The 72,089-nt window shown below is 39.1% G+C and overlaps 1 protein-coding gene across 3 annotated transcripts; it reads left to right on the forward strand.

The window, feature by feature from the left end:
• The first annotated feature begins 2,277 nt into the window (after nt 1–2,277).
• HNRNPR (heterogeneous nuclear ribonucleoprotein R) lies at nt 2,278–36,432 on the forward strand. 3 transcript variants are annotated; one of them, XM_080801999.1, is made up of 11 exons: nt 2,278–2,431; nt 5,648–5,816; nt 8,086–8,204; nt 8,851–8,958; nt 11,468–11,581; nt 23,019–23,195; nt 24,786–24,921; nt 27,601–27,806; nt 32,574–32,723; nt 34,791–34,912; nt 35,051–36,432. In XM_080801999.1, exons 2-11 carry the CDS (start codon nt 5,660–5,662, stop codon nt 35,661–35,663), a joined length of 1,902 nt encoding a protein of 633 aa, XP_080658125.1. In that variant the 5' UTR covers nt 2,278–2,431; nt 5,648–5,659; the 3' UTR covers nt 35,664–36,432. The 3 variants fall into 3 exon arrangements, with proteins under 3 accessions (XP_080658125.1, XP_080658124.1, XP_080658126.1); XM_080801998.1 differs by having other exon boundaries at nt 2,310–2,431; nt 5,651–5,816; XM_080802000.1 differs by lacking the exon at nt 5,648–5,816 and having other exon boundaries at nt 2,313–2,431.
• The last annotated feature ends 35,657 nt before the right edge of the window (nt 36,433–72,089 follow it).

A 72,089-nucleotide genomic window follows, 5' to 3' on the forward strand; every position in this document is an offset into this window, starting at 1 on the left:
AAGATCATGACTCCAGCCGAAGGCAGACACTTAACTGACTGAGCCACTCATGCGCCCGGTAAACAGATTTACATCAGAAATTTGCTCTTAAAATATATTTCCTAGGGCGCCAGGGTGGCTCAGTCAATTAGGCATCTGCCTTAGGCTCAGGTCATGATTCCAGCGTCCTGGGATCAAGCCCCGCCTCCAGCTCCCAGCCTCACAGGGAGTCTGCTTCTCCCTCTGCCACGCCTCCCACTTATTCTAGCAATCTCTCTCTCAAATAAATAAAATCTTTAAAAATATATATATATATATTTCCTGGGGTGCCTGAGTGGCTCAGCCTGTTTAGCATCTGCCTTCGACTCAAGTTGATAACCAACAGGTCGTGGTATTCAGCCCCACGTTGGGCTCCCTGCTCCAGGGGCACCTGCTTCTCCTTCTCCCTCTTCCCGCCTGTCTCCCTCCTTGTTCTCTCTCTTTCTCTGTCAAAAAATAAACACACACCCACATATTTCCTAATTGTATTTCAATATAAAGTTTCTTTTGTAATGCTATGTATTTTATTTAAAATCTAGAATAGATCCATAGCCCTTACCAAATAGCACTAAAAATGTTAATTCTTGAGCTAGGGGCACCTGGGTGGCTCAGTCGTTAAGCGTCTGCCTTTGGCTCAGGTCATGATCCCAGGGTCCTGGAATCAAGCACCGGGTTAGGCTCCCTGCTCAGCAGGAGGCCTGCTTCTCCCTCTCCCACTGCCCTTGCTTGTGTTCCCTTTCTCCCTTTGTCTCCCTCTGTCAAATAAATAAAATCTTAAAAAAAAAGAATTCTTGAGCTAGAGGCTAATCAAGTTCAAGCCTTGAGGTCTCTCACTTTTACCATGCCCTTCCAAGATTCTGTTCCTCAATTTGTATTTATCATTTTATATCACTTCCAAAAAAGATCCCAGCATTTGTGTTAAGTTTCACAACCCTTCTTACAAAACTTGGATCCACTGAGCCATTTAGCTAAGTACTGAGCGCACAGTAGGTTTTTTTAAAAAGATTTATTTATTTGACAGAGAGAGCAGGAACAGGAGCGGCAAAGGGAGAGGAAGAGAGAGCATCCCAAGCAGACTCCTTGCAAAGCGCAGAGCCCAAGGCAGGGCTCCAACCCGCCGCCTAGATCACCACCTGAGCCAAAATCAAAGTGCCTAACCAGAGGCGCCATGCAGGCACCTCCATAATATGTTTTAAATAATTAATTTGGGGCTGATAGGTTCTGGGAAGCTTCAATGATCCTCCAGTGTATCTAGAAATCCTATAGACCACTGCTTGACCTTCCTCCAGTCCCTAAGAGGGGTAGGGCACTGGATGTCGGGGTGGGGAACAGCTGGCTCTACAGAAGTGAGCTGGGAAGATTGTCGAAGGAGAGAGGTTTGCACGAAGGCAAGGACAGAAAACAAGCCATAAGGGCGTTACGTTGAAAAATGGGTTTAGGAATAACAGGAATTCACCTCCTTGGGACTTAGCCCTTTCCCTGCACCGCTCCCTTGGCTTCGCAGATGCATATATCTGCCGTACTTCTTCCTAACAATTAGCTGCAAACCCTGTGAGAAAAGGTCCCTGCTCTAGCATTTGTTAACAGTGTTCTCGAATGGTGCCAACTTCAGCGATTTCTCACGTTCCGAGCTGCCCCAACGATGTGCAGCGGGGAGTCCGGGGGCAATTTTCCGATCGCTCCAAGAGATGATTTTAGTCCGTGAAATTCTCCAGCCAGACGGCCAGCCAAATCAGCCTTAAATTGTGTTCCAACCGGAGCCCAAAAGATGACCCAGAAGGAGGCCCGACCGCGTGGCGGTGGGCGTGTCTGGGGCGAACGCCTGCGGCGGCGGCGGCGGCGGCTGGAGGGAGGTTAGGGACGCCGCGGCGCCGGCGGAGGGGCGGGAGGGCCGCGAAGGAGCGGGGCCGGAGCGGACAGTAGGGGGCGGGGTTCCGGAGGCGGCCACGCGGCGTGAGGCCTAGCTTTTCGGTCTCGTATCGTCCGCGGACGGGGAGCGAAGAGCCTCGCCCACTCAAGGCCCGGTGCCCCGCAGCCTCGCCTCTCTACCCGGGGCTCCACCACAGACCCCTTTGTGTTCCTACCCCCGCCCCGGAGGCGCCCCAGCCGGCGGCGCTGACTTCCCTCATTGGCTCAGCCGACGGCTTCATCGATTGGCTCCCTAGTCGTCCAGCGTGAGCCGCTTCTTTCCGCTACTATTGGACGCTCGAGCTGCCTTTCAGGCCGCCGCGCGAGACGATTGCCCGGCCGCTCGGAGTCCCTGGAAGCAGTTCCGGGAAACCCCGCGTGCTGCCGGGATCGCGTCTCTGTCCATGAGGGGGGGAGGGGGTGGCGCGCGCGCCATTTCTAGTCGTTTTCAAAGCGCCTCGCGCTGATTCTCACGGGCCCGGCCGGCGGCCCCAGCTCTGCCCTGGTGAGTCTCGCGCCGGCCCGTGGGGGGAGGGGCCGGGAGCCCCGATCCGACCCGACGGGCCCCAGCCCGGGCTCGGCGCCTTGGCCCCAGATTCGTTTTCGCTCCGAGGCCCCGGGGTGGGGGTGGGGATGGGCTGGGGGCGGCTTCGGCCTCGTCCGGCTTCGCAGCGGAGGGCCTAGCCCGGCCGAGGCGCCTCCTCGCCCTCGCTCATCCTCCCCCCGCCCCTCCAGCCCCCGGCCGGCGGTCCGGCCCGCCGGGCACCCTCCGCGCGGCCTGCCGGGGACTGCCGTGTTTTTCCCGCCTCCGCCCGCCGCTCCACGCGGCCGGCCCGGCCCGCGGCCTCAGACGCCCGCGGCCCCTTCGCTTCAGTCCTCCGGAGCCGCTTCGCGCTCGTCTCGGCCGGCCTAGCCACGAGTGGGATGTGTTGCTGATCGCGACGGGCATGAGGGGGTGGGGTGGGCAGAGGGCGGGATGCTAACCCCGGGTTACCTGAGCCGGGAGAAAACTTTTGTGCGAGCTGGAGCCCGAGGGCCGATTTGTGTAGGAAGCCTCCCTCCCCTCCCCCATTCTGCATGCTGCGAGCCGAGATTTGAAGGAAAAAATGACTACTAGAGGCCGTGAAACTTAGGCTTCAAGCGGCGCCTGAGATGCATAATTCTAAGAATGTCTTAGGCGCACTAAATTGGAAAGGCGATTCTTTTTCTTATACGGTAGTAACCGTGTTGCCAAAATGTAAAACTTAAGGCCAAGGGGTTCTTGAAAGCTTCAGTCCTCTCATGCTGACCTGTTTGAGATTTTTGCTGTCCTCAAGAGACTCAATTTATGTCTCATGAGTCAGTCTTAGGATAAGGGCTTGACACTCCTAACCCATGAGATAACCGTTAGTTTTCATTTCGTTGGTTCTTTTAAAGCCCGTCTCTTAATATGAAGAATTTGCACAGAGATGTTCAGAAAAAGTCAGGGAGGGGCTAGTGCTGACTTCCCAAATCTCCCAGCAGCCCTTTAAAATCTTATTTAAATGTCTACTTTTTGCAAAAATGCTTAGATCAAATGACTCCTGTCACAGTATATTTGCTGCATCCAGAAATATGGTTTGGCTGTGTGGCATTGTATTGAATTGACACAAGTTTTAAACGGTCTCATACGACATAAAAGAGGTTTTTAAATGAGCACATTGTATTTGGCTTGAAGAGAGAGGTTTTCCTTGATCTGAAAGGTTTTATTTCCTGGAATCTAATTATTTTACCTTTTTTTTGTTAAAGTTTACAAACTTTTTGACAATATCAACCAATTTCAGAATCAACTTGTAGGAGAACCTTTGCAATGGAATGGTAGTCATAAATATTTCTATCTTGTGCTTAATACACAACTTGTCTTTTTTGCTTTACACATACTTAAAAAAAAAAAATCACCTTAGCAGATGTTCATTGAACTTTCCTGTTAAAAATTTTGCTTTCTTTCTGTGACTAATAGTATTCACAGGTGCAATAACTGTTAAGGGTCTTGTGACTGAGAACTTTTGAGTTCTGATGATCTTATGGTTGTATTGGGGGTGCGGGAGCGTGGGAAAACAGAACTATATGTTCACGAGGAGATTTTGGACTTCAGGGTGCATCTTTATAGAAATAGGTTGTATTAATCAGTAAACGTATTCATCTTACACTGTAAGTAGTTTCTTGATGAAAAGTGTGCCAGTTTTGAATGTTTCCGTTTTTTGTCAGTTCATCAGAATTTGAGGCTTGCCTTGAGAAACCTTTCTCCACCCAAAGTTTAACGAGAATCTGCGTCTGTGTAGACCTTAGTGGGCTGTCAAGTCTTAATGTTTTGTAATCCTAAGAAGTCATGATATTTATCTTATTTTCAGAATAACCCTTTCTGCATTTTCCTTCCTTCCTACTCTCTATTACCTCGTTCCCCTTGGTCTTTCTCCCTTTCTCATTAACTTCAGCTAAATATCAGTGGACTTGGAAATGAAAAGAAGTTGTTTTAGGTCAGAAAACTGCACCTGGTGCACCTGCACGGTGGTTGTAAGCCGTCTGGAAGTGTGGTTATCTTGCGGGGTTTAGTGCTTTTTAGGAAGCTTGTATTTTCTTTATAGCTGACTAGGTACCTTGAGGTTCATCAAGAAAAGGAGGCTTCTTCTTGAGATCCATCTTCATGTCCTCTATTTCAGTATTTGTTGCAGTGTCTTTATTCTGCTTATTATCTTCATCACATTCACCACAGACAAGTGCACTTTAATTCCCTGTCTTTCGAGGCAGTATAGAGACTGGCCTTGTATGGTTTTATTATCTAATCTCTATCTTCAGGGAGCTGGTCCATTTTAGTACTATATACAGGTTGAACATACAAAATAATTTGGGTAGGTTAATCTGGGACATCTGACATAAGTTTACCCTCATTAGGTAATGTTTGTTGAAACTGTTTGGAAGAAGTTAGCCGTCCATTCTTCGATATGTTTTTGCGGCTTTACTGATACGAAAAATTCAATATGTACTCATGATTTTTTTTTTAAAAGATGCAACCTCAATTATAGCTCACTTTTTATTTTACGTGGACTTAAAACAATCGTTTAGCTTTTAAACTTGGTCATTTTTTCTTTTAAATCTGTGAATGGGAATAGCAAATTAATTTTAGAACAAAAATTAATGTCAAGTTGTGTTGTTGTTGTTTTTTTTTTTTTAAGTGAGGCGGAGAAAACCCAAACCACCAGCATGTTGAACTAGAGACAGCAGTGCATTGATCTCACACCTATCCTAGATTTGAAGCAGAACTAGGAAAATTTGAAAGTCCTTAAACCTTGATTAAGTGGTCTGTGGGTGTTCATTCTGTTTCTAAATCAAACTTTTAAAAACTGTGTAAGAATTGAGAGCTGATGGGCTTTTTAGGATTTTGTGGTGATTTGTTGATATGCTTGTCAGGACACAACAGCTGCTTTTGTTAATCAGCAATTCTACCTTCAGTAAATTCAAGCCTTTTTTTTTTAAACCCCGTGTACATGAAGTTCCTTAAAGATCTAATGCTTCCATGTACATTTTCTGGTTTTACAGGGTTATTGTTGCAAATTTAGGTCAGATACATCACAAAAGGCATATAATATTATTTTGATAGAGTTTATTAGCAGCATGTATACAAATTAGTTTAGATAAATCATGCATTGTCCTACAAACTAGTTATTTCTGGCTTAATGTAATATAGCTCCTGAATTTTTTCCAGCAGCATAATAAAATGGCTAATCAGGTGAATGGTAATGCGGTACAGTTAAAAGAAGAGGAAGAACCAATGGATACTTCCAGTGTAACTCACACAGAACACTACAAGACACTGATAGAGGCAGGCCTCCCACAGAAGGTGGCAGAAAGACTTGATGAAATATTTCAGACAGGTATAATATGCATTTCTTGTTTCTGACTGGTTATGAAAGTGAGGGCAAACCACTTTGATTTTATAGATTTTTTTTAAGGTTAAATAATACATATTGTTTCTGATCTATGTAGAGCTGAATGTTTGTTACTTTCCCTTCATTGAGGGCATATTGGGTTTGACTTTGATATTCTTATTTCATTATTTTGAAGCCTTCTTAGTGTTGAATATGCAGTCTTAGTTGTTTCAGAACAGTACATCAATTGGTCTTCGATTTACCACCAATTAAAATGTATGTTTCAGCATACCAAATGTTACATTTTTTTTTTCTTAATCTAAATCAGTCATCATTTTGCTTTTACTTTTCTACTTTTAGCTTCTTAAAGTGATTGTTAAATTAGCTTAGGTCTGATTAGGTGGCATAATAAGAGGACTGGTTAGACAGTATTGTCTGAAACGATAATAAATGTCAGACTCCTTGAGAGTTTGTGGCCTGTCTCGTTTCTAATAGACAAAAATCCACATCTCTCCGTAATCTGGAAGTGTTGGTTTGTAACAGCTGCTTTTTAAAAAAATCTAGAAGTCCCATGGATAAGTGCTTAAGCAAATTTGAATATCTTAATATGGTCGGTTGTAAGCGGTTTGAAGTTTTTAAAGAGGGAGAGAAATATTTACCCTTAGGGAGTGTTGTTCATTAATAAATGTGTCCTCCCCCTTTGGGGCCATAGATGGAAACTTTCTTCCTCTGTGTTTTGTGTGCCTATCCAGATTCTGGGAGAGAGAATTGAATGGTCTCACAAATGTGTCTTAAGTACTGTAGTAACAAATATCTGTTTTTTTGTCCTTAAATTTTTTTTCAAATCTGAGAAGCTTAGGATAATTTTAGACGTTAAAATGACTTCCGAAAAATGACTCCTGGGTGATGGTTCCATTTGAAAATCAGTCCTCAGGAACTTTCTGTGACATTCTGCCATAGAGAATTGGCAGTGATTTGCTCAGAGATGCTCTCTTGTAGAGTGTTTTGTTATTGACAAGAGGCTGATGGTTCGGGTGTAGGGTTGGATTGACAGAATGGATCGATGGGTGTCCTCTGAGTTGTGGCTTTGGGTGGTGGTATGGAATTTTGAAGTAAGGGAACTCCAGTAATTAGGCATGCTCATTTTGAGCTTTTAAAACAAATCATGGCAACATTTTCTTAAAGTAACTTTACAAATGGCATTATGTTTATTTAAAATATATTTACTGTATGGAATAAAGTTCTTTTTCACTTTATCAAAATGGAGTCACTTTTGATGTTCATAGGGACTTGGAGTTTTAATCTGCCAAATATATCCATTTTACGTTGGATCAATTCTGAAATATATTCCTTATAGAGAGAAATACAACACAAACTTAACAGACTTAAGAAATTACATTTCAAACTGAGTAGATGTTCTGTGTGCAGTTAATATACTACATGTATAGAATACAGTGCAAATATTTTCTGTATAGTTTACTTGTAAGTCCATAGTAAAGTCCTTAATGCCATTTGAGAAAAAGTCATTATTGACAGTGTTGTGAATGCCACAGCATCTTTTAAACCTCAGCTTGACACATCAGAAGAACAAAAAAATGCCTTAAAATATGACTTTCAGAATTGATTAATCAAGCTGCACTTGCATTTGTAGAAGAGTTTAAAATTATGCCTTTCCACATTCTGATTGCAGCAAAGTAGACGCTCAGATAAACAAATGCATTTCATTTTCTCTTTGGTGCTAAGGAGGAAAAGCCTTTGATACCTTTTGGAGAGTGGAAGGAATTATTTAGTAAAAATGGTTTCTCTTTTTTCTCCCACCTCTTGTGTGGTTAGCAACAAGTACAACAGTCCATATAATTTGAAGCTTGATCCTTGGGGAATACAGTGTATGCTTACCACTCTAACATAAATCAGAATTTGTTGTATTAATACTTAATCTGTAGTACACTGTGTACATCAGATTTATCTTCCAAGCCTTAAGAAGGGGAGGGGAAATGGGGCTAGGATTTTTGTGGGGTTTCTGTGGGATGTGGGGATTGAAATTCGTGTTTATAGGGGTTGAAATTCATGTTTGACATTTTATCTTCTATTTTCATATTTGTACTCTTGACCTTTTGTATAGTATTTGTATAGCTGCCTATATGCATATTAAATGAGAATGTAGTTTGTTAGTAATAGTACTGAATATAACAATTCTTGATTAAACATTGATAGCACAGTTTAGGTTATCCCCTTTTGTTGCAATAACATTACCCCTTTTCAATTTAATTTGTAGGATTGGTAGCTTATGTCGATCTTGATGAAAGAGCAATTGATGCTCTCAGGGAATTTAATGAAGAAGGAGCTTTGTCTGTACTGCAGCAGTTCAAGGAAAGTGACTTATCACATGTTCAGGTAAGGCCACTTACTAGAAATGCCTTTGAATAACTAATGACCTGAAATTACTTTACCATTACTTTTTTTCCTGAAAAGAACTGATACTTTTTTGTTTGTGACCACCTCTGCTTATATTTATTAAAAAAAAAAAAAAAAGTTTAAAGGGGGAAAAAAGACCTTTCACAGGAGAGTTCTCAGAAAGTAAAATCTCTCCCCACTTCTTTCCAGTAAGTTACTTTAAAAACTTAAAATCAAAGTCAGGGTTTGCTGATAGTTATTACTAAGCTTTTATGGGTTTAGAATACTCCGATTTTAAACAGTTTTGGGTTTATCTGACCCTGTTTTATTATCTTGGAGGAAAATAATGTAGGTAGGAGGAATAGTTTTGGAATGTCTGGCAAAGATAGTCCACGTGCGTTTGAATATCAACAAATGGAAGACTCTTGCCAGTGTGGAAGGTAAGCACCCTGAGGTCTTGGCTGTCTTATTGCTATCTACTCCAGTCTCTGGCACACAGTAACCACTCAGCAAATATTTGTTGAGTGAATAAATGAGTAAATATTTGGTTAAAATTCTGGTCTTTTGAAATTGTAAATTAACTATGTGTTTGACCCTTCGATGATTCCTGGTGATTCTTTTTCATTGAATTACTTGTCTATTCTAGAACAAAAGTGCATTTTTATGTGGAGTTATGAAGACCTACAGGCAAAGGGAGAAACAGGGGAGCAAGGTGCAAGAGTCCACAAAGGGGCCGGATGAAGCGAAGATAAAGGTAAAACTGGACTCGGGTCGTTGTAATGGTAATAAGTTGAATGATGAGATTGAATGTTGCTTTTCATGTTTCCTAGAAACAGTTTTCATTGTTCCACATTTTTTTAAGCTAGTGTTTTAGAAATGAGATAATCGAAGGAAAATTACACAAGAAGAATTTGGGGGGCAAACATTCAGTTGTATGTTTGGTGAAAAACCTTAATTCAGACCCTTGCCTCATTGTTCTGGTTCTGAAGGATACATGTTTATTGATGCTTCCGCGAATAGCTTTTGAGGTTGACTCAGTCATGTCTCTTGGTTTGGTTTCATTCTGAGCACTTTGTTTCTCTCTCTCTCTCTCTTTTTTTTTTTTTTTTTTGGTAAAGAGGTATTTTATAACTGCTTTACTCCTGAATTTTTATTTACCTCAGTTTAATTATTTGTAAACTGGGCATAGTAATAGTACCTATTCCCATACAGTCGTGAGGATTAAAGGAATTAAAACATGTCAGGTGCTTAGAATAATGCCTGGAATGTAGCAAGAACTGTGTAACTAGCACCAGTTACTGTTATCGTTTAGATAAACTGCTCTGCGAGCTAAATACAGGGCTTTTGGTGAAAGACCAGTGAACCTCATTCCTTAGTTAAGGGACTGTTGATGTTTTGCCACAGCGATAGATTTTTCAAACTGAAGTAGTTATTTTACTTAATGAAATTGTTTGTATGGTTTTGTTTTAGACAGAAAATAGAACTTGTAGTTTCTGACATGGAATAGTTTACATAGAGCTCCTTTGTACCTTTTTCCCTCATCTGTAAAATGGCATAACCTATTCTTAAATATTTTAAAAATAAATACGTGAAAATTCCATTTGACATAATAGTTGTTTTTTAAAAAAAAAAAATTGGTGTGTATTGAATAGGCCTATGTTATTTCCCCAAAAGTGGGTATTTGCTTTTGGTAAGGTATATATTGCACATGTTATATGTGTATATTACATATTAGACAAGTAAAGTTTAAATGTATAATACGTATATTGTGTGTATATTGTGTTACATTTGTTTCTGTGCTTAAAATTAGAGCAGCTCTTTTTTAGTCAAAGGTAGAAAAATAGAGACCCTAAAGTAACTCTGGAAACCTGGGGGTCCTCCGACCATACTTTTGAAAGCCACTAAACTTGATGTCTGGACTTTCTTGTTGCTTTGATATTGTGTATAGATCTTCATCAGCTTAGGATGGGTTTATCTGTACATGGATGATACTATCCTTAGACAAAAATATACCCAATGGCACTTAAACTGCCAAACATAGCCTAGCCTACCTTAAACGTGTTTAGAAAACTTACATTAGCCTATAGTTGGGTAAAGTCACCTCTAACACAAAGCACATTTTATAATGAAGTGTTGGCTGTCTCGTGTGATTTATAAGAGTTCTGACAGAGATACTGACAGAGATAAACAGTGGTTGCTATGGATACAGAATGGTTGTTTACTCTTGTGATTGAGTGGTTGACTGGGAGCTGAGCCTCCCTGCCTCAGACCAGCATCACAAGAGTATCATCCTGCATGTGGCTAGCACTGGAAAAGATCAAAAATCAAAATTTGAAGTGTGGTTTACTGAATGCGTATCACTTTCATACCATCTTAAAGTCAAAAAATCGTAAGGTGAGTCATCGCAAGTTGGGGGCCATCTAACTTTTAAAACATGAAGTGTAAAAATCTCCCGTTTTTAGGTAGATGACATTTCTTTTTTTCCATTTTGTCTGAGCCGTTGGCCTCTCATATAAATACAGACCCTTAAGGGTAAGAGCATTACTTTCTTTTCTACAATCCCTCTTTAGTACCTAATGTTGTGAAAAAGGTTGGTAATCAGGAAACATAAGATTTTGTTTTTTGAAACCTGAGAATACTCATTTGGTAATTGCCAAATACTTTGAGTTTGTGTTGTATGAGAAATGGTCTGGTTCTTACAGAGCTTATGATATAGCAGAAATACAAAAGGATTAAACAAAATAAAGGTTAAATTACTTGACTGTAATAGAAATTCACAGTAGGAAGATGTGAGGAATAGTGAATGAGAGAAACTGCATGAAGAAGGTAGGACTTCTGATTAGAGAACTTTTGTTTTGAAAGGAATCACAGGTAGGTAGATGGTATGTAAAGGGAACAAGTTAAGGAAAGCTCTCATTGAAGTAGAGGAGAATGCAAAATGAGGACTGGTGCAATACAGAAGTATGGATAGGTATCCTGGCGTCAGCTTATGTCATGTTTGTAATAATCCTTGCCCCATTTTTCTGTTCCTTCAAAAATCATTGTGTGCTTAGAGATTTAATTTGTGTACAATTCTTTCCATTAAATGTATGGAAAGGAGTAAAATGAAGGGGAACAACACGTGTGAGTGATACCAGTGTAAATTTTGACAGTATTTTACTTAAGCTACATGGCCTACGATGTTGGGATATCCTTTGGAAAAGATTAATATACTGATGTGTGATATAATATTCAAGTATAAACAGATGTATAATTATCTTTAGGCGTTGCTTGAAAGGACTGGCTATACTCTGGATGTAACCACAGGACAGAGGAAGTATGGTGGTCCTCCACCAGACAGTGTGTACTCTGGTGTACAACCTGGAATTGGAACAGAAGTAAGTGTTCTTCAGCTGTTTGCCGAAATCTTTCCAGTTTGTAAATTATTCTGTCTATTGTATGATGGGGAAGAGTAGTTGATTCTTTTTAAAGTTTAGCTATAATTATTTTCTTTGGCTAGCCATTTGCATTTTACTGTAGTCATAAGCAAGGAGAACCATGTGACTAGTAGATGTCCAAACACTCTGTAAAGGAATGTGGAGTTCTTGGAACTGGTTGCTAAAACCATGCAACCAGCAACACACCATTTTAGGTACTTGGGTTGAGGTTATGAAAGAGAAACATTTGCTTTATTCTGTTTTGTTTTAGGTCAGTAATTCTGAATAGCGCTTGTCCTCCCTCCTTAGCCCTACCCCCACCACGTAAAGGGTACTCAGTTTTTGCTGAGAGATTTATTTATTTATTTATTATTTAAAAAAAAATTTTTTTTTTTAGATTTTATTTATTTATTTGACAGATAGAAATCACAAGTCAGCAGGCAAAGAGGCAGGCAGGAGGAAGCAGGCTCCCTGCTGAGCAGAGAGTCTGATGTGAGGCTCGATCCCAGGACCCTGGGATGGTGATGTGAGCCGAAGGCAGAGGCTTTAACCCACTGAGCCACCCGGGCGCCCCTGCTGAGAGATTTATTGATAGGAGTGGGTCACAAAAGGGAAGGGTGTAGAATCAGATAAAAGGTCGAGCAACATTGGTCTGTCATTGAACAAAGCAATTTCTTTTTTTTTTTTTTTTTAAGATTTTATTTATTTATTTTTCAGAGAGAGTACACACAAGTAGGCAGAGAGGTAGGCAGAGGCAGCAAGAGAAGCAGGCTCCCTGCTGAGCAAGGAGCCCGATGTGGGACTCGATCCCAGGACCCTGGGATCATGACCTGAGCCGAAGGCAGCGGCTTAACCAACTGAGCCACCCAGGCGTCCCGAACAAAGCAATTTCTGCTGCTCCATCTGTGCCTTCATAGAGGTTTTTTTTTATATACCTCTATGTTAGATAACTCTAACCCCCCCTTTTTTTTTAAAGATTTATTTTAGAGAGTGCATGCACGGGGGCTCGGGGGTCGGGGGAGGTATAGAGAGGGAGAGCCCCAAGTAGACTCCCATGCTAGTGCAGAGCCTGATGCAGGGCTTGATGACCTGAGCCAAAACCAAGAGTTGGTCTCTTAACCCACTGTGCCACCCAGGCGCCCCACCAATTCTGATCCTTTAAATAGTAAAAACTGTGTGCCAAAATATAAATTTACAGCAGGGTCTTTTCTTTCTGGTGTCTTTCAGGTAGCCAAAAGAACAGTTTGTGAATAAAGACATTACGAATTAACTTTTTAGATTTATATCAGAAGTAATTCTAGTGTAGTCTCTGTATATAAAATAGAGTTTATATTCATTGGTCTTTGTTCCCTGAACTGCCTTCAAGCATTATGACAGTTAATATTCTATTTCTTAATATTTAGCAGTATTAAGGAGGACTCTAAGCATCTTTATTTTTCATGATACCTAAATCAGCTATATATTATTGTTTTGTGTCTCTTTTAAAAAAAACTGTAAATTATTCCATGTTCCATAATTACAGTAAAGTTGGAATTAGACTGTGAGCCATCTAAGTTTGTTCTAGGAACAAATGTCATGAAATATAGAATACGAGTGAATAGTTTTTGTTTTGTTTTTTTTTTTGAAGATAATTTATTAATGGAGTGCCTGGGTGGCTCAGTTGGTTAAGCATCTGCATTCAGCTTAGGTCCCCTCAGTGGGGAGCCTGCTTCTCCCTCTCCCTCTCTGCCTGCTGCTCACCCTCGTGCACTCTCTCTCTCTGTCAAATGAATAAATACAGTCTTAAAAAAATATATATTTTTTTACTTTTAAGTAATCTCCATATCAACATGACACTCCAGCTCACAACCCTGAGATCAGGAGTTGCAGTCTACTGACTGAGCCAGCTAGGTACCTCAAGCCATCCTTCATTTTTAATGTTCTGTTTAGATTGTGAATGCTTTCAAATCTACATTTACATTTTATTAACTTTTTTTTTTTTTAAGATTTTATTTTTTTGACAGAGACACAGCGAGAGAGAGAACACAAGCAGAGGGAGTGGGAGAGGGAGAAGCAGGCTTCCCGCCTAGCAGAGAGCCTGATGTAGGGCTCCATCCCAGGACCCTGGGATCATGACCTTGGCCGAAGGCAGATACTTAACAACTGAGCCACCCAGGCACCCCTACATTTTATTAACTTTTAAACAATATACAAATGTAGTTCAGCTTTCTTTCTTGAACAGCTATTGTCATAGGTATTTTTTTTCCAAATGGTTTTAAGTTTTGTTTTCTACCTTAAACCCTCATATAAAATAAATAAAAAATGTAATTGCTCTTTTGCTTCTTCCTTATTTAGAGGCAGCCTAAAACCACCTCCAAGAGGGAGATATAGTTTGAAAAAGTTATCTATAGTATACCATCCAGCATGTGATATCCTTATTAGTATTTATCAATTATTACATTTATCTTAGTCTTGTTTCTTTAGTTATAAAAACCTTAGGAATAAAAATTAAGTCTATATAATATTGTTAATGTTCTTTCCAATACCCAGTATAGCCTGGTATAAAATTAGTTGGTTGTATCTATTTCATAATTACAAAGATGAACTTTTTTAGCCTGTTAGATTTGTTCTATTAATGAGTTCATTAATGGAGGCTTGTTTTATCTAGATAAGAAAGGAGTTTGTTAGTATTTGTACCATTTTGCTTGAAAGCATTTAAACAATTTAATAGAATAAACTATTTTGAGTATCCAATTAGAAACAAAGTTGGCATCCTAATTGTAAAACACAGTATTCTTTTATATTGTATTGTGTCTTTAGGGGAAAGATGCATTTTCCTATATATTAGATATCATCGCATACAGCAAATACCTTTGCAGTGAAATCCCTGTATGAGCCTAAGCCACTCCTATCAAGCAGTTTGTTACAACAAAATCTTAGGATAAAGGTTTGGGTTCTTTCCATAAAGTTAAATTCCAAGAGCTTTGGCCTGTACCTGTTGAAAATTAAACTATTGTTTTGTTTTTTTTTAAAGATTTACTTATTTTAGAGAGCATGTTGGGGAGGGGCAGAGGGAGAGAATCTTCAGGCCGGCTCCACGACCCATGAGATCATGACGTGAGCCAAAACCAAGAGTGGGACACTTGACCAACTGAGCTGTCTATGCTCCCCTAAAATTAAAGTTTTTAAAAAATCAGAAAAATAGGTTTTTAACATATTGGGTTACTGATTTAATAAATAAATTGGTTTTAGTTGGTGTCATTTTTGATGCTGTGAGGTTTAAGTTTTTGTTCTTTTATGTTTCACTATAGTCATTAAAAATTGTAGCTCTTGATTGAAGAAGTTGAAATTAGGGTCAGTGCCTGAGTCTGACAGTATTAAAATTAAGTTATGAGAAGAGTGAGGTAAAATCTACTGTAAATTAACCCCATAAAGGAGCACTCTTTTGCATTGTTTCTAAGCATTGTCGTGAGATAAGAAAGATAGGTATTAATTTTGAAGTGTGTTTTTTAGTGTGTCTGGGCCCTCAGATGCAGTCTGGTTATAGTATCTTTGTGTTCCTCAGCTGGCATTGTAAAACTGTTTTGGGAAACAGCCTCTGTTTTCATTAGTTTCTATGATAATAGGACTTATCTTTTTTTTTTTTTTTTTTTTTTTAAAGATTTTATTTATTTATTTGACAGAGAGAGATCACAAGTAGGCAGAGAGGCAGGCAGAGAGAGAGGAGGAAGCAGGCTTCCCGCTGAGCAGAGAGCCCGATGTGGGGCTCGATCCCAGGACCCTGGGATCATGACCCGAGCCGAAGGCAGAGGCTTTAACCCACTGAGCCACCCAGGCGCCCCAGGACTTATCTTTTTAAAGAGCACAGCACTGGTGTTTTGTAGAGGAATTCAAAGGAAATGGTAGATTGGTAAATGAGGAAAAAAGGAAATAGTAGAATGGTAAAATACCAAAGCCTGCATCAGGCTGGAGGTGTTAGAGAACCAGTGTATTTAACAGAGATGTAAAAGTATATGACTTGGTAGTACCTGAATTGAATTATGTATAAGGAAAAGCTGCTGTGTTTGCAAAACAGCAAATAGGAGCAGGATAATGGAAGAGCCCTAGTAGATACTGAAAAGACTGTGTTGCACTGCCTGTTAACTCTTCCTTCTAGAGCCTCAAAGGACTTTTTCTGTTACTGTTGAAGTATTTGATGGTTGGGTAGTAGACAGCCAAAACGTTTTTCAAGTCTTGATGCTTAGTGAGTAAAGAAAGAACTGGTTGTTATGGTATTCATTACATTCTGGGGTTTTGGTTTTTTTGTTTTTTGTTTTTTTTTTAGATTATTTATTTATTTATTTGACAGAGATCACAAGTAGGCAGAGAGGCAGGCAGAGAGAGAGGAAGGGAAGAAGGCTCCCCGCTGAGCAGAGAGCCCGATGTGGGGCTCGATCCCAGGACCCTGAGATCATGACCTGAGCCGAAAGCTTAACCCACTGAGCCACCCAGGCGCCCCCATTCTGTTGGTTCTGATAGGGGCAGAGGACAGGGGAGGCTAACCTGCATATGCCTGAGTGCTTACTCTGAACAGTTCCTATGGGCCCATAACAGCTCAGGGACCAACAAGTTAATAAAAGGAAAACATTTCTATTTCATTTTAGTTAATTAAAAATTGAGCTTAGAAACTTATAAAGGAATAATGCCTAGTTTTAAATACTATTTATTTTTAGCCTTTTTAAGTTACTTAAATGTCCTGTGTTAAACTGATCTTGAAATGAAGCCATCTCCTGCTTCTCAGTAAATCAGTATTTTTAGCCTGTTTCTTTTTGGATCCCATTGATTATCATATTGGGAACTTTGTTGATCACAGATTTGTTGATATTTCTTCTAAAGTAGATAGTATTCTTATGGAAAATCTGTAAGTTGGACTTCTGACATTCAAATGATACTTCAGAGTACAAGGAACTTGGCTGTTATGAATCCTGTAAAGTGATCAATCAGTCATTAAATTCTGAAAATATAGGTTTTTCACTTTAGGTTTGCTTAATGAGGCAAACCTGTCTGTTCTAAAAATACGGGCACAAGTGTTACATAAGTAATATAATAACCTGACACTTCGCTTCCTCACTGAGCTGTGTGTCAGGTGTATTTTCACAGTGCCACTTTGTGTGCTCCTTGCTTTATGTGTTTTTGTAATGGGTATGGAAGAAATAGGGATAGTGAACAATGTAATTATGAAGCACCGTTGCATTATGTTAATGGAAGTAATAGGAATCAGAATTTGCTTCCCAGAACACATTTTAAATGTTCAAATACAAATACCTTCAAATACATAACACTGTCTGGCTGGGCCAGAGACCTCAGCCGCACCAAAAAATATATTTCAAAATGAATACCAATTATCCTTCTATATATTTTTTGTCTCAGGACATCTTTTTTTTTTTTTTTAAGATTTTATTTATTTATTTGATAGAGATCACAAGTAGGCAGAGAGAGGGGCGGGGAAGCAGGCTCCCTGCTGAAGCGGAGAGTCCGATGCGGGACTCAATCCCAGGACCTGGGATCATGACCTGAGCCGAAAGCAGAGGCTTTAACCCACTGAGCCACCCAGGTGCCCGGCTCAGGACATCTTTTATCCACAGTTTTTTTAGTGCTGTGCCCCGTTAATGGTCATTTATAGGATTGATGAACTGAGGCTGATGAGAAGTGGGCAGATTCTCCGGATATCTTGAAGGCACATCTAACAGGGTTTATTGATGAGTGGGATATGGGGGTATGAGAGAAAGGAGCCAAGAATGACTTCAAGGCTTATGATCTGAGCAGCTAGAAGGATGGAGTTGCCATGGATTAAAATGAAGATTGTAGAGAAGGGCAGATTAGCAGATTGAAAGATTGTAATTCAGTTCTGGACATGTAAGAGTTAGATGTCTCTTAGACCTCTGAGTGGAGCTGTTGAATGAGCAGTTGCTTCTGTAAGCCTGGAATTCAGGGAAGGGTTTTGTCTGGAGATTATAAATGTTGGAAGCATAAGCATCTCCTTGGTATTTAAAAACCATGAGTTTGGATGTGATCACCAAGGAAGTGTGTGTAGCCAGACTAAAGGTCTAAAATCTGATCCCTGCACCCCTCTACATTTAGAGACTGGGGAGATGAGAAGGAACTAGCAAAGGGAACTGAGCAGAAAGAACCAATGAGGTAAGAAAAAAATCAGGGCTGTGGTATCCTAGAAGTCCAGTGAGGAGCGTTTTCATAGCAGGAAGGTGGTCAGTTACAACAAACTTTCCAAGTGAGACAAGGACCGTGAATTGACATTTGATCCTGGCAACAGGGGTGTCATCAGTGACTTTGACAAGAACAGTGGTGAAAGCCCTATTTGGAGAGGATTAAAGAGAGTGGGAGGCAAGGGATTTGAGATAGCAAGTACCTACAGCTCTTTTGAGCAATTTTGCTGAAAAGGGTAGCAGAGAAATGGGACAGTAACTGGAAGGTGTGTTGTAGTCAGGATACATACTTTTTTCATTTAAATTTTAAGTCTGATGCCCAACTGACAGAGCCATCCAGGGGCCCCTGAAAAAAAACTTTTTTAAGTGACAAATTATAATCACTAGTGTGCTGATGGTCAAATTGTTGTCCTTGAGTGGAAGAGAAGGTGTGGGACCTAGTGTATAAGTTGATAGCATGAGGTAGGTGTTCATTTGAACATTCATCAAAGATGAGCACCTGGATGGCTCAGTGGGTTAAAGCCTCTGCCTTCGGCTGAGGTCATGATCTCAGGGTCGTGGGATCAAGCCCTGCATCAGGCTCTCTGCTCAGCAGGGAGCCTGCTTCCTCCTCTCTCTCTGCCTGTCTCTCTGCCTTCTTGTGATCTCTGTCTGTCAAATAAATAAATAAAAACCTTTAAAAAAAAAAAAAAAAGATGAGCAGCCAGTATGTTCCAGGCACTGTGTTCAAGCTGGGAATAAAATGAGGAACAAGATTTGGGCTCTCTGCTCACACAGAAATTGAACCCTCTGGATGATGTTGTTTCCAGATGAAGATACTGAGACTCGCTGATTAAGAACCTTGCTCAAAGTAACTAAAATGTAGATCTGAACCCAGTATAACTTTTTTTTTAAAGATTTTATTTATGTATTTGACAGAGGTCACAAGTAGGCAAAGAGGCAGGCAGAGAGAGAGGAAGGGAGGCAGGCTCCCTGCTGAGCAGAGAGCCCGATGTGGGGCTCGATCCCACGACCCTGGGACATGACGTGAGCCGAGGGCAGAGGCTTTAACCACTGAGCTACCCAGGCACCCCATGAACCCAGTATAACTTAAAACTTAACTATTTCTCACATTCTCCCTACCTTTGAGCTATCAACCTATTACTCCATGCTGCCATCATCCCTTGCCTGGATTGCCTTGTGAACCTGACTGGGCAGCCTGTTTCTCCATACAGTTCATCTGCTGCCTGGCTGCCAGTCCCTTGGAACATGTCATACCTAGTCACTTGTCTGCTCAAAACTCTCTGCTGTCTTCCCAACACAACTGGAATAAAATGCAAACTCCTAACATGGTTTAACTTAATCTGGCCCCTGTTCTCTCTTTCCCAACTTTTCTTCCAGTCGCTGTCATGTTTGCTGTTCATCAGATATGTTAAGTGTGCTCCCATCTTTTTGTAGTGTTCTTTACCTTGGATTGCTCTTTCCTCAGATTTTTTTTCCCCCTCAGATTTTTACTTAATTTTCTACCTTAGGTCTCAGTTCAGATTTACCTCTTTAGGGAGACTCTTCCAATTAAAATACAGCCTCTTCCTCATTTATTCCCTTTCCTTGCTTTTATTTTTCTTAGCCTTTAATACCTCTTGAAATCATATATATATATTTTTAAAGATTTTATTTATTTATTTTGACAGAGAGAGAGAGAGAGAGAGAGAGAGAACAAGTAGGCAGAGAGGTAGGCAGAAGCAGGCTCCCCGCTGAGCAGAAAGCCTGATGCAGGGCTCGATCCCAGGACCCTGGGATCACGACCTGAGCCGAAGGCAGAGGCTTTAACCCACTGAGCCACCCAGGTGCCCCTCATATATATATATTTTAACCTTTGTCTCTATCAATAGTGTATAAACCTCGTGAATGCTTAGGCCTTGTTTGTGCTATTCACTGTATCTCTAGAACTTAGAAAAATACATGGAATATGAGTTGAAGGTATATTGAATTCCCTGTCTCATGAAAAGTTTGGAGAAGCTCTATGAGTAGGTTGGAAGTCAGTTGTTCTGTAGGCTAGGTATTATTTATTGAAACAACTTCAGACTGATACGTAGAAGTTTAGTTGGGTATGGATAGGAACGGAAGGGATTCAAAATAGCTGAGATTTTTGTTTATTGAAAGTATTATTTCCTTGGTCATCTTAGGGGCTGGAGGGAGCAGCAGAAATTATGTTACTCAAGAAAAATGAGGAAAATCAAAGGAAGTGGTTGACAAGGGTGGGTTTTACTCATTTTGATTTTTGGAAAAAAGAAACATTTGTTACAAATCTTGGGGCACCTGGGTGGCTCAGTGGGTTAAGGCCTCTGCCTTCGGCTTGGGTCATGATCCCAGGGTCCTGGAATCGAGCCCCGAGTCGGGCTCTCTGCTCGGTGGGGAGCCTGCTTCCCTTCTTCTCTCTGCCTGCCTCTCTGCCTATTTGTGATCTCTGTCTGTCAAATAAATAAAATAAAATCTTAAAAAAAATTATATCTATGGCAGAATATTTAGAAAATATAATGAGAGGAAAAGAATAAAATTAGAACCATTTTCTCACGCATTGATAAATCACTATTCGTACTATTCACATCCAGTCATTCATACCTATAGATACATCTATATTCAAAAAACAAGAAAATACATTGCTGTTTATTGATGATTTGAGGTAAAATTAGGACAACCAATAGGATATGCTTCCAAATGCAGTTGGAAGTATAAAATTAGGTCTTAGGATGTAGATGTGAGAGATGATTGTACAGATACAGACTGGGGAATGGATATGATCTTTGGAAGTGAAGGAAATACAGGGAAGATGAGATAGAGCCATAACTTTGGGAACATGCAGACTGTTATTAGGTGAATAGAAGAATCACCGTGGAAAGGACAGAGAAAAAAATTTAAGGTAAAAAGACCAGGCTAGTGGAGGAGTCTAAAAATTGAAGCGAAGAGAATTTTTAGGAGGCAGCATCACCAGTGTTACTGCTTACCAAGAAGGCAAGATGAGAGTGAGAAAAAAAACCCTTGAATTTAGTTGTTTGAAATCCATTAGTGGATTCCATTTGGGCATTGCAGCTTAGTGTTAGAGGAAGAAGTCAGTGTTGTAGTTCAAGAGAGAGCATAGATGCCAAGGGCTCTCCAGAGTGAGTTTTTGTTAGAAATAGGGTTCTGTAGGGATGTGGCACAGATGATGCCTTAGATGTCTTATGCTTCGTAGCTGCACAGTGCTAAGTATATGGTAGACGGGTTGAATAACTGCATGAGGGAAATAAAATAGACATGGCCGTGTGTTCAAAGCATTAGAAAGTGAAAGGAAAGATAAATGGGTAAATATTCCTTGTTTGCATATTGTTTTGTTATGGAAGATTTGGCATGTTTGGAAGGATGTACTTAGCAAAATAGGAGAGTCAAATAAAAGTTTGCAGTTATTTCCAGGAGAAGGTGGTGTGAAGAAATGGGCTTTGTTATGGTTAGGAAGTGAACCTTGGAAAGGAAATAAATCTTTTTCTGAGGTATGAAGAAGTAGAAATAGGTTCTGAGGAAGTTTTTAGGAAGGAATATGAGAAAACCCCTGACCTTCCCACATGCCCTCCTTGGATGACTTAGTGAATGAGGGTTGGAGACTTTAAGGAGACAGAAGAATTGAATAGCTGTTGCGTGAGAGAAGTATGCTAGGGATTCAAAAGAAGTTTTACCAGACAGCGGTGAAGGTAAATCTAATTATTTTGAAAAGGATTGTCTTAGCACAGTTATAGAGCTTAACTTCAGAAACTTAATATCCAGTAATAATTTGGGTATCTTTGGGATTGCTCTTTCCTTATTCAAGTCATTTTTCAGAATATGAAATGTTGATGTAGATGAGTTTCACTAGAAAACTCATCTCTAGGGACACCTGGGTGGCTCAGTAGGTTAAGCGTTTGCCTTTGGCTTAGGTCATGATCCCAGGATTCTGGGATCCTTGCTCAGCAGGGAGCCTGCTTCTCCCTCTGCCTGCTGCTCCCCCAGGTTGTGCTCTCTCTCTGACCAATAAAATCTTATTTTCATCTCAAGTGCGGACACTGACTTACTCTTTAAGGCTGCATGCGAAGGTGTCTTGTTGGCTCGGTCAGTTAAGTGTCTGATTCTTGGGTTTTGGCTCAGGTAATGATCTCTGAGGGTCATGAGATCGAACCCTGTGTCTGGCTCCCTACTCAGTGGGGAATCTGCTTGAAATTCTCTCCTCCTCTCTCTCTCAAATAAATAAATACATCTAAATAAGGACAGCAGGTGGATTGCAAATGTTTTAATGTACAAGATTGTCTTTTTATTGTTGCCTATGTGGTAGAAGCTTGAAGAAATTGTGGTCTAGTATTAAACATTGAGAAGGTTTTTGATTGTTTAGCATATTTATCATAATTTAATCCTTATTACATAATTTTTGTAGTAGTTATTTTAAGATTTATATATATGTATATATATTTTTAAAGATTTTATTTATTTGACAGAGACATAGCGAGAGAGGGAACACAAGCAGTGGGAGAGGGAGAAGCAGTGTTCCTGACAAGCAGGGAGCCCAATGCGGGGCTTGATCCCAGGACACTGGGATCATGACCTGAGTTGAAGGCAGAGACTTAACCCACTGAGCCACCCAGGCGCCCCCTTAGGATTTATATGTTTGAGAAAGAGAGAGAGCGCATGAGGGGTGGAAGGGCCGAGGGCAAGAGAAACTTAAGCAGGCTCCACGCTGAGCACGGAGCCCATCACAGGGCTCAGTCTCACGACCCTGAGATCATGACCTGAGGGGAAGTCAAGAGGCGGACGGTCACTGACCGTGCCACCTAGGCACTGAGAGTTGAGAAAACTTGAGAAAGACCACTTCAGTATTTATTCAATTACTGTTTTTACAAAAATGCAGATATCGTATTTCCCAAAGATACATACATATATCCTTTATTCTGTGTTTTTGTGAGAAAAAGAGAAACTATAAAAATAAACAATTTAGAGGTATTTTGCATACTCCTACTAATCATTTTTGTTTTTCAGTACAGAATATTATTCTGTGTTAATGACCATTGGTCATTATAGTAAACATTAGGGTTAACTCCTCTAATGATTCAAATTGTCCTCATTCCTCTTTAACCATCTTTGTGCCCCTAGCCCCTTAGGAGAAGAGTTGTTGGGCTTTGTGGCTCTAAAATGCTTATACTGGGATTCTAATATAAAGGTGTTTTTTTCCTCCCCAGGTCTTTGTAGGTAAAATACCAAGAGATTTATATGAGGATGAGTTGGTACCCCTTTTTGAAAAGGCTGGTCCCATTTGGGATCTGCGTCTTATGATGGATCCACTGTCTGGTCAGAACAGAGGGTATGCGTTTATCACCTTCTGCGGGAAGGAGGCTGCACAGGAGGCCGTTAAGCTGGTATGTGATGAACACCCACTGTCTGGCAGCGGATCGGACCGCCTCAATTAAAAATGTTCGCACATTGTTTCGTTTTCTTTGGTTTTTGATCTGCATGGTTAGATGTTGATAAAGTTGATATGTGACCTTTGCTCTATTTTTTTCTGATGATAAAAGTAAAAAGACTGAAAATACCCAAGAAATAATGTGTTCGAGAAAGTCTCCCGTAATTCTGTTACTTATTAGATTGGTTAGTATCTAAAGTTTCATTTGAATATTTGGCTTCTGCAGTTCTCTCTTTGGATTTTAAGCAAAAAAAGATGTGAATTGTTACTGTTAAACTTCAGGACAAGATTCTTAAAAGTGTAATGAAGGCTGGGATGGATTCTGGGGGACATAACTGGGTGACAGTGACTTTTGACACAATTCAGGAAATGATTGAGACTTTTATTTTTGTCACAACCTAATCATACAATTTATTGTCCGAGTATATGCCTGTTCTTCTCTGTATTTTGTTTTCAGACCCTCCAGTCTTCGCTGTCTTCAGTCTTTCTCCTTTTTTACTATTTTGTAGCCCATCTTCTGTAATCTAGTAATTTTCTTTTACCCTTTGTACGTAGTAATCAATAGTACTGCTGTAGTAGTAGTAGTTATAACAGTTCTGCAAATGAGAAATATCTTCTTACCTGTGTTGGTACACCCATCTCAGGAACTTAAAATAACCGTGTCATTGTTTCTGCATACTCTTTCCAGACATTTAAAAGCCTCACTTAGTCTAGTTTCAGGCCTTCTGGAATGGGTACCTCTTTCACCAGGGCTTTTTGTTCTATTAATCGCTTCTAAATTAGTTCCATTCTAGCTTGACCCAGATTTTAGTTTTTATTAAGAACTTTTCCTTCCAACTTGTTTTTATTGAGAAAATTTCAAAGCTTCATTTCCTCATTTTTGGCAACATAGAGATGATTTTTATTTTTTAATAATCATGAATCTTTTAGTAGGCTAATGGGTAAGTAATGTTAAAGTCTAAGAAGCTAAAGTTTATCAAAGAAACTGTCTCCATAGTGATTTAAATAAAGCCTTTTAAAATTTCCTATAATTTCATATAATTTTGAAGGTATTGTGTTTGCTGTGCAGTTTAAAACTTTTCATGTTTAGATTTAGAATACTGTGTTTTGTGTAGAATGTGAAATTCTTCTGAATTTCTTTTTATTGATTATACTTAGTTGTTAACTATTGTTTTGCTTTTGGCTTGTCTGTATCTAATTTTATCTCCAAGGATCCTGAATGATCAGTCTTGGGTACTTTTTCTGAAATTCTCTGGAAAATTTTTCAGATAGATAACATTGAAATTTGACGTAAGGTATTTTAAGAAATAGTGAATAACTCAGTCCTTTATATCCAGAAGAGCAGTGAAAATTAACAAAACCAAACTAAGATGAGAGACTGTAACAAGTTTTAAAATACACATTTTTGTAATGGTAAGCGTGAGGGAATTTGGTGAGTTTGTGAAGCAGGAAGTGTTTGACCTTATATTGTTGAATTTTTTGGAGCGAGACGCTTGTCCTGAGTTTGGGGTGGTTGTGGGGTATCTGGTTCTTTTCTTCCTTGCAGTGTGACAGCTATGAGATTCGCCCCGGTAAACACCTTGGAGTGTGCATTTCTGTGGCAAACAACAGGCTTTTTGTTGGATCAATTCCGAAGAATAAGACTAAGGAAAACATTCTGGAAGAATTCAGTAAAGTCACAGGTAAAACAAAAATGTATTTAGAAGTTAGTTTTGGGAAATCTGTGGTGCTGTTTATAAGTATGAAGAAAGAGAAGCGCATATTCATCTAAAAATGCAAATCTTCAATGTCTAGATTGCCTCCTTTCTACTTTACAGTGGTTTGGTCTAAGCATGTTCCCTTATATCCTTAATTTCTTGGAATGTCCCCTTACTTCTGTGCCTTCACTGCTCCTTAGCTTTTGCCAGAGTCTTTGCCTGGTAGCCCTTCAGCGAAGGCTTCCCAACACTCAGTGTGCTTTAGGGCCAAGAGGCTGGAAGTTCTCCTCCTCCTCCTCCCTGTTGCCTTGTCTAGATCAGATTTTTTCAGAATTTCCGATTCTAAATCCATAGAATTGATTGAGAAGTACATTTTACATCGCAGGCCTGTATACATTTATAACTGAAACAAAGTTCAACAAAACTTGTACTTCGACCTATTTTACATGATTTAGTGTTATCTTTCCTGTTCCATTTCATTTGTTTTAAACATGGGTAAAGATAAACTCAGTCTAGCTGTGGTTTAAAAAACACTGATTTAGACCATTACTTCCCCTCATAAAAGCCATGTTTTTTTGTCCTCCAGATAAACCGTCCTTTCTCCTCCCTTGATGCTGTCATCCGTCGCTCGTCTCGATTCAGTCTTTCATTAATTGAAACTTGCTTTTGGCTCAGAGTCTTTCTCTTCTGCCCTAAATTGACTTATTTGTAGTACCTTTAACATGTACACGGATGACCATCCAGGCCCCTAGCCTCCTAGTTTCATGACCGCCTCATCTCCAGTTCTCTACTTCCGCTCCCCCCACATCCTGATCATGTTCTGGCTCTTGCTGCCAGAAATTCTGCCCACTCCAAAATCTTGATTTTCTAGCGTTCTGCTTTGTAACCACTGCCACTCTCCATCACACTTGTGTTGGTCACATGCTCCAGATGGCGCAGTTCTTTGTCGTCATCACGTTATTACCTGTCGGCTCCTTTCTGGCTTCTTATCCGTGTATTCATTCCTTCAGCAGGTGTTTGTCCAGTGCCTGCTAAAGCGGTGGCATTGTGCTATGCGCTGGGATACAGTGGTGAATAAGATCTGTTTTCTGCCCTTGTAGAGCTTACATTCTGGGAAAGGAGTAACACAAAAAACTAAAGAAATATTTACACATTGTGGTAAGCACTGAGAAGAGCAAAATAAGAGATATTTAGCTAGAGAATAGCTATTATCCCCGTTTTGATGTTTATGGAAGGCTTTTCTGATAACATGACATTTCAGCCAAGACCTGAAGAATGAGGAGGATGTAGCAGACAAAGAACAGAGGGCTGTGCATTCCAGCAGAGCAACACATGCCAAGTCTCTGAGGCAAGAAAGAACTTGGTGTATTATAGGAACTGAGAGAAGGCCAGTGTTGTTAAAATTACTGTAGAATTAAGGGTAGAATTAGATGAAGTAGGCAAAGCTTTTGTGGACCTTATAAGAAGTTTAGATTTAATTTTTGTAGAATGAGAAGGTATTTAAAGATCTCAAGCAGGGAGTAACATCTGTTTCATGTTTACGGAATCTTGTCTCTACTGCCATATGGGTAATGGTTTAGAGGGGCTTAAGAGTAGAAGTTAATCAATTGGTTGAGGCTATCACAGTAGTTTGGATAGAAGATTGGACGGGGTAATAGCTGTGAAGGTGCAAAGAAGTAGATGGGCTCTGAATTGAGTAGGGGAGTAAAGGAAGAAAATCAAGAAAGAGTCTTCAATTTCTGGCTTGAGAACCAGGATATGGTCCTATTTATTAGATAGGGAAGTAGAGAAGACACATTCGGGGAGTGGTAACTGTGATTTTGGACATGCTAAATTTGAAATGTTTTTAAGTCTGGGTTAGAAATAAAATGTAAGCATTCTTAAGGATATAGATAGCTTCTAAAAGTACAGACTGGCTGATACTACCTAGAAACAACATATGTGGAAAGATGAGAACACAGGACTAAGACCGGAGGGACACCAATATTTAGCAATCATTTTCTTTTTTCTTTTTTTTTTTTTTAAAGATTTTATTTATTTGTTTGAGAGAGAGCATGAGAGATTCAGCATGAGCTGGGGGTGAGGGGCAGAGGAAGAGTGAGAGAGAGAAGCAGACTCCCCGCTGAGCAGGGAGCTCGACGTGGGGCATGATCCCAGGACCTCAGGACCACGGCCTGAGCTGAAGGCAGACGCTTAACAGAGCCACACAGGTGCCCCAGCAATCATTTTCATTCTTGGTAAAAGCAGTAACTTTTAAGTTAGAGCCAAGGATGATTTTTGGTCATGATTACTTGGTTGAATGTAAATTCCTTTGAATTTATATTAATAATTTGGTTTTTAAATACCTTGGTTTCATAAATTGTAAGGTCTTGTTATATCAAACACTCTAAAACATGGTAGCATGTTATATATCAGAGTATAGTAACTGGACCTGTTGTTTATGGCTGTACCCTCAGGACCCTGAAAAAATTAAAAAGGAACATAAAGTACTGTTTCACAATCCATATCTAACAATGCTGATTTAATTGTCTACTAGGTAATTAGGGAATCATTTTGAGGCTTCTTCAATATTTTTTGCTCTTCGGCAAATGGATTTAGGTCTGCCTAACCGCTAGATGTGTGGTGGATGCTTTTGGCTTATATATCTGGCTGTTGGTTTAACAGAGGGTTTGGTGGACGTTATTCTCTATCATCAACCCGATGACAAAAAGAAGAATCGGGGGTTCTGCTTCCTTGAATATGAGGATCACAAGTCAGCAGCACAAGCCAGACGCCGGCTGATGAGTGGAAAAGTAAAAGTATGGGGAAATGTAGTTACAGTTGAATGGGCTGACCCTGTGGAAGAACCAGATCCAGAAGTCATGGCTAAGGTAAATGCAGTTGCTTGGGATGGGGGTGAGATGATTATTTAAATTTTGCACTCCGATAAAGCTCAACTTTTAAAAGTTATGTGATAAATACAGTTTATAGCTCTTGATCTTAATTCTAGGATCTGCTTTAATACCAAACTTAACAGTCTGCCTTGGTATCTAGAAATTTCTATTAATCATCCCTTTTCCTGGAGATTAAATGTGCAAAAGGAACTGAAGTGAAATTGGTTTAAGTATGTCCATCAGCATTGAGAATTTGTTCAGTGCTAGGAGCTAGGAAGGATACAGAGGTTTAAAAAAAGACAGGTTTTATTGAATACAGACAGAAGTAGTGTTTTTTGGAGATTATGAATTGCAGTCTTCATTGACCATAGTAAGACTTTTATTACATGGCCATTGATTATTTATTTAGATTTATAGCTGATCTTTCTTTTTTTTAATTTAATGACTAAGTTCCCTTAAGACTGTCATCTCCATGAAGAAAGGCAGAGGGTTATTGTGTTTGCTCTTGTGTGGTGGTGGCAAAATATGCATGGCAGGTTCTGTGGCAGACCCTCACTTTCCTCCTAAGCCTTTTACTTCCGTTGCCATGATCCCTGCCTGGTAAATAATGGTGCCATGAGGCTTGATTGTTAGGCCTTCCCTTCGGGTGACTGCTGGAATTGAAGGGACTCATCAGAGTTGCGTCTCTGTTGATCTTAGTGAATTTCTGAGTATTTTGGTGTGTCTCTTCCCTTCTTGGTGAGACAACTCTGTAAGGACCATAAATTGGCAGTTGAATTCTCCTAGACTGAGAAGTCTTCCTCTAAAGCTTTTTCTTCCAGGTTCTGAGCAGGTAATCTTCACTCTAATTAGTTTGGAGGAGAGCCCTCAGTTTATACTAGTGTGAACAAGTTTTATAGGCAAAGTCATCTTTGGGTTAGAGAAGATCCACAGAGAATGAACTAGAGACTCTGGGCTCTCAGATGTGCTGCTCTGAGTGTCCTTTTCTTGTATTCCTTGAATGGATTTGTGTTAAGTAAAGGGACTAGGAATTTAAATAGCTCCGATTTTTTTTAATTTTTATTTTTTACTAACTTGATTTTAATTCCATTTGTTTCTTCTAATACAATTAATTGTGACTTTGGGCAAACCTATTGAACTTGGATGTCCTCTGTTTTACTGGAGTTGGATAAATCTCTTAAGCACCCTTACAATTTGGAACTGCCTTGTGGAAACAGTAGAGTTTGTATTGCTTTTTCTGTAAAAACATGTTTAAAATAGCAGTATAGATACATTACACATTATAAGAGGTGAATAAAATTCACAGAGAATCTGAAGTGTAGTTTGGCTGGTGTTTTGTTCATCAACACTTTTCACATACCTCTTAATAACCTTTTAGATTGAAGTGCATCCTAAACTTTATAGGGTTAGAAAACCTCAACATTTTATTCTAGGAACTACTCTTCCTAGATCATAAATAACATTCAGAATGAAAAAGAGACCTCTATAAACTTGAATAGTACCGACTGAGTAAATTTGATTGACTAATACTGATTCCTTTATTGTTTTCTAAAGTGAAGGGTGGGTGTTCTACCCTTCTGCTATTAACATTATCAGTGTTCTAATTCATTAAAGATTTTTTGCCAAGTTGGGTCAGTTTCATAATTAGTCGAAACCTAAGAGCCTATATTTCTTAAAGGGACTTTTTTCCTGTTGAATGTTTTAAACAAACTTTCAACAAGTAATTTTTATATCATATGTTTTGGTTTCATCTCGAAAAAGAAAAAAAGATCTGTGTTGAGTTAAAAAAAAAAAAAAAGTAAATAAACCAACTGAGGCCTGCATAATGTAGAGTTTGACCTCTGTGACAACACTGTGAAAATAAAGAGGGTAGAGATGGAGGTGGACAGTGTTAGAGTCCCCCCCCCCCTTGAAGTAATACCTTCCCCCAAATAATTTTTATTCATATATCCTTTATCTGAGGAAACAGTTTATTCATCGGGTGTGTTAATTTTTTTCTTTGAATAGGTAATAGCGTTCCTTAGTTCAGAAATCAAAATCACACAGAAAGGTATAGATTAAAGAAGTCCCACCTCGGCATGCCTGGGTGGCTCAGTCAGTTAAGCGGCTGCCTTCAGCTCGGGTCATGATCCCAGAGTCCTGGGATCCAGCCCTGCATCGGGCTTCCGGCTCAGCGGAGAGCCTGCTTCTCCCTCTCCCTCTGCTTGCTGCTCTGTCTACTTGTGCTTTCTCTGTATCTCTCTGTCAAATAAATAAATAAAATCTTAAAAAAAAAAAAAGTCCCACCTCTGCCTACTCCATCTACTGTGTGTTCCCAGTACACACCCAGTTTTCGTAGTCTCTAGTTTATTCTTTTAGTATTTCCTTAGACAGATAACAGGCAAATAAAAGAATTCTTACTTTCTTGACTTTTTACATGATGGGTACAGGTAACCTGCATTCACTGATCTATATTTGCTTTATTCAGTATCCTAGTTCATTAGCTCTAAGGTGGTATATCACTATTTTGTGTACCACTAAGAAGTTATTAAATGTTGCCAATTAAATTTTGAAACAGTGCTTGCATGTCACATTAACTGTAAGTTGGATTCCCATTTCAGAGATGTAAAAAAGGAAAAAAATGTCTTACCAACAATGTATCTTGGTGGTTTCTTCATATCTGCTCTTGGAGCAGGTCCTCATTTTTTATGGCTACATAATATTCCATTGTGTGGGTATACTATACTGTATTCAGCTGGTTGGGCAGAGTTTCTAATCTTTCATTGTGACAATATTATAGTGAATGAGCTTGTATCTTGTCAGTTGATAAAAGTTCAGATATATCTGTAGGATAGATTCTCAGAGATAGAATTGTGGGCCACAGAGTACATGCATCTGCAATTATTGTAAAATATTTTTGTATTATTGTAAAATATTGCCATATTCCCCTGTACTGTTTTATCCTCCCACCAGCAAAATACAAGAGGCCCACTTTCCTCATCCTTGTCAAAATAGTGTGTGATATTTTTGGATTTTGCCAGTCTGGTAAATGGTATATCTCAAAGCCATTATGATTTACTTCTCTTACTAGGCATGGGTTTAAGTTTTTAATATGTTAAAGGGCCATTTGTGTTTCTTTGTATGTAGAGTTTGACCTCTGTGACAACACTGTGAAAATAAAGAGGGTAGAGATGGAGGTGGACAGTGTTGTATTCATGAATTTTGCATGTCTTTTATTCAGTTTTCCATTGAGCTTTTTCTTATTTTCTGGAGCTCTGATACTTAAAAAATAGAGGTTAACTCTTTGTGACAGAAGTCATTTGTCTTTTGGCTCCACTTCTGGCATTTTTGCCATGTGAAAGCCATTTATTTCTAGTAGTGAATTCTACCACTCCTTTATATAATAGCTTTTATTTTATTTTAAGATTGTATTTATTTATTTGACAGAGATCACAAGTAGGCAGAGAGGCAGACAGAGAAAGAGGGGGAAGCATGGTTCTCCGATGAGCAGAGAGCCCGATACGGACCTCGATCCCAGGACCCTGAGATCATGACCTGAGCGGAAGGCAGCCGCTTAACCCACTGAGCCACTCAGGCACCCCTATAATAGCTTGAAAATTATAGAGCCTTCCTTGGAGCAATGTTATGTAAAGGAATTACCTTTATCTATCTTTCTTTCAAGATTTTATTTATTTGACAGAGGGAGAGGGAGCACGTGGGCACGTACAGGCAGGGGAGGTGGCAGGCAGAGGGAGAGGAAGAGTGGGGCTCAATCCCAGGACCCTTGGATCAGGGCCTGTGTGGAAGGCAGACGGTTAACCATCTGAGCCATCCAGGCACCCCACCTTTATTTTCTTTTAATATTTTTCAGACTCTCCCCATCTCCACCTCTTTTAAAATTTTTGATCTCTTTGGAGTTTACCCTGGTATGTAGTCTGAGGTATCAATCCAACTTTTTTTTTTTTAAGATTTTATTTTTAAGTAATCTTTACACCCAGCATGGGGCTCGAGCTCACAACCCTGAGATCAAGAGTCACATGCCCCTCTGACTGAGCCAGCCAGGCACCCCCAACTTTTAGTTTTATCCAGGTGAACACTATACTGTTTCAGTGATTTAAGCATTATAGTTTGTTATATCTGGTAGGGCTAGTCTCCAAATTTTTTTTTTCTGACTATTCTTGTTTATTTCTTCATATGAACTTTATAATTAGCTTAATTACTCAGTTCTGCAGGGAGCAAAACCCCAAAACATGTTGTTTCAGTTGGTATTCAGGGACCTGTTAAATTTGTGAATTAACTTAGTAATTATCTCTTGGTTCCTTGAAGGTTCTGTTCACAGTGTTAGGTAGTTTATTTCTTTTTTTAGAATTTATTTTTAAAGATTTTATTTATTTATTTATTTGACACAGAGAGAGAGTGAGCACAAGGCGGGGGCAGCAGAGGGAGAGGGAGAAGCAGGCTCCCTACTGAGCAGAGAGCCCGATGTGGGGCTCAATCCCAGCACCCTGGGATCATGAACTGAGCCAAAGGCAGGCACTTAACCGACTGAGCCACCCAGGTGCCCCAGTGCTAGTTACAGGGCAGGAGAAGGAACCGATGATCTATATAAATTGGTAACTGACAGAATAATTTTCTTGGCAATTTTTATACCTTCTGTGATGCACCTTTATTATTTAATGTTTTTGAGAAGGAAAGCCTGCTGTGAAGTTAGGAAGAAATACTTTAACGTAAGACTTCAGCAAAAAATTAGTAGCCAATGCCAATTTTTTATATTTGTTGTATTAGGTGAAAGTTTTATTTGTGAGAAACTTGGCTACTACAGTGACAGAAGAAATATTGGAAAAGTCATTTTCTGAATTTGGAAAACTCGAACGAGTGAAGAAGTTGAAAGATTATGCATTTGTTCATTTTGAAGACAGAGGAGCAGCTGTTAAGGTAGAAATTTGAAATTTTGCTTCTTGATATTTGAATTTTGTTGTTGAGACTTGCTAAAGACATAAAGTGACTTTAAAAACTGAAATAAAATTGGTTTTCAGCTTTTGCCGAACTCTGGAACTTACTTTTAATAATCTGTGAAGTGGTAGTAGTGTAACAGGTAAGATTTCATATTTCAAAGCCTGATTATTACTAACTGGGTTTGTGACTTCAGGCAAGTTATTTTTAATCTCTGTATTGTTTTTGTAAGCCTAATATTTGATAGCATGATGCCCTGGAAATATTATAAGGTGTAGGAATTAGCTGCTGTAAACGGTAAACAGGTAATGAATCGTATTGGAACTGCTTTGTTTACCTTATTTTGTGGACCTTATTTTGTGAAAGACCAGAGCAGTGTGTGTGACTTCTCACACAGCACGACCGACCTACTGATTCACCAGATGTGTTCTGAGAGAGTGGTTAGTCCTTCATAGGTTTGCCTTTCTTCAGTCTTTGCGGAACTCTAATAGTATTAGCTGTGTTGCTGGTTTCAGTCGTTGTTAGAGATACTTCTTGCATATAATAGTCAATTTGATGATAGTAATGAAAAGTGTGAAAGCATTTTGTGTGGTGGCTAGAGGGTAAAACCTGAATACCTGTGCTGTTTTCTGCCAGTGGTGGGTCAGCAGTATCTTCCATGTGAAATTGGTGGTTTCTTGTTCCTCTCACCTTTCCCAATTGGGGAGAGAAGACAAAACACTAACAGAAGTTTTTTATTTGGGAAGGTGAGGTTGAGAATCCTCAGTGACTCACTCGGGCCTGGTCCTTCTTCGGCGTGGTCTGTTGGAGTGGGGCCCCCTCTGATTTGAGCAGTTCCTGTTTCCTGCCCAGGATATTTGCTTTAAAGTGTGCCTTATAGGATCTTTGTGTTAGTTAGAATTTATTGGTTTGCTTTTTGATGAAAGCTAATTAGTGAGACAGCATTGCTTATAAAATTCACAGCTTAGTGCAGAATTTAATGCTTGGTTTCTGAAATTGCCAATGGTACGAAACACGGATAACTAATTTATACCTTCTAAGTATTGCTTCTCATCCAGTTGTTATTAAATAACTCATCTCTAATTGAAAAGAAGTATAAAAACTGGTAAGAGGGGGTTGCCAGAGAGGTCTGTGAAATTACAAAATGTGTCAGCAACTGGGAAGCTTCTGTGGACTTAGTTGCTTTAGGTGAAGTGTGTGGTCATGGGGAGCAGTTAGCAGTTAGAGGAGGACTGATGTAATCTTTGTCTAGTTGCTTGTGAATCTCTGAATGTTCTTTATGGATAGAGTATTTTGTTCCGTTTGTCCAGAGTGGAAAAGATTGTGTAGGGAAGCAGAAAGGCTGTGGCAAGGAGGTGTGATATTTTGTTACTGAGTTACTTGAACTTGGATATATGGCAGAGGCTATTAGGTGGAACAACACAGATAAAGGACTAGAGCATAGGATGCTTTCGATTACTGCTCTCCCGGTGAATACTCAAGGCTTCATTAGTCCGTGCCTGTTCTAGGTGAAGTGTTGTGGGGGAAACCTAGGCATTTTTTGGTCAGTATTTTGTTCATTTTCACTGATAACCCCATTCAGTAACCTCATTTGTCTTTCAGATCTTTAAGATTTTTATGGAAGAGCAGTTTCAGATTTACATGTTGAATGCCATGTTTTTATTTTAAAATTCGAGTCTTGAAAAGTTTGTATTAATTATGGCATTTCCCAGATGTGGATTTGCTTTTTTGTTACGGCTCAACCTTGAGGGGTTAGTTATTTGGAATTAAGGAGCAGTGGTAGGTGGCTCTGGAAGCCCTTCCAGCTTTTTAAATATAAGAGTAGGACATCAGTTTTGTTTTCAATACAATTTACACATAAGAAGGTAAGATTGAGGGAAATAAATACTTTGTATTTTTTGCTTTGTGGCTAGATTCTTTTGCTAGTTAAAATAGTTGTGAAGTAAATTGTTTATTAATTGTATTAAATGGCAGGGTATGTCTATGTAATTATGTTTTAAAGTTCTATTTTTACAGGTAAAATAAATTTATTTTTATAATTTTGTGTAGGCCATGGATGAAATGAATGGCAAGGAGATAGAAGGGGAAGAAATTGAAATAGTCTTAGCCAAGCCACCAGACAAGAAAAGGAAAGAGCGCCAAGCTGCTAGACAGGCTTCCAGAAGCACTGCGTGAGTCTACGTTTTAATAAATACATCTCTGAACAAAGAATAAATTGGTAATAGAGATAAACTTAATAAAACAATTCAGGAATAGACTTGAAGCAAGCTAATTTGTTTTTTTCTTTTCTCCCTTCCCTCCATTGCTAGGTATGAAGATTATTACTATCACCCTCCTCCTCGTATGCCACCTCCAATTAGAGGTCGGGGTCGTGGTGGGGGGAGAGGTGGATATGGCTACCCTCCAGATTACTATGGCTATGAAGATTACTATGATGATTACTATGGTTATGATTATCACGACTATCGTGGAGGCTATGAAGATCCCTACTACGGCTATGATGATGGCTATGCAGTAAGAGGAAGAGGAGGAGGAAGGGGAGGGCGAGGTGCTCCACCACCACCAAGGGGGCGGGGAGCACCACCTCCAAGAGGTAGAGCTGGCTATTCACAGAGGGGGGCACCTTTGGGACCACCAAGAGGCTCTAGGGGTGGCAGAGGGGGTCCTGCACAACAGCAGAGAGGCCGTGGTTCCCGTGGATCTCGGGGCAATCGTGGGGGCAATGTAGGAGGCAAGAGAAAGGCAGATGGGTACAACCAACCTGATTCCAAGCGCCGTCAGACCAACAACCAACAGAACTGGGGTTCCCAACCCATCGCTCAGCAGCCGCTTCAGCAAGGTGGTGACTATTCTGGTAACTATGGTTACAATAATGACAACCAGGAATTTTATCAGGATACTTATGGGCAACAGTGGAAATAGACAAGTGAGGGCTTGAAAATGATATTGGCAAGATCCGATTGGCTCTAGATCTACATTCTTCAAAAAAAAATTGGCTTAACTGTTTCATCTTTAAGTAGCAGTTTGCTGCCATTTGTATTGGGCTGAAGAAATCACTATTGTATATATACTCAAGTCTTTTTATTTTTTTTCCTCTTTTCATAAATGCTCTTGGACATTATTGGGCTTGCAGAGTTCCCTTATTCTGGGGGTTACAATGCTTTTATCGTTTCAGGCTTCATTTTAGCTTCAAAAACAAGCTGAGCACACTGTTAAATCATGATTTTGCAGAACCTTTGGTTTTGGACAGTTTCATTTTTTTGGATTTGGGATAGATTACAAAGGAGTATGGAGTATGCTGTAAATAAAAATCCAAGCTAGTGCTTTGTCTTAGTAGTTTTAAGAAATTAAAGCAAACAAATTTAAGTTTTCTTGTATTGAAAATAACCTATGATTGTATGTTTTGCATTCCTAGAAGTAGGTTAACTGTGTTTTTAAATTGTTATAACTTCACACCTTTTTGAAATCTGCCCTACAAAATTTGTTTGGCTTAAACGTCAAAGCCGTGACAATTTGTTCTTTGATGTGATTGTATTTCCAATTTCTTGTTCATGTAAGATTTCAATAAAACTAAAAAATCTATTCAAAACATTACCTATTTCAAATTCAATTGTGTCCTAAAACATTATTTTATTCGTAATCCTTTGCAAGGAATATTGTTTTCAAATTATAACTGCCTATGTGAGTGATCAAATTCATGCAAATTTTCTTGTCTATTCCAATATGTATCGTGGCTATCAGACTGAGGATTAGTCTAAATTCTAGTATTTATTCCAAATCGCACTTTATTGATTGGTGTTCTCTCATAGTCTCTTCTAATTTTGAAATTTTATCCTTTATTTTTATAAAAACGGGTTCAGAGGCTTTTGAACATTCTTGCAGGCATTGGATAATCTGCGTTAATAAGTAAAATGGGGTTGGGGAAGCAGACTGCAATTTATTTTTGACCCACATTCTTTCTCTAAAGGATAATTTGTTGTCTGAAGACCTTATTTGCTGGATAAGTGAATGTATAACAGGAAAAATGCTAGTACTGTGGCGTCAATTGCACTGCGGACTAAACTTAAATTGTAGTGTACATAATCGTGACTACCACTTCAGTTACTGGTTTAGGAATATAATTTCCTATTGCTATGTAAATTTGCTTTGAGAAGCACTCGTGCCTTATAAGAGAGGCGTAAAAATATCCACTAGTCATACTTCTGACTTTCTGTTAATATCTCTTTTATTTTTTTACTACCCTCCTGGCTAAATTTTTGTTGGCCGAGTTATAACATCTATTTCCCCGTTTCCTTTAGAAATTCTGAATTATTATAATGACAGTTTTGCTTGAGAGTAAGAGGAACAAAAGAATCCAAACTTGACAGTGCAGAAATGTCCGGATCACATTCAAATTACCATAAAATTTTCTCTTCCGTTTTACTCCTAGGTGGGTCTGAAATGCTTTAAATTGTAAAAATAAGTCATTTAGGGAGGAATTAAAATGATCACACCTTTATTTTGTGTTTTGTTCCTGTTTGGTGTCTTTTATGACAGCAGTAGTAGATCTCAGGACCTACCGTAAGCCACTTAGTTCCTTATGAGCGTGCTTGGATCGTGTTTTGAGTTTCATGGCTTCTCTCTTGATTTCAAGTAAGAAAATTAGTATTTACCAATGAAAGTCTATATTTACCTCTCTTTAAAAGTACACTTACTGTGTAGCTCAGTAAGTTAAAAGACCTTATTAATATTCCTTTTGTGTTTTTGGAAACTCATAAAGGACTTATGTAGTCTGTCCCAAATTAACATGGGTATTTACTTGGTAAAGCTTAGATACAGTAGTTTTTCTTATGCCCATGTACGCAAGTAAAGACACCAAACATTCTTTAAATGCTGCTTTTAAACTTTGAAAATACAATTTGTAGTTATTATAAGTCTAAATTAGACTTAAATCCTGATTTTTCTTGGGAAGAAGAAAGCATCTACAAGTAAAATTTGATTTGTTTGTATTTCTTTAAAATTACCAGATACAAAGTTAATCATGAGGAAAATTAGGAATGGGTAAAGAAGTGATTCTGAAAAAATAATGGATTGTGCTTCCCCTACCCATCCTAAAATATAAACCCTAGCAAAAACATAAGACTAAAACTTGGGTTCCATGACAAAATCCTTTCCTCTAGTTGCAAGTAATATTTTACTCTCACCTATTAAAATATGTCTAAGAGATATCCCCTAATAATTGCTTTATAGGTTTTTTGTAGCTATCTTATTTCACAGAAAAACACAACTTTTTGTACATTAAGTCTCACTTCAGAGCTTTTCCCCTTGTTGAATCTTATAAACTCTTGCTGTAGCAGCATGCAGAGAAAATAGATTTGGAGCTTAACTTTTCACAGAAATAAACTTAACAATCTAATACATAAGCCTGAAAAATGTCCATTCAGGAGGTCTTTATTTTAGATTTTCATTAGGTGCTTTATTTTAATGAATTTTTTAAATGAGTTCTGGGGAATTTCATTCCCTGCTCTTAAGCCATCTTTTTTGTTCCCCAACCTAATTCATTTGCTTTACTTACAAGCCTGCTACAGTAATGTGTGTTGGGAAATATATTTACTTCATATTGAGGCCAACCTCTTCTTTGTAGATACCTTCCTAAGACTGACCTAAACATACCCCTTCCCCATAATGGAATGCTAATTTTTATTTGATCACTCATTTATAGCAGTTGCTTAAATGTATGTATTTAAATGACAGTGTTTTAATTTTTTTAAAGCAAAAAAGTTCTAATAAGTTGCCAGATTTCTAATAAATCCAAGTTTATTTGATCAATTGATACGGATATTGAGTTGCTACGGTTCTGTAGTTAGTTTTTTTAAGCAAAGAGTTCAGCATAATTGTTTTTGTTTTCTTAGTTACTGGGGTTATTCTGCATAAGAAAGCCCAATGCTTTCTGTTAATAGACAATTTTTCTCTCATTTGAAATCTGACTTAGGAGGTGAACCCTCTTTTTAAAAAAATTAGCTTGCATCAAAATAAATTCTATTTTAAATTCCAAAAGAGAAGGGACATAAAATTCCATTCCTAGCATAAAGCCACATAATATTCTGGAAACTCATTACATCATTTGCCTCCTGCCCATTTGGATAATCATACCTATGTTTTATTAATTGTGTATTATTTGTAAAATCCAAAACCCTTCCAGTAAATACTTGCTATAAGGCTATTACTTGTCAATTGTAAAGAGTTCTACATTTGTTAAAATTTGCAGTTTTGATTTTTCAAAGAGAATTTTGTTATACTGAGCTATCCAGTATTCTTAAAGAAAACCAACTGAAGTATGTAAAGAAATGTTAGTGTTGTCCCTTTTTGTGTGGCATCTCTTAAGTGAGCAGCTAAGAAAAAGCCTTATAGAAAGAGTGTACTGGATTTATAAGTGTGTTTATGTTTCTCTAAGAATGGGAGCTTCTGTTAACTTAGTTCTCAGTAAGCCTGTGGATTGGGTGACTGACTAGAGAATTCAGAATGACAAATCCACTAACCAAGCATGCTTACTTTTGTGCTAGTAGTTTGTGAATTAGTTCTGAATTTTGAAATGCAAACACCAAGCCTTAAAAATATTGCATATTTAATGTATTTGGTCAGTAATGAATATAAATATTTAATTTGAAATAGTTACTGTTTATCTTTCTAGAATAGTTTTTTTTTCTTTTTAAATATATATACTTATGTAATTTTTATTTAGAGGTTACCAGAAGCTCTGGGTTTTTTGTTTTGTTTTGTTTTTGTTTTTTAACCATTTTCAGATGTTATCCAGAAATCTGCAAGTGTACTTTTCCTGTTTTAACTCCTTCCTTTTATCACCTGACTATCAGGGAAGCGAGGTTGAGGCTGCCCTGACCTGACATGTCATGATGTCGACTTGCTAGGTGGGGTTCGCTGGGGACGATAACCAGTGGAATTGTTGGTAAGAAATTTTTTTTTTCCTATTTTTTTTTTTAACAGTAGTGGGACATTAAGTGTGGGAGAATGCCCATATTTTATAAGTGGGCATTTATGTTGGCCTTGTAGACAAGACTTTAATATTAAATAATTTAGTTCTTAATAGGAACATATAATAACTACTTCATACTTTTTATTCTCAAAGTACAGTTTAGCAGGAAAGGTCTGCAAGTATGAAGTAACAAAATACTCAGGGTATATTTTAGGTGATGGAAATAGACACTTTACAAGATAAATTCTCAAGACTTTTAGACAATAAATTTGCTTTATTTTACTGTGGTTTCAATCCCTCTAATATCTTCATTATGTTTGCATTTTTATTGGGAAGATTAGCACATAATGCATCTTAAGAGATGTTTATTGCACGCTGGTATTAGCAAAAGTAGAAGTTGTTGATAGGATGGAGGATTTAAATAAACACTAGGAAAATTTATTTTTTAAATCTTCCAAAAAATTTTAACATTGTAAAATGAAACTTAAAAGTTCTAGCAGTTTCACAAACAGGAGAGGGCTCATTTTAAAAATACATTTGACGTAATGACTTTGAGTCAAGAGGACATTACTTAGCTAAATATTAGAACCTTGAACATAGCAAAACCATTAATCTGTCAACAACCTGTGTTTTGTCTGAAACCCAGGACAGCTGTTGCGATTAGTAGGTATTGGTAGAATTTGTCAATTTTTAGATGATATTAAAGATTAAAATCTCTCACAGTAGAGGATTCCATGATAGTAAAGTATAAAGCAAGGGAATTAAATTTAATAACTAAGCATTTCTGACCATAACATATAAAAAAATAATTATAATATGACATAATCACTGATTAAAAGTAATTATGAATATTCATGCATGAAGAACCTCCCTAATATTCTTAAGCCTCCTTTGTTGGTTGAACGTATGTCTAGGATGAATCTTGGGTGTTAAACGTGCTAGTCAGTATTCTGAAATCTTGTCTGTAAGCTTGTTGTAGACTACTTGTAAATTGCTATAATGAAATTATACTTTAAGAATTGCAGTGATTACATCATTTTGTTGAGGTGCTTGTTCTCTTCTGACACATTTTATGCTGTACCATTGATAGAAAAGATTATAAAGATTGCACTAATAATGTGCTCTTTGGAAAGCTTGATAGTGAGCAGTAGGAACATGCAAGTAATTCTGAGGAGTTCATCTTTGCAGCACAAAGTCTAGTTACTGGCTTTGATATACTAACAACAAAATGCATTTCATGGGATCAGGAAGGGAGACATTGCGGAGTCGGGGGAAAGCTTCAATTCTTCAAATACAAACAGGGGCTTTCATTTTACGTAGTAACTTTGTCAGAATCCCATGAACATTGCTTTTCTTGATTTCTCGTTTATAATGGCTGGACAAAAGGAACTTCTCTAGCCTGTTCGGTAACATAGGTAGAATTGTACTTTAACAAATCCTACTAAGATGTTTAGTACTATGTTATAAGGCTATTTCTATAATTGAGCTGAAAGCTCCTGTGAACATGACGTTGCTATATGCATATAGTAATATGAGAATATTACAGTAGGAACATTTGCAAGACCACTTAATCAGCAGTTTAATAAAAATCATGCTTTTGGTACAGTGTTCAGGTACCATAACTGTATTGGAATATTTGTACAATGTTAAATATTTTTAATAAAATCGAACATGTTCAAAATGTTGTGTTGGTGATTTTGGGTGGGGTGTGATGGTTTCGCTTGTGTAAAACAGATTCAGTAGTTCTGTAATTGAGACTTTTGTGGTCAAATGGAGTTCTGTCTTCACATTTAGTACTAGGTATTGGGTACCGGCTTGAAAGAAGACAGGGAGTGGGAAGGAGTAAAAACAAAAGAGCTGAACTTGAGGGGGTCTGTTAAAGTGTCAGGAAGTAGCTTTACTGGGGTTTAGAGCTGGGTCTTCAGGTTTAAGATGGGAATGTTGGCTTTTGGCATAAAAGTTTGCCAGTAAAGTTTTTCTGATGAAATTGTGGCATATCCATTTGGAAATGATCTAGAAAACATACAGAGGCGGGCAAAGGGAAACACTTGTACAGTGCTTTCCGAAAGCATTTTATTCCCTGTGTTCTTGGCCCCTTGACATAACATGCCAGCAAGTGAAGAAGTGGTGAGGGAATATTTGAGGAAGGCTGTGTTGAAGGGTTTAGGCGCATCGTTGGGAAATGTCTCCAGTATACAAGACGCACCATGTTGGGAGTGAGTTCTTCAAACTTTATAAGGGTTTCTGTTTTCATATTGATCCCATACTCTTGAGGAGAGCCCTAATACAGTAATTTTTCTTGTGAGTTCCTTCCCTTGAGGGTGTACGTAGTTCTTTATCAAAGAGGTAGAAGTTCTGCAACTTCTGCAACTTCCAAATGGAAATTTACCTGAAGAAATGTGCTCATTTTTCTGCAAACTGTACCATTAATAGCCAAAAGATCTAGGAGGAAAGTGCTAGGGACATAGTGATCTATAAACAAATTGAGTAAGAAACTCTTCAGAAGGAATAGCAGTATATTCTGCCTTGTCTCTTTTGAATGACGATTGTTAAATAAACGTGAGCTTGTAGGGAAGAAAAAGTGATTACCCTACTGTTTTTTGTTTTTTTCCTACTGTTTTAAGATAAGGAGTAGACAAAATAACTCCTCTAGGTTAGTATTTTCCAGAAAGATATTGTTTGTTGTTTTTCTTTTGTCCAAAATCAACAGATCATTCACAGAGACAAGAAGGAATGTTCTAACCAAAAAAATATCTAAACTTGGTGTTGACAGAGTGGGGATGGGGTGGGGCAGCTTACTGATTTATGGTGTGTTTTTTCAAAAAATAAGAGGTTGCTTTTGCTGATCATTTTAAGCTTAGGCTCTATTGGTATCTTTTGGCCCTGCTTGAAGCCCTGAATATATTTCGTTTATTTTTAGAAATAATTAGATTTTATTAGATATTTTCAGTGGGGTGAATTATATTTACATAAGGGAATATTTTCTGCCTGTAGCTATGAAAAAAAATCACATTTCTGTTTACTGAAACTTGAAATTTGTGAATCATATATAGGCATTTCCTCAAAAACGAATACCCCCAAAAAACCACTAACAAATAGTGTTTTATTCAACTATTTACTTAAAATTCCCAAAGGGTGATTTTTAGGCCCAGCTATCCATTTATTAAGAGAAGAGGAGGTTAAATTAGTCATATAATTGTACAACTCAAGTCATGCCTTTAAAATAACATGAGGTTTGATCACTTTGAAATTATTTTCCACAAAGGTAAACGGTGAGGTTCAGTATTGTCAAGGATGATAATATTGGGAGTGGAGGCAGGAGCTCAACCTCAGTTTTCAGATAGGTGAAAGGGAAAATATTTCCTTAACTTTGAAAATATTCCATTATTGAAGATCTCATACACTGTATCAAGCACTTTTTAATAGAATTCGGAGACAAAGCCATGCCTATACTTTCAATACTAAAGGCAAGAATCCTTTAAAACTGCAAATTTCAGTTGTCTAGCTTTTTAAGTAGCTCAAACAGCAGTTCATATGTTTTAAAAAACCATTACTGTTTTTATCAGCGAAATCACTATTTTGCAATTTTTGTGTTTTTATATTGATCAAGATATTATTAAAACAAATTGTTTTCATTTGAACCTGTTCATTATTAAAGGGGCTTATATTTTTTTGCTGAATTGATGTGGTCAGAGCAACTTGGGTATACTGCTGGCAGGTTATGATGTAACAGAATTTGTGGTTAGATGATCTGTGTTTAGCATTGGCTGGTTATATTGAAACTTTTCATGCTTCCTGTTAAGAAGCAGAACCTTACCAGATTAATCATATTTATGTAGAGTTGGTGTGGAGAAATTTGATCTGTCTAAATACAACCAATAATTAATATTGTTATTACAATTTTTTTAAATAATGAAGAGTAATGTAAGTTTGTTAGTTGTAATGTCATTTCTGTTTGACTTTCCAAAATGTGAAAAAAAAGGTAAATGAGACCATTTGTTGCATTTGTCAAGATAATTTCGAAAGAACTTGCTGATGATTATTTTAATTTTCTAGTTAAAAACTGTTTAGGTCACAATTCATCATGCGACAGTATTTTTCAAACTTCAGTGTGGGTGGAAATCCCGGGGGATTTTTTTTTTAAATACAGATTATAATTCAGTGGATTTGAGATAGGGCAAGAATTTGCATTTCTAACATGCTTCTAGGTGATACCGGTGTCCCTGAGGACACTTTGAGCAATAGATTATCTCATACTCCCTGGGGATTCAGAGTAGACCTTAGTAGAAAAGGTATCAGCAGTAGATGTGTGCAGTGGTTTGCAGGATCTGGTTGGTCTAGTTGGATCTAGTTGGAGATTTAAAAATTTGGCAAAGGCCACCACAAATATTAAGAGTGTTCAGGATTGAAAGGAAAGATTAGGAGCCCATCTTCAAGAAAATGAAATGAGTTTAGAAAAACAGCCTTTAATATTAAAGTTTGAGGAAATTGGTGGAAAATAGCAACAGGAAGAAAAAAGCCAAAAAGACCAGGTCGCTACAGAAATGTTCTGGGATATTTATTTAGGAATTAGACCAGAAAGCAGGTTATAAGAGTCATGGAAGATAAAATAAGTAATGAAACCTCAGAAAGGGGAAAGTTGACAGGTTACTACAGAATACCTGTGTGGTTTTCTTTTTCTTGAAATGTTGAACTCTGAAAGAAAAACCATGGTTGACGTTCACTAATTAGATCAAAGTAAACCTTAAGTGGGTGTGAAAAGCCAAAACAGATTAAGGAAGAAAATCACTAAAGGTGACTTTAGAAACAGTTCATATGGATTAAGAGCAACAGATGGGAAATCCTCCATGAGGAATAGAAATGGCAGGTGTATGTATCCATTTTTATATAGAGGGACTAGAAGATAGGTAGTCCCTGATGAATGCGGCAAAATACCTGATTTTCAACTCTAAAACTTTATTTTGAAAAATAAAAACAGATGAAGTATGGAAAACAAATACTCTGCTGTTTCCTTTCCTTAGCCAAGCTTTTTAAATGGTAGGTTAGTCATACTGTGGTATAAGTATTGTGTACCAGCCACTGTGCTGAAGAATGGCCTCACATTGTGTATTATTATGTAATCAACAACCCTTTCAGGTAGGTGCTATTGTCCGTCCTTTACATGTGAGGAATTCAGAGATCGAGATTATGTAATTTGTTACATATAGCTGGTGGTTCATCTGTCTGTGAAGTGGCAAAAAGCCAGGATTCAAACCCTTTTCTTCCTGACTCCAAGTGTACACTCTTAACTACCAGGTTAGAAATAGGCCTAATAACGTGAGGTTAGAATTAAATGTTAAATTTTATGTTTACTTAAAAATGTTTACTTTTACAAGAAAATTTGTTTATCTTAAAGCCCTGTAAGCCTAAAATAAAGCCAGCCTAGTTTGAATTTAAAATAATTTTCTCCTAGATTAAAGTGGATTGCTAAAGTGTCCTTTTATTTTTTGTGTTATATTAATAGCTCAGTCATTTGTTTTCTCATCCATCATTCATCTATAAAAATTTAGGCCAAAATGGGACGCCTGGGTGGCTCAGTTGGTTAAGTGGCTGCCTTCGGCTCAGGTCATGATCCCAGCGTCCTGGGATCGAGTCCCGCATCGGGCTCCTTGCTCACCAGGGAGCCTGCTTCTCCCTCTGCCTCTGCCTGCTACTCTGCCTGCCTGTGCTCGTTCGCTCTCTCTCCCTCTCTCTCTCTCTCTCTGACAAATAAATAAATAAAATCTTAAAAAAAAAAAATTTTAGGCCAAAATATCTGAGAAAGCTAGTTTTCACCTAGGTAAGATTATACCTGATTTAGAAAGGGTGCCACTTTTCAAATGACTTAAATTTTTAAAATTTCACTTCAGCATATTTTACTCACAAAATCCAAACTTATTTTTATTCTTGAGTTCTATCTGTACTATTTCTTTCCTTCTTTCTTCCTTTCCTTTCTTTTCCCTCTTCCTTTTCCTCTGTTCTTTCATACGCTCCACGCCCAATGTGGGGCTTGAACTCAGGACCCTGAGATCAAGAGTCACATGCTCTACTGCCAGGCACCCCCCCATCTGAAGTAGCATTTAAGCATTTTTAAACTATTGGTATATTAAGCCATTCCCATCATCTAATATTTGATTTCAGCCCTTCTCCGTTTTTCTTTTTAAAAAATTTTTAAAGATTGATTTATTTATGTATGTATTAGAGAGAGAGCATGAGAAGGGGGAGGGTCAGAGGGAGAAGCAGACTCCCTGCTGAGCAGGGAGCCCCGATGCTGGACTCCAGGATCATGACCCGGGTCGAAGGCAGTCGCTTAACCACCTGAGCCACCCAGGCACCCCCCTTCTCCATTTCTCAAGGACTTAGTGAAAGAGGTTGTTAAATAACTTCGCTAATCTGAGTTGAGTGTGTGCGTGTGTGTGCACACATGCACAAGAACACAAAATTCTGCATAAAAGTAGCCAGTATGGTGGTGCATAAGACCTGCTTACACACTCTTTAACGAAGATGCTCTCCCCAATACAGGAGAGAAGGCCTTAGAATACTTTTCTAGATTAATTAATAATGGCTTTAGATTATTCCAGGTATTTTTTTTTTTTACTACTGTTCCATTTCATGAAAATCTGAGCCGTATAGAAAATATATAGGTCAGTAGCAATCGTTAGTTTTGTTAAAAGCCTATTAATTCTTAAGAACTGTTAATATCCTGCTTGTAGAATTCTGTGTAATTTGAGCCATTGCTCAAAGTAATGGGTATTTCAGAATAGAATCAGGGATTCTTTGTTCATCGGTGCTGAATTTAAGATCACCATGATAGTAATGTGACACCATATTGGGGAGGAGCCTAAAAGCTCATTTACTATGCCCAAGTTCTCAAGTCATTTCTTTGAGTTTGTAACTGATCAATTGGCCTGGTTCTAAGAAAACTAGTTCTTGACAAAATTTTCACAAGGTTAGTTTTGTTTTGGTGTAGATGAAATGTCTGCCAGAGGGAGGTTATTAATAGTGTGAAATGTTACATTAATAATCTGGCCAGTGTTATCTGAAAAGTCAGTGTTAATTGCTTTTTAAAAAATAACATTTATGTATTAATTTTAGTGTTGCTTTTATCTTAATCTGGACAATAGGTCAAAGCAATGATAAGTGCTCTTAAAATTTACCCAGAGATTTTGTCTAGGGCAGAATATATTTAAGTGTCTATAGATGGATGTAGTAGCCTTGAAGAAAGAAGGTTGAGTAACTGTAGTCTACCAGCTGAACACTGAACATAAAGTCTCAGTATATAATTTATGTCATCTTGTTTAATCAATAAACATTTGAAAAACATTTACTTCTAATGAGATAATAAACCCAAATTAAGACATCTTCATGTCTTCTGGTGTTGAAAATTCTTAATCTTATTTTATTAATGTAACATGTTTTTCATCTTAAAAGGAAGATGGCAAAAATATGGACAGTAGCTACTAGTTTATTTCTCTGTAGTGTGAGCTCTCAGTAGTAGTAGGAACTACCAAAAATTCCCATTCTGGATTTTACCTTTGAAAGGTATTATGAAAGTAATTAACTTGTTTTTCTTTTCAGAAAGTGCAGTAAACATCTCCATCAAGGCATTAATGCTTAAGAAGGGATATTAAATGGATCAGTCTTAGTGCATGATTGACCAGATCTAGATAATTGGCTAAAAGTCAGCTGTTTGTTAAAAAGTGTAGTTTATACCTAACATTGATGGTCGATTCGTGATCCATCATATCACAACCATTGAGTGTTCTGTGTGTTCAGAGTTAGGACTATATTAGTAATCCATGGTAATCTGTGACCATTATCTTCAAAGAATTCAGATTAGATTCTGGGAGGCAGTAATAGATTTATAAATCGTAGTGACAGTCATCAAACCAAATCTTCCAGAAACACCCCTGGAAACTTAAAAGCTATTTTGTGCTCCTGTTTCGGCTCATAACTGGAACACATGAATAGTGTGTGTGATTTCAGTTACTCCTGGTGAGCAGAAAAGTTTGTAAATTGTGTCATGATTTTTTTTGTTTAGCTAACTAAAAATATAGTGCCCACTGGATATGATCAAAGTAAGTTGACCCTAAGAATTTTAACCTATACAGTTCAATTTTTAAGAACATATAAATAATATAAAGAGGTGACTGAATCTGAAAGAACAAGTGTGAAGGTAGGTTTCCTTACATTTTTATTTTTCTATTACTGAAAACTTTCAACCTTTCAGTGCGAAATCTCTGGTCGTGGTTGAACTAATAAACAGTTCTCTGAAACATTTCTTCCCTCCCTGAAGATAAACAGACATACAGATGCTGCTTGGTGCAAATGGGATAGATTTACTAAAAATAACTCTCTTCTCCATTTCCTTAACTCGTAAAGTTCCCTGTGTGATCAGGCTGTTTTCGTACTTCACTATTGTCTTTTTGAAGCTGATGAGTCTAGTGTCTGATAATACATTTCTTGTCACAGTATTACAGGATTTTAATACACGTGACAGGAGCCACTGCTGAGGTGCTTGAGAAAGAAAAGATACGATGGCCCCTTTTCCAAAAAGACGCCGGACTACATGTGTCATAAGACTGTGGTTTAACCCACCAGCTTACCCACCTTCACAGCTTGCAGCTTCTTACTTTTCACTCATGAACCTTCTCCTTTTTCCAAAGTTCTCTAAGACCTGTGGCTGCCGGCTGGAACTTTAGTCAGCAAGAGAGAACTGAAGTTTAACATGTTGACACAGTTTCAGTCAAAAATACATTGACAGAAGGGCTAATACTGAATATCTCCAATGGGCTGTCATTGTTTTAAAGTTACTTGAACTTAAGTATTTAAGTGTGGAAACGGACGTCCGGAGATAGTGTGGTCTAAGACCTCCAGAGCCTAAGTAGCCAATCTGGTATTGGACCCAGGGGGGGCTGATAGCCCAGCATACATTTTAACCACCACCCTCTACTGCCTTCTGGATTTTACTTGCCCTTTGCTGTCTTATCAGGTAAATGTCATTGTGTTTCTTTGAAATAATAGAATAAATTGGATACTGCTAACTACTATGTTAGACTGGCGGTCTTCCCAGCTCAGAACTAAAGATGGGGCCAAAAACTAGTTTCAGGAATAAGAGCTTAAGAACTATGTTGTATTGTGATAGTAAAACTACTGATCGCCCCTGAGTAGCTGTGCAACTTCCCTTTGGAAAGAAATGCTAACGAGCAGCCTCCAGTAATCGAACGATGCTTCTTAAACCTGTGTATGATTTTTCAAACTGCTCTTTTTTTTGTACTTGTAACAAAAAAGCCACAAACATCTTTGATTCACGATTTCCTTTTATGAGTCTTAAAACCTCTCCTAGTCAGAGTGTTCAGGATTTGTTTTAAATTACTTTTAATAAAATGGAGCCAGGCTTGTTGGTATTTTATCTGCAATCATTATGATTTTACATGGAATTCAATTTTATTGTCTTTCTTTCCAGATTGGAGTTCTTACTCTTTGAAGGTAAAAGCCACTTTATTTTTGTAAACACTTCTTAGTTGCCCTGTTTTGTACCTTCCCTGGCTTTCTTTTATGTCTTTGAAGTGGCTACCTGAAGGTCATGAAGTATGCTGGGTGCATACATAACCATGGCTTTGTGTAGTGCTGATTATCCTTTTTTTTTTCTTTTTAACACTTTTCTGATGACTTGCACTTCTCTTTCCATTTGTGTGTGTGCATTTTAGAAGTGGGGTATTATTGTTTCCATTTCACTACATAACTCACAGGATTTGCCTACGCTAGGGTTACAGAATAAAGCTAGAGCAGAACCAGAACTTACGTCCTGGTAGTTTTCCTCTCACTTTGATTCCTGGAGAAAGAAGCCTGTGAGTTTACCCAAGCAGAGTTGAGTGGCATTCTGACTGATTGCCTATTAACTTTGGAAAAATCTGTTCTCTAATAGTAATAGCCTCTGTGTGTATGTTTGTATGTATGTGTATATGTATATACACACATACATGCACACAGCTGGTGGATAAATAATTCAGCAATATCAGAACTGGGATTTATTTAATGACCTGGAAGGTAGTCATCAAAGTCAGACTGGCTCTAGTTAAACTTAGCACCAAGACCAGCTTCTGTTCCAGATGGACATCTGGTGAACTAAAGCACCCTTGGTTGCTCTGGGGCTCCATCCCTCTATGTTCTGCCTACAAGACTTGTAATCACAGATATTTTCATTGCTTTTCAGGCAAACCAGGGTGCTAACGGCAGCAGTGACCTTCCTGTCATTTCAGTTACCTTTTTTCTTGCCATCACTGTCCTTGATCTTGTTATTTTTGAGGCAGACCTCAAAACTTCTCTGGCTTTTGCTGGCTTGGTCTGATCCACACTTCTGTGGATTTCCTTGTCCCCTGTAATGTCCCCTTCCTGTGTCTTTTGTCCCTCTTTAGGAACTTCAAGCACTGTTAGGACGACTGGATTTTATATCTCTCACCCCAATCTTTCACTCTCATATGTACCTCCAGGTCACATGAAACTTGATAATGTTGAAAAATAGTTACCAGGTTCTGTTCATTTAATAGACGCTTAATGAATACATATGTTCCTGCCCTGTACTGGCAACTGGGGATGCAAGGCGGAGCATCCGGCACGAGGAACAAAGCTTTATAGACGTAGCCATAGAAGAATTCATGTGTTTGGGCAGCACCTCTTGATGGTACAGGTTCCTTCTATTAGATTTTCTGTTAATCAAGTTATGCTTATTCTTCTGTGGTTTTTTCCCTCCATTTCTTTAGTCATTAATCTACTATTCTAGGGTGGCAGTTCTTTATCTTCTAAGAGAATGACTTGGAACCAATGTAGGAAAAGCTATCAGACCAGTTATACAGTTACGCTGTAATACTGGAGTTCATTGGAAAACTTGTGTTAAATCACTTAAATGTTTAGATTTAAACATAAATGAAAAAAAATATTTAAATGTAAAACATTTAAACATGTATTAAGACATTCTAGGAATTCAGCAATATCTCCTAAGTGAATTACATTTTACTCATTATAGCAGCGTTTACATTCAGATCTAGATAGTAATTTGGGAGCGCCACCTTTAGATAATATTCTAGGTACTAAAAATACAGCAGTGGGAGTAAGACAGTCTTTTCCCCTTTTGGAGCTAGTGATCTATTAAGGGGGGAAAAATTCACATTTAGTCTTCTTGACCCCCAAGGCCAAGCCTTAAAGTTGAGGAAGGCATTGCTCTGTGATTTACAAGTCCGTTCCTAGATTGTTTCACCTCTTCCTAATTGTCCTACTCAATCTCTTCTACTACCCTCTTTGTCCTATACAGCTGCCGGAATTCTCACAGATGCCAGCATTCCCGTTACATCGTGGTCACAAATCTAAGTCCTTGAAATTTGAGGCCTTTCATATACTTGTGTCTCCCCTTTCAGACCTTTTATTCCTTTCCTAATCTGACCGTGGTTCTACTTAAAACTTTACTGTTAGCTTGAGGAAAGTTATACCGCCTTTGTCCAGGTCACTTGATTCCTCCCTAGCAATTATTTTGGAGATCATTCCATTTTCTTAAGAGACTTAGATTGCAGTGGGTTCATTCATAAACTAACCGGAATACATGGCAGAGCTATCATAAATGCTGTGTACTGAATGACTTTAGACTCCAGCCAGAACTCCCAGAAGTATTTAGAATGAATTAAACGGCAGTTCGACAAGATTGTATTGTACCTTTTTATCTAGGTGCCGTGGTAACAATGTATAAGAAAATGCAGAAGGGTCGGAATTAATCATTCGGTTGTGAGAGTTTGCTCTCAGGTTTTGAGGTGAACCTCGTGACTCAAAAGGGGTTGCCTGCTCTGGTAGAGAACGTAGACTAAACAGTAGGAAACAGCCTAGTTGGCCAGTCCTGGCCTAAAAATTGCACAGGCGAGTACATAGATTTTCACAGGCTTCTGTGTTTTCTGAAAGTAAATGTGCTGGGATGTTACTGCAGTAGTCATCCATACTACATGTGAGATTGTTTAAAAGTTTTTTTCCTCTAGTCAGGGTGATAAACTACTTTAGATAAAGTCCGTTAGACTTGCCTCCTTATGACATCTGTGCTCTCGCTGTCTTTTCCTGGGGAAAGTGCAGAAGAAAGGCTTCTTGATATTCTGAACTTTGACTTGATACCTAATCCAACACGCCTCACATTAGTCAAGGAATAGCTCCATTCATTGAGTTCCTGTGTACCAGACACACGAACCTCAGTGCTTTCCATTTCTTGGGTATTTGCAGTAACTCCTGAGTTAGGTAGTAGTATTAGTGTATCCCAGTTTTACCAGTGGGAAAACAGGCTTAGCCAGGGTTGTGCAGCTAATGTGTGACAAAGCAAGTAGGAGAATTAAGACTTCCTTTCCTTTTTATCTTTCTCTGCAAGTATGTATGTAGCTTTTCAGAGCGAGACACAAGATCTTTTCTTAAGTTAGATTTATTGTGGTAAGGGTTTGAATGACAAGCTTAAAAGAGCAAAAGGTTTATTCTAGAATATAAGGTTTAACTTTGGAGAAATTTGCTGTTGTGTGCTTCTCTTGCCCTGCCCTCAGCATCATAGACTACTTCCTTTTCTGTATTTTGTGATTGATTCATGTTTACTTCTGCATATTTACAGAAGCTCCAGAGGAAAGAAGTTGATTTTGTACTTGGAAGTGTAACCTGGTCGCTTTGATTATCCCTAGAGCAATCTTGAACATTTCAGTTCACCCTTCATTTAGCACGTGGACACACTGTATGTGCAAGGGCACGCTGCCTACCATCTCCTTCTGACACCAATAGCAGTAGTTGGTGCCAGGCAAGGAGAAGAGAGCTACCTTCTATGTAGGCCCGTGACTTCTATGTCCAGACAGCATCTTAAAGAATTTACCTAAAGCAGTTGTGAAAGTTAGGTATCATTAGATACATTCTTAAAATCTGGACTCAACTGCAGCCAGTCAGGGAGATCCCTGCTTTTGTTCTTGCAAAATTAAAAATAACAGTCAACTAAAAAAACTACTTAGGTGAATTATGTGTGTTGTGCATAGCACTACCATTTGTTAAGTGCCTAGTGCATGTCAAGTATTTGTGCCAAGTGTTTTTGGGCGGTCTGTTTTAATCTTCACAGCTTCACAGATGGGGACACTGAGATGCAGGAACATTTTGTAGTAGAGCCATCATTCAGACACCCAGTAACTGGTTTGTTCAAAACTAGAATGCCAGAGTGTTGTAGAGCGTTCCTGTTTTGTTTCTGTTTTAAGTTTGGTGTTTCTCTCTCTTCACCTCAATCTCCCTCCTCCCCATGTTCTGTGTTGGGTCCCCCCCCCTTTATTTCAGTGATTTTTGTTTGTTTTGTTTTTAATCTTTTTCAAAGGATTTTAGCATCCTCAGAATTAGAAAACTGGGAATTTATTCACAAGTTTTAGAGATTTTATAGAAGACTTCAAAATAATTATACTTAATTGACTTGTGTCTAAAAATTTTTCATTTTGAATTGTTATTTAGGAGGAGGGCTATTAAAGTGTTCTCTTTGCCCGTGTATGATAACATTTTAGATCTCCCACATTTTTCCCTGGATATTTATCAGGAGATGGTGTAGAGGTTTGGTAAGTAATACAGTTTGATTTTGTATGTCTCAAGAGTTTCTCATTTAGTCACATATTTGAATTTCCTTTATTCTGGCCGCCTTACCCCTGGTGACTCTATTTGCAGTATTAACTGAAAATCCTTGTGCTGATGCTAATTTTGATCTTTTTTTTCACTAGCATATATTGGAGCACTCAGACTTGAAGAAGGACATAGGTAAAAAGTATACGGAACATTTTCTACAAATTAGGGTTATGAAATCTCCTTTAGTTGCATACCTGCCATATTCAGTGTGAAAATTATTTATAAAACAATTTAAATGGTATAGATTTTGCCAAAATGATTGTGGGTATTTTGATTCTCTTTTATTTTATAAATGTAACATCAATTTTCTTAATCCTTAAGATCAAAAAAGGCGGTTTCATGTTACATTAGGAAATGGTTACAATTTTGAAGTATTTCCCTCTTGTGTGAAATTTTATGCAGGACTTCAGTTACTTATAAAATGAATAGCAAACATTAAAACACATTTTAGATTTATCAGAATCAGGCCTAACTGCTGCTTTGTCCCAAATGCTTTCTTAGATCCCCAGAACCCTCATTGAGTTATAAATCCCCTATCAGTGTCTCAGTTCTGAGCCAGCTATGCCAAGACGAGTCCTGCATATCCTTGTACGTTCTTCTCTAAGACTAGAGGTTGTAGAAGACCAAAAAACTTGGGAGTGGCTTCATAAAGTTGTTTCAAGCATCCTTTGTTTTAATATCAAGATACGCCACACATTTTAAAATTATAAAGTTAGTGACACCAAAAATTTTAACACATTAATTTTTCCGTCAAGTGTTCTTTGGAAACTAGATGCCTGCAGTGGTTTTTGTTTTGGTTTTTGTTTTTCACTTGGAATTACCTGAAGTTTGCTTAACGTCATTTATTTGTAGAAGAACTTTGTAGTGAATGACTGAAAAGGACTAAGTTCTTCTGCAAAATCAGAACATGAGTTTCCACATTTGTGTAGTATATATTCTCTCTTTTCCTACTTTGTCTTGATAATGAAATCTTTTAGGAACAAGGCTGATGGCAATCGGGAAAAAATTTAGAACAAGCCACATTCTACATCTCATTTATAGTAATCTAATTTAGCAAGATATCCGAGTATGTGGTAGAATCACTAGTCCACTGAAGAATTTACTTCAAAACAAAAACTAGTGGAGAGCAATCAAAGATTATTAAGGCATCTTTAATTGAAAGTAGTTTGTCATCCATAGGAAATTCACCTGGTCTGTAAAAAATTTATGTTCAGTGGATTCTTAGGAATTAACCTATTTCATAAAGCAAGGAGAAACGGTGTTAATAATGCAAGTGTGGCTTGTGGCTACTGACGCTCGGAAATACTATGTCCATTTATTTCTGAAGGTGACATTCCAGGTTACGTGCAAAATTCATTTAAATTCAGATATTCCAACTTTGCTTCTTTGCTTTAGCACCATTCTTTAAAGTTACCTGAAGATTCAGTTTAGTTGGAAAACGAGGGCTTGAGAAATGGAGCTGTGTGTTTAGTATCTTAGTGTTTTCATGAAAAAGGCAGTGCAGTAACTGACTTGCCAGCAATTAAAAGATAGTCATACATTTAGGATTTCTTTTCCTTTGAAGTTTGGGCTAGAAGTTAGTAGCCTTCGGCTCATGAAACTGCAGCAACTTCTGTCCCTGCTCCTGTATCTCCACCTAAGGGGGAAGAGTCACTCCCGAAAGTAGCCTCCATTCACCTGTCCCTTAATATCTGCTGTGACCTTGATTTCTAAGGTTCTCAGAACCAAAGGCGAAAAGAAAGGGAAGAGAGTGCTAATCCTATAAACTGTTTGCAGCCTCTAATTTAATCCTTTGGGTAATATATATGAAGACTGTTTGCTTTGACTAAAGATCTGCCTCTAGTTTCAGCACTGATTTTTTTTTCTCCTGAAATTTCCAGGAGCTTAGTTCAGTATCTTAAAGAAAGTGGAGGGGGAAGGCCCACAAGTGTTAGAGGAGAATTATGCAAGAAAAATATTTTTCTCAAAAAAATAATAATGAGGTTGCAGGGAATGGAGTGAGGTCAGCATTGGGAAGGTAGGAGGTGATAAAAATAAGTATTAAATAATTTGTAGTCTGATTATGCTTTCTGTATGGTTTACTTATAACTAACATGAAATGAGTGTTTCCTTCCCCAAGTGTGCAGTTGGGGAAGAATGGGAAGCCAGCCTGGAGGCACAGATTTGCAGCAGATAATCTGTATCCAGGTGGCGGAAATGCTTCTGATGGCATTCAGTCCAAGAGCAGCAGCCTCTCCAAAGGAAAAAATCTATAAGTAATCACAAGTCTGATCATCTTCACCATCATCTGCTAACGGATCAGATAAGGCTTCATGAAGGATATTCTGATGGTTTTTAGATTGTCAGGAAAGTGTATACAGAAAACACGCTCAAGACTTGTTTTTCTCTGGCTCGCTCTTCTCCTGATAATAGCATTTCACAACTAAAATAATCTTAACACTTGAGTATAATCTCTTAAAATGCATTTTCATGAGCTGAGGCTGCAGAGATCTCTCATTTTGTGGGCACAGCTTACACGTGACATTTGTTTACTCTTATGACAGAGCATCCCCAAGCTTGAAGACGGTGGCTCTTTTAGACTTGGTGGCTGTTTTGCCTCAATGTCAACAAAACCTGGCCTGCACAGCGTTCGATTTTTCTCTTTGGCCGTGAGCCTGAATTGAGAACCAAGTCAAGAGAAATGAGTGGAAGTGTTGGGACAAAGCCAGCAGCTATACTTAAAATAGGTTTAAGTCAAAATACACTTAAGCCAAGAGTTGTGGGTTTTTTGGGTTTTTTTGTTTGCTTGTTTTTAGAGACAGGTTATTGAGCCCACCTCAGTTAGGGACACTGAATTTTGGGCTTAAATAGATAATGTTATTCATTTTACATTTTGAAAGTAATATTTCAAAGAACTATGCAAACACTTAAAAATGTAGCTAGATTCGTTGCAGGCCAGAGAAAAAGGCTATTATCATGTGATTCTTGATTACTTACACCATAGAGGACAACACAAATACAAATATAGCTCAAGGTAATTTGAAGGGCGCTTTTTTATGTGGGCTAGCTGATACCCTTGGACTTTACTTCGAATGAATGATTGGTAGTACCTGTAAAAACTTGGCACAAGGACTTACACTTTTTCTCATCCTCAGTGTCCACTTCTATAAACCAGGCATGAAGAGAAACAAAAAATAATTTTGCAGATCACAAGCTTTATTCTGTAAAACCAGTAGGATGAAACAGGTATAATTACATTTCTCAGAGTCTTCCCTCCCCACCCCCCAACCACCTTTTGAGTCTACAGGGAAAGTTGAGAGGTCGGTCAGGCTCTGAATAAGTGTATTAGATTATAGTCGAGGATTTTGAATACGGAAGTATATAGGAGGACAGGGTTTACGACTGACCTTGAAGGTAAGATTTACCATGAAGATTCATAATGAAAGATGGACGAATGATCAGTTTCAAAATACAGACCTTGAAAGTTAAGAATTGTTGGCTATTACAACAATAACAAAACATTAGAGACCAGGGTATCTAAGAGCAGAGGTCTATTGCTGACTCCTGTCTGCTGGTTAACTTTAGCAGATCTAATCCAGATGCTGCTTTAGCCCTATAGCAGACAGCAGTGTTTTATTTTTGCCTTATTTCCAGATAGGAGTTTAACCTGGTGCTTTTGCCACTGTTAAACAGCTTTGAACAGTGTCTTGCCTCAGAACAATTAACCTGTGGATTTATCTTCCCTTTGAATGTTTTTTTAACTGCAGACTAAGAAACATTAAAAATGGCCCAGCATTCATGTAGCTTGTTCTCACACGGTTTTTACTTGATTTCTCAGGCCGTTTGAAATGAGGATTCCTTTTTTCCTTTTTCTTTTTTTTTCCCCCCCGAAACTGAATTTTGCTTTTTTGTCTCTCTTTATAAGTGAAAACCTGAGTCCCTTCTGTGCTTTGCTACCAGAATCTGACATCAGGAGCAGCTGTTGCCATGTCTGATTTTCATGCATGGGTTTCTCTGGGATGGGAAGCCTGTCAAATCCAATGTTTAATAGGACAGCTTGAACAAATTCACTGGCTTTCCTTGCTGCTAGCGAACACCTAACCATTTTATATTCCCTACACTTCTGGAATGCCAGTCCAAAGGGAGAAGTTGTGGGCAGGAAAGGAGGGCACTTTGATCATGTCCAATAAACAGGCATTTTGAGGTTGGTTGGTTTGTTTTCCTTAAAAACTTAACTCTTCAGGACCAGATGTGTTCATTATAATTTTTTTAATTGCTTATTATGTTTATCATTCGTGAATTAGTATTCTGCCCTTGTCCCTAAAGGTAGTTTTATATGCTAACTTTTGTTTTGCCTTTCTAGCTGCTAAGATAGATAATGGTTATTGCAAAGTGCACGTTTTTAAATGGTCTCCAGTGTCGACTGCTGAGCCAGTGATGGAATGAGTACATTGAGGAAGAATGTGTCATTTGGAATCCAGGACCATTCAGCAAGAATAACTGCCTGATATATGGTCAGATTGCTCAAATTCTTACGGCGTATCAATGGCTTTCTCTTCCATTCCCCTAAAAGCAAGTTTTCTTGGCCTGAGTTCCCCTAATCTAGCTATTCTCATTTCCATTTCCAGGGTAGTGACCTAGTTCTGTCATTTTTGAGGTTGAAGTGTCAGTGTGTGAGTAAAGCAAACATATTTAATGATTTATAGAAAGCAAAAAAAATTATGAACTACTAAGCGTAGAAAGTTTTAATTTTCAGTTTATGATTTTGCAAAGCACAAAGACATTTCTTGGTTATTAATTCTACATGAATTATTCAATACTTTTCTCCTCTTATCTAGTTAATTTTAATGTTAATTTCCTATAACTAAGAAAGGAATTGAATAGCCTTTTAATTTAAAGCTTGTACTAATGATGGAGAAAGTTCACCTTTTTTCTGATTTAAGTGGTATGTAAATATCAATTTCAAGTTTGAATGGCAAATTAGAAAATCACTTAGAACAATTTGGCATTATTTATTCCGATTGTTAGAACTGTTTCTTCTTTACATTTATACTGCAAAATCAAGGACACGGACTCATACTAAAATGATCAACTTGTATTTGGTCTTCGTAGGAATTAGGTCTTTTTTGTTTGTTTTTAAAGTAAGCTCTGTGCCCAATATGGAGCTTGGACCCATGACCCCGAGATCAAGACTCTTGCATGCTCTACTGACTGAGCCAGCCAGGTGCCCCTTCTTGGGAGTCATCTTTTTTCACTCAACATTTATTAAAGGAGCAAACAAAATTTTAGGCTGTTGTGAACTAATTCCCTTTAGCTTGACTAAGCTGAGTTTCATCAAGGGGTAGAACATGTATTTCATTTCCACATACTTTAAGGTATGACTCATCCCTATTGAAGTTGTGAGACTCAAAACTACGCCCGAATCACTTAATTTTATGTCCTTCCCTGTTTACTGTGTCTGACCTTCAAGATTTCGTGGCTGATGCTGAAATGGAAGCCAACCAGTGCAGAAATTTGGGGGAAAATGAACCTGAAGAATGCAAAGGGAAGTAGGAATTCATTTCTAGTGTTCCCAAACCTGCTTTGTCATGTCAACGCCACTGCAGTCAGAGGAAAAGAACTGAGTTCATGGAAATTACCAGCTAAGACTTACATCTTCTTTAATGTTTTTAGGAAATATTCTGCAAAGGTAAGTGAAATACCTGTTTTGAAGATAGACACTATTAAGTATTTTTAAACTAATTGTTTCATGTTGGTAAAGACAGACAGCTGCTTAATTCCCAGCTTCAGAAAGTCTTGCTCCCGTTTGGTTTGGTTCCCAGTATTGTGGAGAAGGAAGGGTTCGGCCAACCTGGAGCTTTTCCTCTGCTTCTCAGCAATGAAGCTGGAACTTGCATTGAAATGTACAGAGTGCTGATTTTTGTTATTTTGTGCTCACATTCTTTCTTGAACTGTATCGTAGTTTTAGTTTTATCCCTCACTGTATCTATAGAAAACTATTTTTTTTTAATAGAAAACTTTTTAAGTGCTTCAGAGTTACTATGAGAACTACATTTGCATTGTATGCAGTGAAGTAAGAGTGAAATATCGGGTTTTTATAGGTCTCCATTCACCTCCACCTCTATTGGTTTTGTAGATGATTTTTTAAATTGCTAGGGTTAAATTATTTCACATTCATTACACAACTATGGGTCTGGCATTGTGCCAGACCCTGGAATACAAAATGAACTAGCACACAGTTCCTGTCTTTAGAAGCTCATTTTTTACTGATAATGATAGAGATGGAATTCTAATTTAGGAAATAAAAATCTAACAAAATGAGGCTAATTACATTTCTCCATCAACAGTCCACTCTAGCTTGTGAGTCTGGATATGACAGATTATATTTGAAAGATCCCGTGTATGTGTGCACTTGAGAGAGAGAGAGAGAGTGTGTGTATGTGTGTGTGTGTATGTGTGTGTGTGAGAGAGATGTGCCATAACACTTCATATGTGTTAAGTACTCCTCTAAGCTCTTCACATACATTTTTTTAAATTCTCACAACTCTCCTATGAGATAAATGCTCATTTCCTAAATCATTAAGGCAGAGAAGTTAATTAACTTGTCTAAGCTGGCACAACTGTGATCTAGGATCCAGTATTTGAACCCAAACAGGCAGATTGCAGAACTGGCGCTCTGCAGATTGCTGTACCTGGCTGTGAGTACCCATAGAACACTCCAGTTTTTTGTTTTTGTTTTTGTTTTTGTTTTTGTTTTTTAATTTAATCTCTACACCCAACATGGGGCTCAGGCTAATGACCCTGAGATGAGAAGTCAATGCTATACCAACTGAGCCAGCCCAGTACCCCAAAAACATTCCAAATTCTTCATGAAATTTTTGAAAAGGAAAGTTCTAATAGCAATTCTCCCTTCCCCAACGGTATGTGCACGCACAAAATTGAAAGACCTGAAACCGAGAAGCAGAGCTTGCCTCAGTTTTATTTTATGTCCAATACCTGTTGTCCCTCGAGTTTACTCCTTTCTTTTTGGAATGTGGACGTTTTCTCTAGCTGCTAAATCATGAGAAAATACAACTGCCAAGATTTTTCCTAGGTTTCTTTAAAAAGTAGATTAGGCTCCAGTGCAAAACTAGAAAACTGCTCTGAGAACCCCAGGTAGGTAATTTACGTCCTGTTGTTTGCACAGTTTATCTGAAGCTTCTGCACCTCTACCCCCTGTTGTTTTTATACTCCTGTAAATCTGATTTGAGCTTTAATAAAGTGCTTTCTGAAGTGAGTGCTTTTTTGGTCTCATTTCCCATTTGGCTTTGTATCTCCTTTGGTCACCTACTGTATGTTACTGCCACCCGTTTCACAAAATCGGTGGTTTCATTAGGCAGAGCTGCTGTATACCCAGTACTGTCGAGAGTTAAGAAATCTGTATGCCAAGGTTTTGCTCTTAGCTCAGTGCAAGTGCCACCCAGTACTAAAACGGGCAGATTTATAGAGAAACCAGATGTTATAAAATGAATGTGAACAGTGCTTGAGTATCTGAAGCAATTTTGTCAAGAAACATCTAGCCTGGTGAAATCAAGTTAACTATTCCATGATTGATTAACCGGAGAAACGAATTTGATCTTATTCTAGATCAGTGTTTCTCAAACCGGTGTGTGTGTGAATCACCTGTCGGTTGTTAAAGTACAGATTTTGATTCGGTAGGTCTGGGGTCAGCCTGAAGAATCTGCATTTCTTTTCTCAACAAAAGTAAGTTTTATTGAAATAAAATTCATATAAAATTCGCTCCTTAAAAATGTACAATTTGGAGGGTTTTTGGTTTTGGTTTTGGTTTGTTTTTTTTTTTTAAGTATGTAGTTATGCGAGCCATCACCACTGTCTTAATTTCAGGACATTTCTTCCTGCCAGAATAGAGATCCTGTACCCATTAGCTGCTGTCCCCATTTACCACCACATCTGCTGCCAAATCTGACAACCACTGATCTACTTTCTGTCTCTGTTTACATTTCACATAAATAGAATCATATGTTACATGGACTTCTGTAGCTGGCTTCTTTCATTGAGTATGTGTTCAGGGTTCCTCCCGGTAACATGTATCAGGTCCTTCGTTCTTTTTACGGCCAAATAATTTTCCATTGCATGGACATACCATACCACATTTTGTGTATTCGTCAGTGGATGGACATTTGGGTTGTTCCTTTTGGCTACCATGAACCCTGCTGCTGTGAACATTTGTGTACAAGATTTTGTGTGGACATGTATTTTTGTTTCTATAAGGACTAGCCTTTAGGAGTGGGATTGTTGGGTCATATGGTAACTTAAAAAAGAATTGTGGTAAGGACATTTATGAGATTCACCCTCTGGAATTTTTTTGACTTTTTTTTCTTTTTTTAAGTAATCTCTACACCCAGTGTGGGACTTGAACTCACAACCCTGAGATCAAGAGTTGCATACTTTACTGACCCAGCCAGCCAGGTGCTCCAATTCTCTTCATTTTTTAAAAAAATATTTTATTTATTTATTTATTTGACAGAGAGATCACAAGTAGGCAGAGAGGCAGGCAGAGAGAGAGGAGGAAGCAGGCTTCCCGCTGAGCAGAGAGCCTGATGCAGGGCTCGATCCCGGGACCCTTGGATCATGACCTGAGCCAAGGGCAGAGGCTCAACCCACTGAGCCACCCGGGCGCTCCTAACTCTTCTTCATTTTTAAGTGCACACTTCAGTATTGTTAACTTCAGCACAATGTTGTGCAGCAGATCAGTCATATGTTAACTTGATAAGTTTGAGGACGTGCTAAACTCTTCTTCTAAAGGGGCGGTACCGTTGGAGAGTCTGCATTCCTGGCGAGCTTCCAGCTGATGCTGAATTGCAGGCTCTAGGTTACATCTGGGCACTATCGAGTAAACAGGGACATGAGCTTAGCTCTACTGGCGGTGTCTGGCCAGCAGCACAGAAGGTGTTTGGGCTCTCACGAGGCCTTGGTGCCTCGCTGTCTTGTTCCTTCCCACATCCGTCTCACCGTACTCGGGCTTACTCTAGCCTTTGAACTCTTCATATAAACTGGTACATCTGATCTCTAAGAGGGAAGAGAATATGCATTTTTAGTTTAAAGGCAGCTCTAAGTTGAGAATGCCCATAGAATTTGGCAGAATATTTATAAAGCTCTTGGATGGTGTTCTACAAAATTTCTGGGTGGCTCTTCATTTCGGGGAACAGAGACAGAATGCGCGGGTGTGTACATGCCCTTCCAGCTGAGCGCCCTAAATGCAGTTCCTTTGTTCACACAGCGAAGATTTGGCGTATTGTGAGAGATTGGGATTCTGGGCTTTGGTTTGCAGTTTGATAGGTAGGACTAGATGAGCAAAAAAAAAAAAAAAAAAAAAGCAAGTATGATGCCAGAAAGGGAGCCAAGGATAGTTTAAAGATCTGTGGGAGTTCAGATGAGGTAGGGTGATGCTGGAGATAGGAGGTGGTAGAAATTAGAAAAGATTCTTGGAGATGACAATTGAAGTAAGCCAGGATTTTCGAAAGAGCGGTGTATGAGAAAGGTGCATCCTAAGATGCTGTAGGAGAAGGCACCGAGCTACTGAGGTCGTCAGCGGTAGCCTGTGTACCAGCTCTTACTGAGTATCTGCCATGTGCCCAGCCGCACGCCGTGCTGAGCCTTGGGTGTACTATAAAGGAACAGAGCAAGGCCTCTGCTCTCATCATTATTGATCAAGTAGATTTCAGGTGTAATACAATGTGATCTGTATAAAAATAGCATGTTAAGATTTCAGAAGTAGTTTTAGAAAGATAAAATTCTTGGGATTGGCCATTAGTTCTGTTTAGCTGTAGTCAGTGATGCCTGAAGTGAAAGCAGTGAGAAATACAGATGTAAAAAAATAATAATAATAAATGAGCATGTTATTTACTGCCTTCTGCTTTGAAGAAGTGGCCTAAAAGTCCGAGCAGGAGGCTAGTAGTAAGGGGAGACAACAGCAGTCTGGTCTGTGCTCTCTTCCTTTAGTGCCCGTGTGGCTCTCCACTGTGATCGTAAATGGAAATTATGGCTTTAGCGGAGATGCAGAGTACTTGGTGTGGTCCTCAGTTTTTTAAAAAATGTGAATTATCTAATATACTCTCGGGCCCAACTTCTACACCCCATAATTGGAGTTTGTCAGCTGTCCCACAAAGACTGGTCGATGGGGTACTTTTCAAAATAACTTCCTTTGACAGATATTTCAACCTCAAGAGTCTGATTGCTCTCTCCGTTGCAGTGGATCATGAGCTGTATTGAATAGGTTTTTCTTGTGTCTCGGGGGTTCTTTGTGCATGGCTGCATTGCAGACTACCCCCAGAACTTAGCAGCTTGTTTGTTTATTAAAATGTAATTTAAGGTTAACTTTAGGGGATAGCTATAGACATCTGTGTTCATACCTCAAGAAACCTAAAAATTATTGACCTAGTGGCCCAATCTAAGGAAGAGGTATTGACAAAAGTAATCCCATACTCCTAACATTCATACTTTTTGATGCCAGTATACAAGATCTGGTGGCCATGCAGTGCAGATCTGAGGCTGAGCCACCCTCCTGTTTATCACACTCCTAGGATTTCCCTCCAGTGTGAATTCTTGCGTGTCCGTAAAGACAGGAACCACTGACAGATTTTTCTGAATTAATACCCTCATTGGTTTTGCATCTAGGGAGAATTTTCCTAACGTAAGAGACACCATGAAAAGCTTTCACTCATTCTTGATATTCGTAAGTTAACTTGCCGCAGGAGTTCTCACAAGTTTCCTAAGGAATATAGGAAAATGGAAGACTTTCTGATACTGATGACATTTCATGGGATTGGCTCTCCGAACAAATTCTCACGTTCCTTAAAAATCGAGAAAACATTCAAGGCTCGCCCACAGGCACTACATTCAGAGTACTCTACCATCATTTGCCCAAGTCATGAGAATCCTTGTGCTGTAGGGCTTTCTTCATTCTTTACAGAAGTGCCAGGCCTGCTCAAAACAAACCTTACTATCTCGTACAGTTACACTGGGCCAAGAACGCAAGAGTGGCTTAGCTGAGTGACCAGGCTCTGGGTCTCGGGGGGTTGCCATCAGCTGAAGACTGGATGGGCTGGAGACCCTGCTTCCTGTGTGGCTCACTCCTGTGCCTGGCAGTTAGTGCTGGTTGTTGGCAGAAGGTGTCACTCACTTCCGACCCAAGTGGACCTCTTCATTGGACTCATTCGAGTGTTCTCAGGATGTGCAGAGCTAGCCTCCCGCCCCCTGCCTCTGCCCGAGTGAATAAAGGGACAAGCCTCCTTCACTTTCACAATATTCCGTTGATCACCCAGGTCAACCCCATTCAGTGTGGGAAGGGCCTACAGAAAGGCAAGAATACCAGGAGGTGAGAATCACTGGGGCCATTTTGGGGGCCGGTTGCCACAACTTGAGACGCATTTGAGTATATTTGCTCTTCTACTAAAGCAAGTTTATAAAGCTGGCCCTTGACATGCGAACTTAGAAATGTCTGTTAATGACTCCTAGTACATCTTAATACTCTACAGTGAATTCTCCGAAAGTGTTTTGATCTAAAGGTCAATGTTTAGTTAGGTGTATAGCATTTTTGACCAACTGGGTTGGCAGACATTTTTCTAAGATCTATAGGCTGCTTAATATCTACACATTCTGAGTGTGCATAAGGCCCTCTAAGTTTGCTCATCTGAACTGACGGGAGGAGTACGAATTTTCTTTCCCCCTTGGGCTTATTTGACTAGGTAAAGACAGGAATTTGGAGAGGGGTTTCTAGTGAGATGATCCACTAGGTCATAGCTCTGCTGATTTACGGATGCAGGAACATGCCTAGGCTCAAGAGGGAGCGACTTGGGAATTTGATCACAGTGAGTTTGGTGGGTGTGTGGAGATACCAGAAACGAATCCGGAAATCTGTCTACAGGTAGTCTGAAGCTTGTCAAGGGAGAGTTGAAAGAGTTGTGAAGAAACCTCCAAGAGAATTAGGAAACAGGAGCAACACTCGGCTGAAGAAGAGGAGTTTAAGGAGAGGAAGGCTGACAGGGCCAAATAGAGCGCAGAGGGTGGGAAAGACGAACGAGATGCATCCACGGAAATTGGCGACATGGTGTCCGAACAGCGGGGGAAGGACAAGTGACGGACCGAGAAATAAGTGGGAGGTGAGGGACGGGCGTAGTGAGGAGTACTCAGGCTTGTTGAAAAAGGAGGGAGAGAGGAAATGTAGCTAGAAAGGGATGGAGGGATGATGGAGTTTTGTTGTGTGGGTTTCATTTTTTGTTTTTAAGTGTGGAAGGGCCTGTTGAGAACAGGAAGGGTTAAAAGTGGGAGGGGGTCATGACTACTGCACCAAGGCCCCAGAGAAGATGGGAGTGCATGGGGTGGGAGGCCCTGGTAAAGCAGTGGGCCTTGGACAAAAAGACGTCACATCCTCTGACACTGGAGGTAAGAACGTGTAAGTGCAAGGTAAGAAGGGGAGGTTTGAGAGGTTGCCATGTTTGAAACTTACTTGCTTTAAATAATGCCATTTTCAGAAATAATGATTCCACTTTGTTTTACAAGTCCACAGAAGGAGGAGTGCACTATTGACTGTTGGCATCTTGTGTCAGAAAACCCTGTTACAGTTAAAATTAATGTCTGCAGGCTTCTCAGACTGATGAGCTATGAGGCCTGGGGTATGCCCCTAGAAACAGAAATGCACTATGTGCTCCTTGTCCTGTGTGTGACTAGCCCAGCTTTGTGCCCTTTCTCTGTGAATATGCAGCAGACACCCAGCTTGGCTCACTAACTGCCCTTAAGTACATTTCGGTGATACCTCTAGATGACTCTGTAGGGTCGCACTGGCTCTAATGTGCCATGTGTGCGATTTGCAAGACAGACTCATTCCCAGAAACACGAATCTCAGTCGTGCTGTGTGACTGGGCAAGTTATTGAACTTGTCTGAGCCTCTTGTGTGTCCTGTGTAAAATGTGAATGGGCTGATGCCTCCCTTATTTAATTTTGACCACAGGTCTGCTCTGGTAAATGTAAGACAGTCCTAGTGCTAGAAACACTGCAAGAATTCAATAAACAGTATGTTCAGAATCCCATATTCAGTATCCTTGTGGCCAGATGTATTCAACAATTCGGAAATGTTCTCATTTTAGGGAGCTACCCTGGGGCATAGGTACTCAATATTGTGTATTATGTTACCTCCCATTTGGGTCTGGGCAGCATCCCAGGCCATAGTCCTAAACCACAGCATCCCATAGTCGAACACATGAATATTTCTGCAGGGAAATATGATAAAAACTATGAGTAACCTCATGTGAGTTCAGGTTTTGCCTCCAAGTAACTTGTATACCAAACTGAAAAAAGTTGTCTTGGTTTTCCTAACCTTTTCAGTTTGGGATTGGCAATGAAGATTACGGACCTGTGCCAATCCGGCAGCATGTTAAGCCCTACTCTGTGGCTGGCCCTGTCTAGTGCTATGAGTATTACAGAGAATAACCCTTGGTACCTGTCGTCCCTTTGTGCTGCTTGGAGCATATCTCGAGCCCCTCGTGAGGCACAGCGTACAAAGAACAGGGTAACTCAGAAAACTGGAAATCAGTGATTACCGAACATAGGAAAGTGATTACCGAACATAGGAAAGTGCTCAACTTCGTTTGTAATCAGGGAAATACATATAAAAACCACCATGACATGCCCCCTGACGGGTGCAGAGAAGTCTGACGGTGGCAAGTGTTGGTGATGGGAGCCATGAGACTTCACACTGGCTGGTGGCAGAGCTAATTAGAACAACCACGTTATAAAACAGTTTGTCTTTTGAAATCGGAGGGAGACAAGCCATAAGAGACTCTAAACTAGGGAACAAACAGAGGGTGGCTGCAGGGAGGTATGGGGGGGGTGTGGGGTAACCGGGGGATGGGCATGAGGGAGGGCACATGATGGAATGAGCACTGGGTGTTCTGTGCAATTGATGAGTCACTGACCTGTACCTGTGAAACTAGTCATACACTATATGTTAACTGAATTTTTTAAAAAACTTTGTCCTTACCGTGAATTTGAAGACACGTATGGATATGCCCCGTTTTCCAGTATTGCCGCTCCTTAAAGTTACAGCCCCGAAAAGCTTGTGCACACACGTGGCGGAATACATGTATGACAGGGTTACAGAACACACAGAAGATTCTAGTTCTTGGTCTGTGGTGCTTTCATGGTGGTTTGCTTTATAATTCATTAATCTATTTTTAATGCACTTGTACTGGTGTTCTATTTCAAGAAGGTTTTTTTGAAAAATGTATGGATTTTAAAAAATACATAGGTTTTGGAGCCAGATCTGTGTCTAACCTTACTATGTGATCTTGAGCAAACCACTTAATGTCCTTGCAGGACCGTCATGATTGAGTCAACCTATCCTAGTGCCTAACGGTGCTAATAGTGGTAGGATAGCGGCATCTTTTCATGTACCAGGCATTGTGCTAAGCACTTTAAATGAATAATCTAACTTAATCCTTAAAACATCCCTATGGGATTGATGCTATTTATTTATTTATTTTTAATAAAAAAATCAAAGGCTCGGAGAGGTTTTCAGCAAACAGGCCTATTCACTTACTGGCCAACTCACCAAAATTACTTTTTTTCCCCCCCTAAGAGGTCTTTGCTTTTTTTCTTTCTTTTTTCAAGATTTATTTTATTTTATTTATTTGACAGAGATCACAAGTAGGCAGAGAGGCAGGCAGAGAGAGAGAGAGGGGGAAGCAGGCTTCCTGCTGAGCAGAGAGCCCGATGTGGGGCTCGATCCCAGGACCCTGGAATCATGACCTGAGCCAAAGGCAGAGGCTTTAACCCACTGAGCCACCAAGGCACCCTTGAGACCCCAAAATTACTTTTTTCCTCCAAACTTGCATTATAAAATTTATAATAACTCACTTGAGTTCAACAGTTTTAATAACTTTGACCAGTTTTACTTGACCGGCCTTCATTTTTTTAAGTGTTTTTTTATTTTTAAGATTTATTTTATTTATTTGACAGATCACAAGTAGGCAGAGAGGCGGGCAGAAAGAGACGGGGAAGCAGGCTTCCTGCTGAGCAGAGAGCCTGATGTGGCGCTCCATCCCAGGACCCTGAGATCATGACCTGAGCTGAGGCAGAGGCTTAACCCACTGAGCCACCCAGGCGCCCCTTTGACCTGCCTTCATTTTTATCTTCAGTCAGCTTTTGAAGGCATCTTGCATGAGTTTCTTTCCTAACTCCCTGCTGTTCTGCCTGCTGCTGTGCCCTGAAAGTAACTAAAGCAGTCCTCTGCCCCCGGGGAAGAAGGGAGGAGAGTCAAGCTAGGCCAAGGCGTTAACTAGAAGACATAAAAGATTTAGGATCAACAACTCTGTGAAGTAGCATGGGCCTGTGACCTCTAAACCAAGCTGACTCAAGGGGAGTGATTTCCCAATCACCCACGCAGTGAACTGACAGGTTTCCGAACCCAGGTCTTGTCCTCTCAGGTACCACTCCTCTCTGGGCATTCCTGTTTTAATCAGAAAACTGTGAGAATGCAGAATCTTACCCTAAGAGAGGAACTGTTTAAATGTGGGATTTCCCATGTCCTAACCAAGAGGACTACCGTTGACCCTTGAACAGCATAGGGAGTTACGGGTGCCGACCCTGGCACAGTTGAAAATCTGTAAAAATGTATAACTTTTGACTCTCCCAAAACTTAATTACTAATACCCTCCTGTTGACCAGAAGGCTTACTGAAATACATACATTTTGTATATTATATACGACCTTTTTACCATGAAGTAAGCTAGAGAAAAAATGTTATTAAAATCATAAGGATAAAATAAAATCTTAAAAAAAAGGGGGGGGCGCCTGGGTGGCTCAGTGGGTTAAAGCCTCTGCCTTTGGCTCAGGTCAAGATCCCAGGGTCCTGGGATCGAGCCCCACATCGGGCTCTCTGCTCAGCGGGGAGCCTGCTTCCTCCTCTCTCTCTCTGCCTGCCTCTCTGCCTACTTGTGATCTCTGTCAAATAAATAAATAAAATCTTTAAAAAAAAATCATAAGAATAGGAAAATATATACACAGTACTTTATTTTTAAAAAATACCTTTGGGCGCCTGGGTGGCTCAGTGGGTTAAAGCCTCTGCCTTCGGCTCAGGTCATGATCCCAGGGTCTTGGGATCTGCTCAGCAAGGAGCCTGCTTCCCCCTCTCTCTCTGCCTGCCTCTCTGCCTACTTGTGATCTCTGTCTGTGAAATAAATAAATATTTTTTAAAAAAAACCTTTATGGAAAAAAGTACCTTTATATGTGTATGTATGTATGCTCTACACCCAACACGGGGGCTCGAACTCACAACCCTGAGATCGAGTTGCATGTTTTACTGACGGAGCCAGCCAGGCAGCCCTGTACTGAATTTATCAGAAGAAATCCATACAGAAGTGAACCCATGCAGTTCAAACCCATGTTGCTCGAGGGTCAACATGAAGGCATAAATGGAAGGTAGTTGGGTCTCTGGGCCTCTTTGTCATCCCCACCCCCAACCACTGGCTTTATTGAGATATAATTAACATATAATATTGTGTACGTTTAAGGTATACAATGTATTGATTTGATACACATATATTTTGCAAAATGGTTACCATCATCGGGTCAGCTAACCCCTCCATCGCAGCACATGACTGACCTTCTGTGGGCCTTCTGATAATGAGCACGTCCTGGTGAGAACTTGGTTCAAAAATACTACTAGAGGGGCGCCTGGGTGGCTCAGTGGGTTAAGCCTCTGCCTTCGGCTCAGGTCATGATCTCAGGGTCCTGGAATCGAGCCCCGCATCGGGCTGTCTGCTCAGCAGGGAGCCTGCTTCCCCCTCTCTCTCTGCCTATCTGCCAACTTGTGATCTCTCTCTCCGTCAAATAAATAAATAAAATCTTTTTAAAAACTACTACTAGGAACACAAGGCTATAAAACGGTAGTATAGAAACAAGTTCTTTTGTCTGCAAGTTCTGCTTTCTTTCTAGTATTCCAGAGGTTCCTTATACATTTTTGTCTGATAACTAAAAAGAGTGGAAAAATAAAGGCCTTAGTAGACATTCAAAGACAGCATTGCCAGACTATTCCCGGCTCTGGCCACCAGGTGGCACTATTGTCACAGCTACCGGTTGCTTTCTAGACTAGAGCTATTTCCCCGTGCTTTTACGGTTCGCTTTGAAACTCAGTAGCTCACAGAAAATTCTTGTCTTCAGATTTCAAAGATTTATGTTATTTTGTTTTTACCTTGGGACTCACCGTTTTGAACTTTGTAAAAGAATGAGCACGAGCCTCGACGATGTATTTTCCGACTATGTATTCCACTAGTCCCAAGCCTGGAATGAGAGGCTCTAACATTCAAAAATCTCTCCGTTTCGGACTTCCTGGTGAAAAGATCCTTGTTGAATTCTACCCTGCCCTTTGTAGATGCTAATTTAACTAAGCAACTATTAGGACAACCATAGCCAATTCCAGAACATCAAGTGACATCAGTAATTGGTGTTTTTAAAAAGTTCCTTTGGGGGCGCCTGGGTGACTCAGTGGGTTAAGCCTCTGCCTTCAGCTCAGGTCATGGTCCCAGGGTCTGGGATCGAGCCCTGCATTGGGCTCTCTGCTCAACAGGGAGCCTGCTTCCCCCTTTCTCTCTGCCTACCTGTCTGCCTACTTGTGATCTCTCTCTCTGTCAAATAAATAAAGAAAATCTTAAAAAAAAAAAAAGTTCCTTTTGACACCAAGATGCATTTCAATAATTTTAACGAGTTCAATCAAAATGATCTGCTTTAAGCAGCTCTCAGGGCCAAAGGTGAGAAAGAAAAGGAATCAGCTTCGGGATAACACTAAAGATCTCTCCCGTCTCTCTTCTTTCATCTCCCTTTTTCTCTCTTTTCCTACCACCTTGTTTCTCAATGTTTCCTTTTCTTCCCTGTTCTCTCATAATGTGATAGAGATGCCTACAAGTTTACTCCTAACATCATCTTATGAAAAGCTCAAGCTCTGAGAAAAGTGGAAAGAATTTACAGTGACTACCCCTATTCCAACCACCTGGATTCTACAATTATTTGACTATTCCTGCCTTATACATGTCTATGCATCCTGCCATCAGTTAGTTAATCTTATTTCTGCGATCCCTTTCAAAGTAAGTTGCAGACGTCCATACACAAATAATTCAGCACAGGATAGGCCTCCCGGTCTATCTGCCAACATAAATTTTATAGGTTTGCAACGTGCTGTGTACTTTTAGTGAAGTTTAATGGAAGTTCCTTAAATTTGATGGAGCTTCAGGTCTTAATTTCTTGCCTTGGTTTGGCCAACCATCTTAATGCTTCTTGCAACGTGAAGACTCTTTCTTGGCAGAGATGTCTCCTTGGAGCCTATTCAAGATGGCCAAGGACTGGTTAGTCATTCAGTGGTGACTGCATTAGGTTCATTGTCTTTGTCAGGCCAAAGTCCTTCATAACCATCCCCACCCTTAACACTCCAGAACATGTCTTCTCCCACCTGCTGTGAGTTTTCTGGGAGAAGTTCATATTCCTTCCCACATGGATTAGGGAACAATGTCGGTTTCCAGAACAGAGAGTGTTGCTATGGGAACCTAAAGTTATTTGGAGTTGCAAAACGCTAGCGAGTAATCAGTGACACTACCTGAAACACTCCGTAATTGTCCCTGGAGAATAATAGGGTAAAATGTTTTATTCTTAGATGAGGGAACTTCTGTGCTTTT

This window comes from Martes martes (assembly GCF_963455335.1).
Source record: "Martes martes genome assembly, chromosome: 4".
Classification (NCBI taxonomy): domain Eukaryota; kingdom Metazoa; phylum Chordata; class Mammalia; order Carnivora; family Mustelidae; genus Martes; species Martes martes.

Excerpts from the sequence above, each read along its gene's own strand:
- HNRNPR (XM_080801999.1), top strand. The coding sequence starts at position 5,660 with ATGGCTAATCAGGTGAATGGTAATGCGGTACAGTTAAAAGAAGAGGAA. Across the intron at positions 5,817-8,085 it reads TGATGAAATATTTCAGACAG|GATTGGTAGCTTATGTCGAT; the intron begins GTATAATATGCA and ends TTTAATTTGTAG. Across the intron at positions 32,724-34,790 it reads ACAGAGGAGCAGCTGTTAAG|GCCATGGATGAAATGAATGG; the intron begins GTAGAAATTTGA and ends AATTTTGTGTAG.